A 72,089-nucleotide genomic window follows, 5' to 3' on the forward strand; every position below is an offset into this window, starting at 1 on the left:
CCCCTAAATACTCATGGAAAGCATTGAAGAATTATTCTGAAACTGAAGTAACTTGTGTATTTTGTGTTTCACGAGCCCAGTAGGTGGCATATCTGAATTTCTAAAAACTTTGCAGATACTGCAGTTTTCCAGTTAAGGGCAGATCTGGGAAATCATACTGGACAATTCTGGGGCTTCCCCGAAAAGACCAGGTACCAAAAGGCATTCCACAAAACGGAATGACATCAGGTGGGTAATCCTTGCCCCACCTTAAAGAGACCTCTCTCTCTCTCTCTCTCTCTCTCTCTCTCTCTCTCTCTCTCTCTCTCTCTCTCTCTCATGAAGACGTGTCGCATTGCAAATCCAAATAATGTAAACGCTCATTTCTGCTGAGGAGGTAAAATTCAAACCGTACAGTTGTAATGGTTTCGCATTTTATTATTTGCATCAGAAATACTGAATTAACTACAACATGCGTTCTAATACATAGCAAATAACCTAATTTGACAAGAAATACGTTTCAGTAGTACTGAGAGCAATATTTATAGCAAACATAATAAATTATTTTAAAATTATAGGGCAATTTCTAAGAATTCGCTTTATTTGTTATTCTATGCTGTTCTGATGACCTAAGAGAACCTAGTCTTGGAGCCATATTAAATATATGAAAATGGCTGATCACTTTGAAGCTCCAAATATGAGAAATGTCATGGTTCCATTCCTGCCAGGTGGAGAGGCACTACAGTCCAGGAGAGAAATTGTACTCGACGTCGTACTGGTGCATCATGGGAGTTTTCTGAGGCTGGAAAGGAAAAAAGGCAAAATTGATCTCTGATTATAATTTGGTTGGCATGGCATTGTTTTTCGACTAGTGTGAATAAGGATGGGGGCACCTCTGTGATCAGTTAGCGTCTTGAAAACCAGAATCGAAGAGAATTTCATTCAATGCAGGACCGTCCAACACCATGCCCGTGGGCCTAAAGTGGCCCGCTAGAGAAAAATAAGTATAAGTATATTTCTCTTTTTTTTTTTACATAAAAACTAGATTTACCGCTTATCCTGAATAAAAGAAATATTCTCTGCAAAATCAATAACTACAAAGAAAAGTTTCATTTGCGTCTGTTGTGTTACATCATATATATATATATATATATATATATATATATATATATATATATATATATATATATATATATATATATATATATATATATATATATGACTATTTATCACATCACCGTGATTCATATACAATCAGAAAAACTCCAATATTTCACTCTAGGAAATAATATATTTTCATATATGTTACCGAAGACGTTTTAGTTGATAATAAGTCCACCGTCCCGTGGGCCGATTTCGTTAGTGTTCACTGTAGTCCTGATTCCTCGTCCGTCGCTGGTTCGACCCCACGGGACGGTGGACTTATTATCAACTAAAATCATCAGGGTAACATATATGAAATTATTTCATAAAAAATAAAAAGAAACAGTTGTAGCTTTCTGATTATATATATATATATATTATATATATATATAATATATATATATATTAATATAGTTATGTGTGTTGTGTGTGTGTTTTTGTGTGTGTGTATAAAATGTATGTATATAAATATATATATATATATATATATATATAAAAATATATAAAATGTATATATATATACCTTGGACAGGCCTGATTTAATGAAACCAGTAAACAGTTTAATGCCTTCAGTGCACCGCAAATGATTCACTGTAGATGTTACTAATGGGTGTTTACAAAAACCTTTCGAATCGTTAACTGCAACCTTTAACCTTTGCTTTACTTCCATTCCTTACTTCAGTCTCGCTGTCCAACCTCTCTAACTATTACTTTTTAGTGCAACTGCCAAGTTTTCTCCCAGTTCCACCTTTATCTTCTGATCTTTATATCTTCTTGTCCAACCACTCTAACTTCCTATTTACAAGACTGATGCTCTGAATGGCCGAAAGTGCCCCATTCCTTGGCTTGGCAGCCTAGATTATTATTATTATTATTATTATTAAATTATTATTATTATTATTATTATTATTATTATTATTTCAGTATATGAAACCTATTCATAAAATTTCATGAAATCTAATCTTTTAATGAAGAGGCTGGTGGAATGGTCAACCTGATGCAATAATCCGTTCCAGGATTCTGGAGCAAGGGAAGCAACAAGGGAGCTTCCTGGAACGTTGATTATAGTGGGGAAGGACGTCACTATGTAGAGTATTCTAAATCTGATCATGTGAAGAAAGATTGTGCTTATTAGTTTTCTGTAAAAGAAAACCATGGTGCTGGCTTTGTCTGTCCGTCCGCACTGAATTCTGTCCGCCCTCAGATCTTAAAAACCACTGAGGCTAGGGGGCTGCAAAATGGTATATTGATCATCAACCCTCCAACCATCAAACATACCAAATTGCAGCCCTCTAACCTCAGTAGTTTTTATTTATCTAAGGTTAAAGTTAGCCAAGATCTTGCTTTTGGCAACGATATAGGATAGGCCTCCACCGGCCTAGGTTAAAGTTCCATGGGCCGTGGCTCATACAGCATTATACCGAGACCATCGAAAGATAGATCTATTTTCGGTGGCCTTGATTATACGCTGTAGCGGCTGTACAGAAAACTCGATTGCGCCGAAGAAACTTCGGCGCATTTTTTACTTGCTTTTATGTTGAGCTAGCTTCAGATTATCACGGTCTGCTTAGCTTTTTGTGCTCATTTTACTTATTTATGTATTATTTTGTTTGTAATATACGTGTTACGTTGGGCTCATAAAAGTTCTCGTCTACAGATACGTTCACCAGAAACTTATTTGTCATGAGATGGGGCCAAATCCTCCTTGCATATGGAATTGATCATAGAATGTAACGCAAAGCAAACTTTCTTTTTTTGGCCATCGTTCAGATTGGACCCTTTGTTTTCAAAACAGAAACACGTTTCGCGTCTGGTAATTATGGCCAGCTGATGATCGCACAGCATTTTCCCGAGAAGTAACCGAGTACCGGGACCTTTCCCTGAAAAAAGCGGGACGCCATATCTTAAAAACTAACCATAGAATTTTCGTGAAAATAATCTCATTCTGTTTCCCACATCCAAATTACAATCTAGTTACTATTCCAACCAAACCTAACCCAACCTAACCTAACCTAACCGTAGGGGCATGACAAAAAACCGACGCTGGTGCCGTACTAGCATACATCTCAGGAATTTGCGATCGGGCATAATTACGCAGTCACAGTCAATAACGAGGCTTACTTACTGTCCTCTGGGCATCAGTGCACTCCACGACGGTCAGGTTCTCTTGCACGCATTTGTCCATCCGGAAGAGGCACTCGTTGATGTAGATCTTGCTGTTGCTGGCGCAGACGATCTGTAGGTCGCTCATCTTGTTGCAGGGCTGACACTCCTCACGATGAAGGATCAGGGGGGGAGGGGCGCTTTCGTCAATCTCTGAGGGAAAGAGGAGGAAGAAAGACGTTGTGTCGGCATTATCTCTCTCTCTCTCTCTCTCTCTCTCTCTGTCTGTCTCTCACTTTCTTTCTCTCTGTCTGTCTGTCTGTCTTTAGATTTCTCTCTCTCTCTCTCTCTCTCTCTCTCTCTCTCTCTCTCTCTCTCATTCATACATAACTAACGATTTATTTTAGGAATAACTGAGGGAGAAATTGCATTTAATGTATTCATGTTTTTTTTTATTTAACTCAGAACTTTACTACGACAGAGGGGACTGGGAAAGAATACAATTTGCATTTAACATATTCATGCTTTTTTTGTTAATTTAACTCAAAACTTTACGACAGAAAGGACTGGAAAAAGTATAGGTAAGTTTTAGAAAGTAATGTTTCTCAGTTATACAAGTTCAAAGCTCTGAACTAATGCTTGATTTTCTATTGAAAAGAAGAGAGAGAGAGAGAGAGAGAGAGAGAGAGAGAGAGAGAGAGATTAAGGCTGGTATCTTAAAGCAAGTCATCTATGTCTGCATGAACTTTAGAGAGAGAGAGAGAGAGAGAGAGAGAGAGAGAGAGAGAGAGAGAGAGAGGTGTGGGGAGGTTCTATACTGACTAAATTCCTGTGGAATGTTGGAATCCTCTAGACCCGGAATGGGCCTCTCAGGAGCTCCTGCGACGATTCCTACGAGTCCAAGGATTGCACATCCAACCAGTACGACCTTAGAAGCCATGGCGCTGGGTGACATCGCCGTTTCCCCGTTGAATCTGCACAAGAGAGAGAGAAAATCACACGAAGACGCGAGCTAGGAGTAACAGTACAGTAGTAGTAGTCGTAGGCGGGATTTACCTTTGAAACGGCTCTATCAGCCAGAGATCGTCACACGTGGATTTCCCTTAAATGTATAAGCAGGTTTTGACTCATGGTAAACTTTGAGAAGTAAAAATCCACATATGGTTATGAGCAAGTTAGTTACTGGTTGAGGTCTTAATGAAAAACTCTATATACCTCTTTAATCATTTCTTTTGATCTGAGTGAAAAAAAATTTTTTTTATTCATTTCTTTTGATCTAAGTGAAAAAAAAAACAGGTCTTTTCATTCATTTATTTTGATCTAGACGAAAAAACCTTCATTTCATTTCATTCATTTCTTTTGATATAAGTGAAAACACCTTCATATCTCTTTATTCATTCCTTTTGATTTAAATGGAAAAATTTTCATCTCTCTTTATTCATTCCTTTTGATCTAAGTAAAATAATTTTTTCATTCATTCCTTTTGATCTAAGTGAAAACATTTTTTTCATTCATTCCTTCTGACCTAAGTGAAATTTTTTTCATTCATTCCTTTTGATCTAAGTGAAAAAATGTTTTCATTCATTCCTTTTGATCTAAGTGAAATTTTTTTTTCGTTCATTCCTTTTGATCTAAGTGAAAATTTTTTTCATTCATTCCTTTTGAGCTAAATAAAAAAATTTTGTTCATTCATTCCTTTTGATCTAAGTGAAAAAAAAACTTCATATCTCTTTATTCATTCCTTTTGGTCTAAGTGAAAAACCATTTCCTTTCATTCATCCCTTTTGATCTAAGTGGAAAAAAACTTACTTTTCATTCATGTCTTTTGATCTGAGTGAAAAAATTCTTTTCATTCATTTCTTCTGACCTAAGTGAAAAAAAAACCTTCATTTCTTTTTATTCAGTTATAAGCAGCTCTTTTGTCAACTTTCCTGTCCGGCTAACCTTGGTGTCAATTATGATCTTTTGACGTCAAACACAAAGAAATTCTGCACAGTGAAGAAGTCCAGGTCTCGTCTGTTTGTTAATTTGTGGAACAAGTGAATGTCATTCTCAGTTATATCGCAATCACCTCCAGGTATAATTATTGTCAGTTCAGGTTTTCTTGTAACCGAACTGTTTTTTAATTTCCCATTTACTGATTGTTGTTGGATGCTTTTGGCAAGTTTCTTTTCAGAAAAGACTATTAAATGAAAGGAAGTGAATGGATGAAATTTATGCAATGTACAAGAGTATGTGGGTAAATTTCCTCTTTGTGTACACACACACACACACACACACGCACACACACACACACACACACATATATATATATATATATATATATATATGTATATATATGCATATATATATATATATGTATGTATGTATGTATATATATACACATATATAAATATATATATACATATGTGTGTGTATAAATATATATAGAATGACATAAAAATAAAGATAAACAGTAAGAAAACTGTACTGATTGGCTAGATCTAAAAGTATTAAAACAGCTATAATTGACAACACTTTAAAATACATTATAATATAAAGTAAAGTAAAAAAAAAACATAAAAACCCAAGTTAACTTAGTTTTTTATGTTTATGTTCCGTTTTTGTTTTATATCATGATGCATTTTAAAGTGTTGTGAATTATAGCTGTTTCAATACTTTTACACCTAGTCTATATATATATATATATATATATATATATATATATATATATATATATATATATATATATATATATATATATATATATATATATATATATATATATATATATATATATATCATATGAACACTGAACATTCGTGTTCATGCTCATCGTTAACAACCAGTGCGTGTTCGTCATGTGCAGTAATGAATATTCTCTCTCCTTGTTCCAAATTTTTTTTGCAAGCCATTATTCTTTGTCTAACGAACATTGTTTTGGATGAAGTCAATAGTCGAGGAAGAAAAAAGGGTTTCGTTAATGAAGATCGTCGTGAAGCCAAAATTAGACTTACAACGTCTTATCGTAATGAACATGTTGTGACGATATCCATATTAGAAATGCACATACCCCCAGATAAAGTTTTCCATTACCGAGAGAACCCCTTTGTTCGGCTCACCTTTTCTGCGTTCGGATGCGCAATTGACCCAGAGGGTTCTTTCCGAATCAATGGCCTTTTGAAAACTGCCAGTGTGGGTTAGGGGAGAATGACTATGACTTTTGAGAGAAATTGTATGTGAAATGTACGGTGATTATTCTTGCTCATCGTCTTTGTTTAAGAATATAGTGACGCATACATGATTATCATGCAATTAGAACGTAGGGATCTTGAACGAAAGGTTCTGGAAAATGTGCTTTACTAAGACTCACAGAAGAAGAAAAATGTACGGCTCATGATATGGTAACAGAGCAAGTTTGTTGATTGAAATGGTAAATGGATATAGCCTGGTCCTCTCTCTCTCTCTCTCTCTCTCTCTCTCTCTCTCTCTCTCTCTCTCTCTCTCTCTCTCTCAGAAGAATGGTATAAGTAATAAAAGCAATAACTCTCTCTCTCTCTCTCTCTCTCTCTCTCTCTCTCTCTCTCTCTCTCTCTTTCTCATAGATAGAAAAACGGAAGAACGGTAGAAATAGTGAAAGCAATAACTCTCTTTCTCTCTCTCTCTCTCTCTCTCTGATATGTTTATATCATAACGCACAGTATTAAGAAAATGGAAGACAACGCTTTATACAGAACGAAACTGCCGGAAAATTTCCGAATCTTCAGATGCCTAAAGTATCGTCAGGATGTATATTATCAGTTGAAGGTACTCGGGGAATCTGGGCCATTTAGCTAATTGCCTGGAAGCTGTTCTGGCTTGCAAGGAATGATTTAATGTCAGTTTGTGAGATGAAAAGTCATTAGGGGACATGACTTCTGGATCTCATGTTAATGCGTGATCAAACCCTTTGACTTTTGAATACTCATTAATATTTTTATTATCATTATTATTATTTCGGTAGATGAAACCTATTCACAAGGAACAAGCACACCAAAGGGGCCACTGACTTGAAATTCAAGCTTCCAAAGAATGTTGGTTTCAACCTCCCACCGCAGCAGACCCCACACTGCAGCAGTAACTGATCACGATACAGAGCCAGTGATTTTTCAGCGCCTTGGGGGAGGCGTGAACTCGCGCCATCTGAGCGGCATGTCACGACACTAGCGACCATACTAGCGGACCAGCACAGTTGAAGAAACATCAGTAGGTCTTAAGATCTGAGGGCGGACAGAATAAAGTGCGGACGGACAGACAAAGCCGGCACATTAGTTTTCTTTTACACAAAACTAAAAAGGGGAGTTGGAGTGGTTGGACATGAAGCTAAAGAGATCCAGAAAATAAAGAAGATGAAATCCAAGGAACTAAAGATGGAACTGGTTGATAACCCCACAGTTGCACTAAGAATTGATAGTTAGAGAGGCTGAACAGCAAGATTGAAGAGGGAAAGCGGGAGTGGAGGTCAAGTAAATGGCTAAAAAGTAGCTGCAGCTAAGAGCTGGAGGGACGCAGCAAAGCCCCTTTAGTAACGCCTACAGTGCACCACGTGAGGTGCACTGACGGCACTACCTCCCTTACTCGGATGGGTCAAGACATGAGCTGCTGAATTTCATTAGGGCCCTTTACTCTTTGGCAAAGAAGTATCAGGTTATTGTATTATTTCAGTGTATTACGCGGTATTCATTTTACCTTAATTGTTTGCAAACCTCTATTGAAATTACTATACATATAAGTTTCTGAAGTATGATCCGCTGAAACTCGTCGAAAGGCCGCTCTGCTCGACGAAGAATTCTCCTTGGTAAAATCGACTTGGGCATCAATTGCGCACACACACAATTCCTTAAAAAGTCAAGTCGAAGTTTCAGCTTGCGAGCTTATTCAGTGTAATTTTTAAGCATAATGGAAACCACGCGCAACTTCTACACCTTTTCTGTGAATTTTCTGAGCCTCGTTCTACTCGTGACGTCTTTCTGCGATGCCCTTACCAAAGCTCACAAGCTGAAACTTCGACTTAACTTTTTACGGAATTGTATGTGTGCGCAAGTGATGCCCAAGTCGATTTTACCAAGGAGAATTCTTCGTCGAGCAGAGCGGCCTTTCGACGAGTTTCAACGGATCATATTTCAGAAACACATCGAGTTCACGAAAGTGGAAGTAGAAGATGATTTTAGTACCCTTAGAAGCAGACGGTATGGCTTTAATCAGACTGTTCCTTGGGAGTGGAAGAATCGGATGCTGGATCATTGCTATGATATACAGTATATACAGTATATGTATATATATATATATATATATATATATATATATATATATATATATATATATATATATATATATATATATATATACACACATATATATTTATATGTATACACACACATATATATATAAATATATATAAAGTCATTATTTTGTAAAACTTCTCAGGTTTTCTTTCTGTTCTAAATTTTTCAACGAACATTAGCACATACTTGCAATGTATCCGTATATGAGGAAAATTACTTATTGCTTTTACCACTTCAACCGTCCTTCTATCTGTGTGAGAGAGAGAGAGAGAGAGAGAGAGAGAGAGAGAGAGAGAGAGAGGACCAGGAAGTATATCCGTCTACCATTTCAATTAACACACTTGCTTTGTTGCCATATTATGAGCCGTAATTTTTTCTTCTTCTTCTTCGGGTCATAATAACAAAGCAGGCAACACACTCACTTCTCGCTGCGTATTATAACAGGAGGAATTAATTAATTATTTATTCGGTTTTAAGGGGTTTCGCCGCTGCCGTCTGGTATCACGCACGTGTGGTGCTTATGTAGGCGTCTCTTTGTTTATTTTGTTTGTTTGTTGTTGTTTATAGGTGAGCTGTCCTTGTAAATCTTCCTCCCAAGACCAAGAGCCCGTGCTGGCTGGCATAAGGCCAGTTTGACCTAAAAGAAGAATATAATTTCATCTTATCCCATTTTGTAACGTTTGTTAGTGGAGGTTCCAATATTATTGCTCATCCATGATGGGGGATAGCGAACATTTTGTCGTCTTTTAAATGCATTTTTAGTTTTTTGTAAAAAAAAACTATTGTGCCGGCTTTGTCTGTCCGTCTGCACTTTTTTCTATCCGCACTTTTTTCTGTCCGCACTTTTTCTATCCGCACTTTTTTCTGTCCGCCCTCAGATCTTAAAATCTACTGAGGCTAGAGGGCTGCAAATTGGTATGTTGATCACCCACCCTCCAATCATCAAACATACCAAATTGTAGCCCTCTAGCCTCAGTAGCTTTTATTTTATTTAAGGTTAAAGTTAGCCATAATCGCGCATCTGGCAACGATGTAGGACAGGCCACCACCGGGCCGTGGTTAAAGACTCATGGGCCGCGGCTCATACAGCATTATACCGAGACCACCGAAAGATAGGTCTGTTTTCGGTGGCTTTGATTATACGCAGTACAGAAAACTCGATTGCGCCGAAGATACTTCGGCGCATTTTTTACTTGTTTCATTGCACAATCACATATTCTGATGTATATACCGATCTGTTTATTGATAAACGTATTTGTCACTCGACATTTGCGCACACAAACACACATACATAAACACGCACACACAACAAACGACTGCCGTCAAAGACAGCGAACGAAGGCATAGAGAAGTGACTGAGGGCAAGGTGAAATGGCGGCGTTGAGAGGTGCTAATTTTAGACCTTTCTGAAGACTGTCGATCTGTCAGAGAGACTTCGAAATGTAGACCCGTGCGAAAACGCCCCTCAAATTGACGCGTGCATTCCCTAGGCCTAACCGGTCGTGAGTTGGAGGGCATTTGCATGGGTCTGATTCTGCTGTGTCAGTTGCCGTCTGCCTGTCTGCAATCTGTATTTTTTATTGTTATCATTTTTAATTTGTGTCTATTATTTCCCATATAATTGCTGTCATTACCATTATTATGAATTCTATTTTTTCTACTTCTTCAGCAACTGTGTGGATAATGCCGATAATCATTTTTGTCATGTTACCTTATGTGTCTAGATTGTGTGGATTTTATTTGTATCTTCCATGTATATGGCCCTGAGCCGCAAGAAAGATTATTATTATTATTATTATTATTATTATTATTATTATTATTATTATTATTATTATTATTATTATTATTTGGTTTTCGTAGCTTTTTCTTCCTTGTCCCAGTTCCTCATTGGGCGGGTTGGTATCGTTCTCGGCTAGCACTCTGCTGGTCCCGCGTTCGATTCTCCGACCGGCCAATGAAGAATTAGAGGAATTTATTTCTGGTGATAGAAATTTATTGCTCGCTGTAATGTGGTTCGCATTCCACAATAAGCTGTAGGTCTCGTCGCTAGGTAACCAGTTGGTTCTTAGCCACGTAAAATAAGTCTAATCCTTGGGGCCAGCCCTCTCTAGGAGAGCTGTTAATCAGCTCCTCAGCGGTCTGGTTAAACTAAGGTATACTTAATTTTCCTTCCTTGTCCCTTTCGTCACGAATTTTCTATTTATAGCTCTCTCTCTCTCTCTCTCTCTCTCTCTCTCTCTCCTTTCACGTTCCAGTTATTGTGGCCTTACATTCATCCCAAGACAGTTATTTCCTTTCCGTCCTGTTTCCTCAACACGTCAAGTTCCTCGTTAAATGAGTCGGTAGAGTTCTCAGCTAGCACTCTGCTAGGCCAGAGTTCGAGTCTCCGGCTAGCCAACGAAGAATTAGAGGAATTCATTTCTGGTGACAGAAATTCATTTCTCGCTGTAATGTGGTTCTTAGCCACGTAAAAGAAGTCTAATCCTTGGGGCCAGCCCTCTCTAGGAGAGCTGTTAATCAGCTCTTCAGTGGTCTGGTTAAACTAAGATATGCTGTACTTCCTTTCTCAAGACGTTTATTTGTCACTTTCCTCCATCACTCAGGACTTCCGGGGTAAACTAGGATTCCTGCTGCTTTCCCTAGTCGCGTCGCCTACCTGATGACCTCCTCCTGGTTCCCCATGACACAAAATTCAGATTTCCAGCGAGAGGGAAAACCCACCACTTGTTATACGTATTGGTTTTGTTCACACTACTTGGATCTTTCCTAGATAGTGACCCCTAGGGGGTTTAACCCGGTATGTACCCACCCTTGCGGTGTGTTGAGTACAAGTCCGTTGGGGATTTCCGTATAAACATAAACAAAAGACTGTAATTATCATAATTATCATATTGTGAATTTTCCCTCCGTGACTTGATTACCGGCCATCATAAATTCATGTGATTTTCTTTCCTAGCCAAAATTGTGACTTTTTTTTCCTGTGACTTTTATTACCGGCCACCGTTTTGGATGACAACCTCCCAGTAGTATAAGGGTGCTGGAAATTAATATTGCACCCGTGTTTTTCTATATTTATTCTTTTTCCAAATACCTTTAAGCTCCTCGCCGAAAGGGAGTGGAAGTGATTTGTGAAATAGCGGTTGTGCAAATTGATTGTTCCTCTGGGTGACAATACATTCTCCTAAGTCCTAGCCATAGCCTAAAGCAATGGTTCCCGACCTTTTTCATTACATCGCCCATTTACTGACTTTTTCATGTTTGTTTTACCCACATCATCAAAAGTAATTACAGTAGTATATATTCTATGAATCTATATTTTAGATTCATAGAATCTATAGTGCTGTAATAAAAAAAACAACAGAAAAAACAGCAATAAAGAACAAAGCAAACCTGTAATGAGGTTTCTACAGAGAGTACTGCAAAGATATGTTACTAAACTGCTGCAAGCAGCCACTGACTGAGGTTCAGCAGAATCAGCACTCACCAGCTCCGTCTGCCAGTCAGGCCAAGTTGCCAACTCATGTTTTTGTTCAATTTCTAAATTTTAAGATACAATTTATAAATCATATATATAGTAGCCTTCCATTACCCTTACAGATTATCCAAATTGCCCAGTTGTGGGAAATTACCCATAGGTTGGGAACCACTGCCCGAGAGAGACAATTTCTGTAAGATATTAGGTATAGTACAAGTTGCTGAAACTTGAAACTGGAAAGTTTAACTCTTTCTCGAAAAAGTAATGATCACAGCACGATTTGCCAGCAAAAGGTAATTCGGTCAGCGCGTTACTTTTCACCTTGACATCACGATGAGAGTAAACAAGTGAAAAATGCGCACTAGTTTCTTCGGTGCAATAGAGTTTTCTGTACAGTGTACTATATAATGCTGTATGAAACTTTCAGCGACGGACCATGAAACTCTCAGCTTAGGCCCATAAAACTCAGCCACGGTCCGGTGGTGGCCTTTTTTGTTGGTACCTATAATAGTGCCAGAAGTACGATTATGGCTAACTTTAACTTTAATTAAAATAAAAACTACTGAGGCTAGATGGCTGCAATTTGATATGTTTGATGATTGGAGGGTGGATGATCAACATACCAATTTGCAGCCCTCTAGCCTCAGTAGTTTTTAAGATCTGAGGGCGGACAGAAAAAGTGCGGACGAACAGACAAAGCCGCCACAATAGTTTTCTTTTACAGAAAACTAAATGAATACAAGAGTTAGAATGTGCGTTCTTCATGCAAACGGATCTTTCTGTTTGGTTAAATGAAATTCTAGGAAGTTTAGTTGCTAAAGCCTCGAGCTCACATTTGAGACATAGCCCTGATTTTATTGGCCTGCTGGTACAGTGGTTGGTGTCGTAGCATGCCACTCAGATGTCGCAGGTTCGTTTCTCCCCCAGGACGATGAAGAATCACTGGCTCTGTATCAATGATCAGTTACTGCTGCAGTGTGGGGTCTGCTGCAGTGGGAGGTTGACACCAACATTCTTTGGAAGCTTGAATTTCAAGTCAGTGGCTCCTTTGGTGTGCTTGTTCATTGTGAAATAATAATAACAATGATAATAATAATAATAAAATTCGGCGATGTGGTTATGTTGGTACCATGTATGGCTGGGATATTGTCTCTCTTTTTACGAATGTTCGTCTGCAATTTGTCCTGGATAATTTGACAATACTTAATGAAGGCGTTTTTGACCCTTCATTACCTATTGATAAATTTTGCAATCTTCTTATAGTGTCATTAAAGTTACTATATTTGAACTTGAAGGAAACTATTTTTTCAGCAAAAGGACAAAGTTTTTGTGGGCTCGTCCCATTTTCCAAAATTAGCTAATTTTTGCTTGGATTTTTTTGAGAGAGAGATTAGGTGTGGAAAAATTACTTGATGATCTTAGACCTTTTGCATGGTATGATACGTGGACGATATTTTTATTGTGTACAGATCTGATGAAGAACCTGGAAACCAATCTCTAAACCTAACTGGCAACATTTCCACTTCGAAAGTATCTGCTTTGCCTCGAAAACCTGGAAACCAATCTTTAAACCTTGCTGGAAACCTTTCTGCTTTACCTCGAGAACCTGGAAACTAATCTCCAGATCTTGCTGGAATCTTTTCCGCTTTGAAATTTTCTGCTTTACTTCGACAACCTGGAAACCAATCTCCAGACCTTGCTGGAAACCTTTCCACCTGGTAAGGTTTTGCTTTACCTCGAGAACCTGGAAACCAATCCCCAGACCTTGCTAGAAACCTTTCCACTTAGAAGAAAGTTTCTGCTTAACTTCGACAATCTGGAAACCAATCTCCAGACCTTGCTGGAAACCTTTTCACTTGGTAAGGTTCTGCTTTACCTCGAGTACCAGGAAATAAATCTCCAGAGCTTGCTGGAAACCTTTTCATTTGGTAAGGTTCTGCTTGAACTCGAGTACCAGGAAACCACCCTCCAGACCTTGCTGGAAGCTTTTCCGATTTGGAAGTTCCTGCTTTACTTCGAGTTGAAGTTTCTGCTTCACCCGGAGAACTTGGAAACCAATTTCCAGACCTTGCCGGAAACCTAACCTCTTAAGAAGTTTCTGTTTTACCCCCGAGAACCTGGAAACCAATCTCCAGACCTTGCTGGAAACCTTTTCACTTGGTAAGGTTCTGCTTTACCTCGAGTACCAGGAAACCACCCTCCAGACCTTGCTGGAAACTTTTCCGATTTGGAAGTTCCTGCTTTACCTCGAGTTGAAGTTTCTGCTTCACCCGGAGAACTTGGAAACCAATTTCCAGACCTTGCTGGAAACCTAACCTCTTAAGAAGTTTCTGCTTTACCCCCGAGAACCTGGAAACCAATCTCCAGACCTTGCTGGAAACTTTTCGTTTTGGGAGTCTCTGCCCCACCTCTTGAACCTGGAAATCGATCTTTAGAGCTAGCAGGAAACCTTTAAGCGTAGGAAGTTATTGTCGCTGAAGAATATACCTGAGAATGTCAAAAGTATACTCGAACACTTCGAGCCGAGAAAGCAAAGTTTGGTGTCGCACTGTCGCTACGCAGTCGTTTATTATTTTGTTCATTCATTCGACTTCCACTGACTGAACTGTAGGGTATTGTATCCTCCAGTTATATAGTTGGTAACAAGGGAAATGAACGTATGTTTTGTACATCTAAATCTACATTCGCATTCCCTACTTTCTGTTAATCCCAGCTCCCCTATCCCTTTTAGTATAAGTCACCTGAGGATTATTCTGAACAAGCGTGGTCCTATCATCCCTCCTTGTAATTTGAACATGATTGCTCTCGATTACAAACAATGCGTTTTGGGGCGGAATTGCTTTGTGCTTTCGACCGAATAAGCATTAGTCAGAGGGTGCGAGAATAAATGATATATATATATATATATATATATATATATATATATATATATATACATACATATATGCATGTATATACATAATATATGTATATATATGCATTTATATATATACATACATATATATACATTTATATATACATATACATATATTCTCTCTCTCTCTCTCTCTCTCTCTCTCTCTCTCTCTCTCTCTCTCTCTCTCTCTCTGTATTCCTCCTTTTAACGACAAAATAATAATAGCCGTAAAAACATTTTAACAAAGAAGGTGTTGGTAAAAAATACAAAGGCACGATTTTACATGACACATGTACAGAGGACGCGTGTGCCAGTGTTTATTCAATACTGGCTTTAACATATGTCTCACCCACCCAAATTCGTGCACACTCTTTTTATAAATTGAAGCCGATGACTTGTATGGTGAACCTGGGCATGGGACTGCCATCTGCCCGTATTTATTCAAGTAACAAAGTTCTAGTTAGTGTCGACCGCAATTCTAAAAGCTCGTTCGTATATAGAGGATCGTTCAGAAGGTCTGAAAAATGGATCTAGAGGTCTTGATTGATAGGGTGATTTAATTGCATTGTCTGTATGTTTTTCATTACGAGTCCGGGGATCCTGTGGCAGAAGGAAAATGGAGAAAGGTTGGTTTGACATACAATTCATCTATTTATATTCCATTTGCGAGATTTTTATTGATGCGTTGTTTATAAAGGGCATGGCGGCGGATTGATTCATTTGTTCACAAAGACTAATATCTCTGGGTCTTATTTATATCTATGTTTTTAAAAGTATTCATCCCGAAATGCTCAGTAACAGTGTACGTGGTTTAATACAAGATCTATTTACAGTATATTCTATTTACCAGGTTTTTATTGATGCGTTGTTTATCAAGAGCGTGGCGCTGGATTTACTGATTTGTTTACAAAGACTAATGTCTTTTTAGATCTTATTTATATTTGTTTCTTTCAAAGTATTCATCCCGAAACACTCAGCAACAGTGTACGTGTTTTGATACAAGATCATTCAGAAATGTTTTCTTGTACAACATACTCGGCGATTTCACTGCGCGCAAAGTTAGATTGGAGGAGAGAGTTTTCGGTCTTAACTGTCCTCTTCACTCTACGCAGAATTACAAACTCGCGCAAGTATTTCTGCTGATCTAATTACCGTTACTCCGGTGCAGAAAAGAATACTGAATGAATGTGGGTATAACAGGGTGACTCGAGCTACGAACATTTTGAGTATTTCTCGCCAGTATGCAGATGCACTCTTTCTGTCGTACACGCGCGCGCACACCATACGAACATTATATATATACATATATACATATCTATATATGTATATATGAATGAAATTTTATCACATCACCGTGATTCATATACACAAGCATTAAGCTACAAACGTCCTTTAATATCCAATTCGCTCTACCTCGGAAATAATATATTTTCATATATGTTACCGAAGGGGAATTTTTTAGTTGATAATAAGTTCGTCGAGCCCACGGGACGACGAACTTATTATCAACTAAAAAATTCCCCTTCGGTAACATATATGAAAATATATTATTTCCGAGGTAGAGCGAATTGGATATTAAAGGACGTTTGTAGCAATGTTTGTATATATATATATATATATATATATATATATATATATATATATATATATATATATATATATATATAAACCATATATATATATATATATAGTTTAACACAAGACCATCCTGTGTGTGGATTTTGTGTGTGTGTCTTTTGTGTGTAGACTGTGTAAATTTATAGTCGTAACTATATAAAAGATAAGCCGGATATATAACAACAATCGTCTGTGTGTTCAACTGTATGTGTAATTTCATAATAGGTACACAATTAGCCCTCTTAAATTTCTTGAATTCTTGTGAGTGGTTTTGTTTACATTTGTCACTGCAAAGCCTTTTTCAGATTTTTATGTTTGAAATTTTAATTTTGATGTATTTTAACGAATCACCGCTAATAGAACGTATACTATTGTCATTTGATATATTTCGAGTAAGGATAAAGTTTATTATGACTCATTCATTTTATTGTAATTTTCGTTTTCAGGTGTATATTTTAGAGCAGAATGATGAGGGCATTGTACCTATTACAATTACATATGTATCTTCCTGGTCTTGTGGCCAATAGATTCTATCATTATATATATATATATATATATATATATATATATATATATATATATATATATATATATATATATATATATATATATTATATGTTAGTTAGTGTGTGAGAAGGAGAATTCCTTGTGTTCCCTTTCAGTGTAATTTGTATTATGCTGACGTTTCAGGACCATGTGTCCCATTTTCAAAGCTATAAATTAAAAGGACAATGAATTAAAAATAGACTCAGATTTTAAAACGAGAAAAAGAAATTGTCACATAAAAGTATAAAAAGAAACATAACAGAAAGAAAATGAATAAAATAGTGCTGAAGGCAAAAGCTGAGTGACATTCAGGGTCCGTTTTGGTTCAGAACGAAACTCATTGTACAGAGGTGTTGACGTGGACTGATATTTAATCTTTCTGTTATGTTTCTTTTATACTTTTATGTAAAATTTTTTTCAGGTTTTAAAATCTGAGTCTATTTTTAATTCTGTTGTCTATTACAATTACATATTTGGAAAAAATGACACATAGATCCTAAACGTCAGTATAATAAATACATTGAAATAAATACAAGGATTTCTCCTTCTCCCCTAACTCGATGCTGTAAATCAGGTCTAAAACAACTGTTTGACTTTGATAACCATATATTTATATATAATATATATATATATATATATATATTCATATGGTAAATATATGGATATAATTATATATATATATATATATATATATATATATATATATCAATATATATATATATGAAGATAAACAGGCCAATAAAACACTGTTTGAACGTTGCAACCATATATATCATCCGAGCACTTCTTTCTGAATGCCCCTGTTCACTGGTAAAATATGGACAGATGATAGATACAAGGGTATATCCTTCCTGGGTCAATGGCCACCTGCATGCCAACTGTTGACTTACTGCCACACCAACATATATTTTGTATGTATACCCCTGTATCTATCATCCGTCCATAATCTACCAGTGAATAGGGGCACAGAATATATATATCGAAATATATGTTTATAATATAAGCAGTGTTCTGTTGGCCTTTTATCTTCATATTGTACTGTTGTCTTACAGTAAAAGACATATATATATATATATATATATATATATATATATATATATATATATATATATATATATATATATATATATATATATATATATATATATATATATATATATATATATATATATATATATATATATTACCATATACATAAACACATTCATACATACATACATACATACATACATACATACATACATGTGTGTGTGTGTGTGTTAAGCAAGAAAGGTACTAACTACCTCGTCATAAATAAAAAAGAATGTGACATATGAGATGTAGAGGAATTCTGGCAAGCCATTTAGAAATTGCCTAGAATAAACGAGCCCTCTTCCAGCCGTGCAAACGGAATATTTATGTTATTTTGTCACGAAGAGAATTATTTTGAACCCGTGACTAGCAATGCATACTTAAGTAAACAAGTAAAAAATGCGCCGAAGTTTCTTTTCTGTACGGGATATAATCAAACCACCGAAAATAGATCTACCTTTCGGTGTCTTGGTATAACGCTGTATGAGCCGCGGCCCATGAAACTTTAACCATGGCCAGGTGGTGGTCTATCCTATATCGTTGCCAGAAGTATGATTATGGCTACCTATACCCTTAAATAAAATAAAAGCTACTGAGACTGGAGGGCTGCAGTTTGGTATGTTTGATGATTGGAGGGTTGATGATCAACATACCAATCTGCAGCCATGTAGCCTCAGTGGGTCTTAAGATCTGAGTGCGGACAGACAAAATAGTCATCTCAATAGTTTTCTATTATAGGAAACTAACATGAGAGAGAATAAAGTTTGTACATCTCTCTCTCTCTCTCTCTCTCTCTCTCTCTCTCTCTCTCTCTCTCTCTCTCTCTCTCTCTCTCTGTCCGCCTGTCTGTCTGTCTGTCTGTCTCTCTCTCTTTCTCTCTGTCGGTGCCTACCCCGTCGTCTACCCAACCAAGTTCTCCTTCTCAACTCCGAACTGTAATACTTTCCTAGATTATGGTAATGTAATGTCAGCTGGGTTCTGCGGGCTGCTTGTCCAGTGCTTAATCTTGACTCATGGCATGCGGCCAAAACTCTCCGGTTATAATCCCAGTCTGGTTAACACACTCGATAGCATTAGCTGCTTCGAGTTCCGCTAACGAGAGCATATTATCCAAAAGCATGTGTTTTTTGTTTGATAAAGTTTTAGTTTTCTGTAAAAGAAAACTATTCAGAGGGCTTTGTCTGTCTCCTCGCCCTCAGATCTTAAGAACCACCGAGGCTAGAGGGCTGCAGAGTCGTATGTTGATCATCCACCCTCCAATCATCAAACAGACCAGATTGCAGTCCTCTAGCCTCCTCAGTAGTTTTTATCTCATTTAAGGTTAAAGTTAGCCGTGATCGTGCGTCTGGTACCGCTGTAGATGCCAACAACACAAATCACCACCGGGCCGTGACTGAAAATTTTATGGACAGCGGCTGAGAGTTTCATACAGCATCATACGCTGTACAGAAAAATCGATTGCCCCGAAGAAACTTCGGCGCGTTTTTTACTTGTTTCTTTACAGATTTCCCAATTTCCACTAGCTCATGCTGCAAGCACTATCAATTGTTTTCATCTTCTCTCGTAAAAATTCCAGGCCGGGAATGAGAATCTTTTATCAGAGAATCCCTCAGATCAATAAGAGTCACTCCCTTCGTCCACTCCCAGAAATTTGATAATGTTCTCCCGAATTCCACTTCTCGGACATCTTGGTCCATAGTTACTTGATAACCAACCCATATCCCCGTAGAGTGGTTGTGCCGTCAGTGCGCCTCACGCGGTGCTCTGTAGGCATTATTTAAGATTCGTTGCAGCGTCCGTTTGGCCCCAAAGCTGAAACCTCCTTTCGTTCCTTTTACTGTGCCTCCGTTCATATCCTTCTTCTGTCTTGCTCTCCACCCTGTCCTAACAGCTGAATGACCTCAGAGGTCCCAGTGCTTGGTCTTGGGTCTAAAGTTTCTATTCCAGCCAACCCACATGACCTAATCCCAGACTGCAGACCAGGGCAGAGAGCCGAACAAATATTGTGTGATTATGCAATTTTATACTAAAATAGAAACAAACCGCTCACGCAAAAACTGTCTGAATCTCATAACATTTTACTTCTAACTAATAAAGTTTGTAAGTGTTGTGATTCATTAGGTACGATTTAATCTTTTTTATTAAGAAGAAACTCTTCGGGTCATCCTCACAGGAGTTGATCGTGTTAATCTCAAGGTCTGGTGGAAATATTTAAGTGTCCTTTCAGTATCCCAGTAGCATAAATTATTATTATTATTATTATTATTATTATTATTATTATTATTATTATTATTATTATTATTATTATTATTATTATTCAGTGGACTGAACCTATTCACGTGGAACAAGCCCACCAAAGGGGCCATCGACTTGAAATTCTTTAAGCTTCCAAAGAATGTTGGTTTCAACCTCCCACCGCAGCAGACCCCCACACTGCGGCAGTAACTGATCATGATACAGAGCCAGTGATTCTTCATTGCCCTAGGGGGAGACGCGAACCCGAAACATCTGAGTGGCATGCCACGACAATAACTATAAGTTATGGAAAGCTTTCATAAAATATCGTTATATTTATTTTGGCTTCCTTGATAACTTTGATAAAGAGATCATGTGCCCTATTCTGCTCCTTTTCGACTGCTTTGAAGGGGGTAAAGTGAACTTTCAATTTATCATGGGCGTATTCTGCCCTAAAATGGAAGACTGCATTATCTGCAAAAATACAAAACTGAGAAAAATGGTAGATACTCCCTGACCTTACTACTGATTTTGCAGATACTGCAAATGGGACCCCCTAAACAAAGCATTGAAGAATCATTCTGAAACTGCAGTAACTTAGGTATTAGTGTTTCACGAGCCCAGTAGGTGGCATATCTCAATTTCGAAAATTTTGCAGACACTGCAGTTTTCCATTTTGGAGCCGAATTTGTTGCCCGCCATGCTTAATCTAGCGCTGTACACCTTTGGCGTTCAACGACGATATATGGAAATTTGGCTATGAAGTCAAGCACCGGGGCACTTCCAGCCATTCGGCGCTCGAGTCAGTGAAAAGAGTGAGTTGGAGTGGTTGGACAGCAGACTGGAAAAAAAAATCTTAAGTAAGAGGCTAAAAAGTGGTATAGCTAGGTACAGAAGGGATGCTGTAAAAACACCATAAATAATGCCTACAGTCAGGGCCTAAGCTCTCTGTCGGTGGCCATGCTAAGCATCGCCCTTTCAGGCCCCGGTAAAAAACTGGGCCCTCCCACACTCTTCCCCTACCCCTGGGAGCCTCACACCATTACCTCCATCCCAGGCCTCACACAATTCAAAAGTGTCCAACTACAGGCTTAAATGAAATGTTTTGTCTTTCTAGAAGTAGCCAACGGTTACTGCCGTTTGTATCTATATTTGTGGAAGTGAAGTCTGTGCTATTGTCTAGATTTTGCGGGCTGCTCCGGGAGCAAGAGCCCGTGCCGGAAAGTTGCTGGCTCATTCTAATGCTACTACTGTTTAGCTGATGTCAGCATCATGCTATCGTTCCCGAAGTGAACGCCATGTTGGTACTCTTATACGTTTTGTCAGACTATGACCGTGGACCTGTTGCCCTGTCTGGTATGGCTAACGTATCAAAGCTGATTCACATTATAACATCACGTCACCGACACATCACGTCACGACAAAGTACGTGAGAATTTCTTACATGTAATCGAATGTACTTGTTCACAACATCACGTCACGTCACCATCAAGCACACGGCACCCACCGTCACATCACGACACGTTTTCTTGGAAAGAATATTTTGACGTGACGAAGTGACGGTGCTTCTGCAAGTTTCTTTAACGCTAAATCTCCGAGTCGCTGAGGTTGTCACGAACTGAACGGGATTGTGATGGATAGTGTGAATACAAGGCACGGCTGATGGGACGGTGACGTGACGTGACGTGATGTGTCGGTGACGTGATGGTATAATGTGAATCAATCTTCATAGGTATTACATCCCGGTTCGTCAGCCAAGTAGCTGTTATGTTATGTCTGGCTTGGAGTTATTACATATGCTTTATGTCAATTACAATTACAATTATAATTACCCGTCGTATTATCGAATTACAATTACAACTATACAATTACAAGGATGGAAAAACGCATACATCTTATTTGTTGCGTAATTATATTTCATACACCTGACATTCCCGTGGAAAAAACAAACAAAATGCAGAATGTTGCAAAAAAGAAGTATGTGAGAGTTTGGTCCCCTTTAAAAATCAGTTTATGCAACAATTGTAATCATAAATCATTATATACAGGTAAAAAATGCGCCAAAGGTTCTTCGGCGCAATCGAGTTTTCTGTACAGCCGCTACAGCGCATAATCAAGGCCACCGAAAATAGATCTATCTTTCAGTGGTCTCGGTATAATGTTGTATGAGCCGCGGTCCATGAAACTCTCAGCCGGCCGTGGTGACCTGTGATTGTGCCAGAACCACAATCATGGCTAACTGTAACATTTAATAAAATAAAAACTGCTGAGGCTAGAGGGCTGCAATTTGGTATGTTTGATGATTAGAGAGTAGATGATCAACATATCAATTTGCAGCCCTCTGGCCTCTGTGGGTTTTAAGATCTGAAAGCGGACAAAAAAGTGCAGACTGAATAAAGCGCAGATGGACAGACAAAGCCGGCACAATAGTTTTAATTACAATTAAAAATAAAATTACTTTATTCTTTGAAAAATCCAATTGCAATTACAATTACAATTACCATTAAATAGAAAAAATTACAAATACAATTACAATTACCTTAAAAATGTGTAATTAAATTTCAATTAAAGTACAATTACAATTACCATTAAATAGAAATAAAAAATAAAATTACCTTCAAAATGTGTAATTAATATTATTACATTTCAATTAGATTACAATTACAATTACTCCAAGCCTCGCTCACGTCAGTATTCCTGTAGTTCATGACTGAAAGAATCCCGACGCATTAGTGTTGCTATGCGCACGTGCTTATTAACCCCCTGATCAATTTTCATGGAGCCGCGCGCCGGAAGAAGAAGAAGAAGAAGAAGAAGAAGAAGAAGAAGAAGAAGAAGCGGGAAGCCTCCAGCAGCAATTCCAGGACTAAATTGACATTATTGCTCTTGCGAAATCGGATCACATAATTCGCTCCTGAGCTTATTTGCCCTCGCCGCTGTTGTTCGAACTTGGGAGCTGAATGTTTTGGTCTTCAGGCGTTCTCGCTGCTCTGTCAGAATATCTAGTTTTAGTTTTCTGTAAAAGAAAACTATTGTGCCGGGTTTGTCTCTCCGTCCGTACTTTTTCTGTCTACCCTCAGATCTTACAATCTACTGAGGCTAGAGGGCTGCAAAGTGGTATGTTGATCATCCACCCTCCAATCATCAAACATACCAAATTGCAGCCCTCTGGCATCAATAGTTTTTATTTTATTTAAGGTTACAGTTAGCCATGATCGTGTGTCTGGTGCCGTTATAGGTGCCAACAACGTAGGCCACCACCGGGCCGTGGCTGAGAGTTTTATGGGCCGCGGCTGAGAGTTTCATGGGCCCCATGGCTGAGAGTCTCATACAGCGTTATACGCTGTACAGAAAGCTCGACTGCGCCGAAGAAACTTCGGCGCATTTTTTACTTGTTATTCTTCTCTATGTAGAAGATGCCTTATTTTATTACATGTGCTAGAGTCATTTGTTTTTAGGCTATGCGCACTTCAAATACCGTGTGACTTTTTTTTTTACCAAGAAAACCCGCCTCTAGTTTATTTTCCAATTATGTACTGAGGTTTCGTTCCTGTCAGCGTCTTTGGAAATGAGCAAAGTAAGAAAGCTTTTCATAATATGATCAAAGGACTATTTGTCTTACTTAACTGTGTTTGAAATATCTTTGTTTCTGTCAATATTTGAGAATGTTACTTCGGGACAATTTTTATCTATATGATTGTTTGGAAGTGAGAAGCATTCAAAAATTCCATTTTCCAGACCGATTGTGATGAATCCCTTTCCGTGCTCCACACTGATTGTTGGCACACACTGATTGTTGGCAAGAATTGAAGCGTTATAACTGTGTTCGATCTTTTCTTTATAAAAACCGCTAATTTATTATCTTTTCTGTTGATTATTTTCATCGGTAAGTTCGCGTGATTTGAACAGCAAGTAAAAACCCCTGAATTATAAGCTACGTTTATTACACCGCTTTAAAAGAGTTCATTTGTGCTTTAGTTAAATTTTGTTCACTTTTTGTCGTCAAGAATGATGGTATCCATATTTTGCTTTTAACTGTTGGGTGCAATCATATAATTCATCGGAATGGTTCATTCTTTTGTCATACAGTATCTAGTCTGTCAGAGTTTTTCCAGAAATTCTTGGCAGTGTACCTTAGTTGCTAGTTATAAAATAGATTCGTATATCTTCTGTGCTCCTTTATATCATCCAGGAAGGCCACTAACATTTCGGAGTAGGGGAAAAGGCGTCAATAACCTAGATGTTGTTACGCCAGTTTGAGTAGCCATAAATAAATCAGTCAATCGTAGGGGAAACCTATGATAAATGATAAATTGTCTCACCATCATTGCAACATGAAATGAGGAACCCCATTTCTTTTTATTGCTTTCATCGTTAAAAACAATTTCACATGTTTGTCCTTCTCTTTTCGTTGTTACAATTTGTCCATATTTTACAGATTTTATTGCTCTTTCTGATTTGTAAAGTCTGCAAATAAATAATTATTTTTTTGTTCAGATTTCTGTGTGTTCATTTTGACAATATTATTTGCGTCCTCACTACAGTAAAGCATGTCAAAACACCCGTCGTCATATATATCACACACAAGTTGTAAACAGGTCAACGACCGTGAGTAGAGAACGCATCTTTGACCAATGTTGGATAATCGTATGAATCGCTGGATAGAACTGCCAATAAGCTGTTAGCTTGAATTCAGCGTGTTTGTGATATATATGGTATAGGTTACTGACGTGCGTTTATGACATGTCTTCAGTGTATGAGAAAAGCTTCATCAGGTTTGTTGCATTGTTTGAAAATCTCAGGCCCTCCAAATCTTATTTGTTCCCACACAAATACAGACCTTCGGTCTTCACGTAGTATTTTAGCTGGCGGACGCGAGCCGAATCCTGAGTCAATTAAGTATATCTTAGTTTAACCAGACCACTGAGCTGATTAACAGCTCTCCTAGGGCTGGCCCGAAGGATTAGATTCATTTTACGTGGTTAAGAACTAATTGGTTACCTAGCAACGGGACCTACAGCTTATTGTGGAATCCGAACCAGATTATAGCGAGAAATTAATTTCTATCACCAGAAACAAATTCCTCTTGTTCTTCACTGGCCGGTCGGAGATTCGAACTCGCGACCAACAAAGTGGTAGCCGAGAACGGAACCCGTTCACCCAGCGAGGAACAATATCCTGAGTCAAGACCTAAGACCTTCAGGTTTGTATGTCAGGAAAAATAAGAATTTCTGTAAAGATTTGCTATTTTTCCTCTCAGAAAACACACATATTAGTGTCCTCTGATTCCAACTGGTGTTGTATACTCGCAATAAATTGCTCAAGTACACTCAGCAGTTTTTCAATGACGAGTTCACATGTTATGCATCTGAGATCATTTGCGTGTTGAGGAGAAATCTTGTCTTAGGCAAGTGTGGCCGAATCCAGAAAAAAAGTCACAGGAAAAAAAGTCACATTAATCTTTCCTAGATAATGACCCCTGGGGGTTTTAACCCGGTATGTATCCACCTTTGCGGCGTGTTTTGTACAGTACAAGTCCGTTGGGGATTTCGTATAAACGTAGACAAAAGACTGTAAACATCATAAAGATATTGACCCCCAAAAAATATTGTGAATTTTTCCTCTGTGACTTTTTTCCTTTTTTTCCTGTGACTTTTTTTCTGTGACTTTATTACCGGCCACCGTGTGGCCAGTTATTTGTCGAAAAAAGTCCAGACAGTCATTGTTTCGTTAGGGGGGAGGCATTGTTTTGCGATAGTAGTATTAGTTAACAGGGAAGGTCTATGTGTCATGTAACTTTCGTTAAGTGATTCTTGAGGAGGCTATGTGTCATGCAGTGTTATGCAGCTATAGTGAAATGTTCTTTTAGGAAGTCCATGCAGCGTTGAATGCTGTCGGATGTTCGTATCGGAGACTCCATGTCTTTTCCAATTGGCTATCTTTCGTGGAAAATCCATGTACTATCTAAAGGTTTTTTTTTAGATACATCTCAGATTGCATTTGTTATGTAACTGTGGCCAGTTGTTGAAAAAGTGTGCGGTTATGCAAGCAAAGTCAGTTGTGAATTGAAAGAGTCCATTATGTGCTGTGCATTGGCTGTCATTTGTTTGTCGAGGGGAGGACATTTATTAAGCAAGTAAGATCAGTTGTTTTTTGAGAGGGGTCAATGTTTTATCTTACTGATTCATTTTTTATCAGTTGGAGAACAAATGGAGTCCGTTGTTTGTAGGGAGAACCAAATTTTTTACATTTGTTGTCATTTATGTGTCATGACAGTATGGTCAAATGTCTCCCAGAAATGGTCCTTGAATTCTGCAAATGTGATATGTTGATTGCTGAGTGTAGTTAATATAAGTCTAGAAGAGTGTATGGAAAATCTGTGCGTCCATGCAAAATCTAGAAGGGTCCATGCAAAGTCTAGAAGGGTCCATGCAAAGTCTAAAAGTTTACATGTGAGGTCTAGAAAAATCAATGTGAAGTCTACAAGGATCCATCCATAGGTCAGAGATGCCTGTGCAAATTCTAGAAATGTCTACTGAAATTTTATAAGAGTCCATGCAAAGTCTAAAATGATTCATGCAAAATCTAGAGAGACCCATGCAAAGTCTAAAAGGGTTCATGCAAAATTTAGAAAGTTACTTGCAAAGCCTAAAAGCGTTCAGGCGAAGTCTAGAAGCGTTTATGAAAAGTCTAGAAGGGTCCATGCAAAGTCGAGAATGGTCCATGCAAAATCTAGAAGGGTCCATTTAAGTTGAAAAGAGTATATGCCAAGTTTAGAAATGGTCTATGCAAAGTCTAAAAGGGGCCATGTGAAGTCTAAAAGTTTACATGTGAGGTCTAGAAAAATCAATGTGAAGTCTACAAGGGTCCATCCATAAGTCAGAAATGTCTGTGCAAATTCCAGAAATGTCTATCGAAATTTTATAAGGATCCATGCAAAATCTAGGGAGGTCCATGCAAAGTCTAAAAGGATTCATGCAAAATCTAGAAAGGTACTTGCAAAGTCTAAAAGGGCTCATGTGAAGTCTAGAAGCGTTTATGAAAGGTCTAGAAGGGTCCATGCAAAGTCGAGAATGGTCCATGCAAAATCTAGAAGGGTCCATTTTAAGTTGAAAAGGGTATATACCAAGTCTAGAAATGGTCTATGTAAGGTCTAAAAGGGGCCATGTGAAGTCTAGAAAAGTCCATGTGAAGTCTAGGCGGAGCAGTGTCAATGCAAAGTCTAGAAGGGTCAATGTAGAGCATGAAAGGTCCAAACAAAGTTTATAAGCTCCATGAAAAGTCTACGAAGGTCAAAATAAATATCTCAAATGGGTCATGCAAAATCTAGAAAGGTTCATATAAAATCTAGAAGGGTCCATACAAAGTTAAGAAGGGCCCATGTGGAGTCTAGAATGTCCATGAAAAGTCTATGCAAAGTTTAGAAGGGTACACGCCAAGTCTAGAAAGGTCCACGAAGAATATAGAAAGGTCCATACAAAGTCTTAAATAGTCCATTGAAAGCCTAGAAAGGTCTATACAAGTTCTAGGACGGCCCATGCATAGTCTATGATGGTCCTTGCAAAGTCTAAAAAGGTCAATAAAAGGTCCAGGAATGTCCATGCAAAGTGTAAAAAGATAAAAAAAAAAGGTCTAGGAAGGTCCATGCAAAGTCTATAAAAGTCCATAAAATGTTTTGGAAAGTCCAAACAAAATCCAGAAAGTTCCATACACACTCTATAAAGCTCTATGTGAAGTCTAGAAGGAGCCATGCAGAGCCTAGAAAAGTCCAGGCAAAGACTAGAAAATGCTTTATGAAGTCTAGAAGGATATGAAAGTCTAGAAGAGTCCATGCAAAGTCTAGATAGGTAATTGTAAAATCTGGATTGGTGCATTTAAAGTCTAGAAAAGGTCATGCAAAGTTCAAAATACCCAAGAAAATTCTAGATGAAAAGTCTATAGTGATCCATGTGATGTATAGAAATGCCTTTGGGGTCTAAAAGGGTTCTTCCAAAGTCTAGATGGATTGATGCAAAGTCTAGAAGGTCCTTATGAGGTCTAGAAATATACATTCAAAGTCCAGGGGTTCCGTATAAAGTCTAAAAGAGTCCACGCAAAGTCTGGAAGGGTCAATGAAAAATCTAGAGAGGTCCATGCAAAGTCTAGAGGGGTCCATGCCAAATCAAGGTCCTTGCACAGACCAGAAGGGTCCATGTCAAGTCAAGAACGGTTCATGCAAAGTCTATAAGAGCCAATGTAAAGTCTAGAATGGTCTTTGGTAACACTTAAATGGTCCAGTCCAGATAAAGTCAAGAATAGTCCATTAAAAATCTAGAAGGGTCCAAGTGAAGTCAAAGATGGTCCATTCAAAGTCTAGAAGGGTCCAAATGAAGTCAAAGAATGGTACATTCAAAGTCTCTATAGAAGGGTCCATGCAAAATTTTAAAAAGCCCATGGAAAAGGTTATACGCAAAGTCTTAAAGTTTAGAATAGTGCATGCAATGTCAAGAGTTGTCAAAATAAGTCAGGAGGTACATGTAAAGTCTATAAAGGTTCAAGGAAAGTAAAAAAATTTCCATGCAAAGTACAGAAGGGACCATGCCGTGTCTAGAAGGGTCCACATTAAGTTTACAAATGTCCATGCAAAGTCTTCAAGGGCCCAAGCAAAATCAAGAAAGGCCTAGGAAAAGTCGATAAAGGTCCATGCAAAGTCTAGATGGGTCCGTGCAAAGTCAATAATGGTCAATGAAATCAATAAGGGTCCATGAAAAGTCTACAAGGGTCCATGCAAGGTCTCTATAGGTCATGGAAAACCTCCAAGGGTTCATACAGTCTCCAATAGTCCACTCAAAGTCCAAAAAGGTTCCATGTAAAGTCTACAAGTGTCTATGCAAAGTTTGCAAGGGTAAAAATGAAGTCTAGAAGGATCCATGAAAAACCTAAAAAGGTACATCTGAAGTCTCCAAGGGTCCAAGAAAAATCCATTAAAGTCCATGCAAAGTCAAAAATGTTCAGTGCAAAGTCTAGAAGGGTACATGCAAAGTCTATGAGGATCCATCTAAAGCCAAGAAAGGTCCATGCAAAGTCTCCAAGGGTCTGTGTGAAGTCTGGAAGGGTCCAGGCGAAGTCGAGTAGGTCCCATGCATAACCAAAAAGGGTCCATGTAAAATCTACAATGGTCCATACTAAGTCTTCTATGATCCATGCATACTGTAGAAGGGTTCATGCAAAGTCAAGAAGAGACCACAAAAAGTCTGCAAGGGTCCAACAAAGTCTGGAAGGGTACATGCAAAGTCTATAAGTGTCCAGAAAAGTCTAGAAGTGTCCATGTAAAGTCTACAAGGGTCAATGCAATGCCAGGAAGAGTCCATTTAAAGTCTACAATTCTCCATGCATAGTCTAGAAGGGTCCATGCAGGGCAAAAGGTCCATATAAAATCTAGAAAGGTTCATATAAAATCTGGAAGGGTTCATGCAAAGTCTAGATGGGCCTATGTAAGGTCTAAAAAGGTCCATGAAAAACCTAAAATGGCCCATGTAAAGCCTACAACTGTCCATGGAAAGCAAAGAAGGGCCCATGTAGTCTAGAATGGTCCATGTAAAATCTAGAAGTGTCCATGGAAAGAGAAGAAGGGTCCAGGTAAAATCTAAATGTCCATACTAAGTCTAGAAAGGTCAATGCAATGTCGATAAGGATCCTAGTAAAGCCTAAAGGGGGCCATGCAAAGTCGAGAAGGGGCCATGTGAAGTGTAGAAAGGTCCGTGGAAAGTATGCAAGGGCCCAGTAAACATCTAGGAAGGTCCATGCAAAGTCTACAAGGGTCCATGAAAAATGTAAAAAGGTCCATTCAAAGTAAAAAAAAAAATGGCTTATGCAGAATCTAAGAGGATTCATACGAAGTCTAGAAGGTTCCATGCAAAGCCAAGAAGGGTACATAAAAAAACTAGAAGGGTCCATGCAACCCAAAAAAGGGTCCATTTAAAGTCTACAGTTGACCATTCAAAGTCTAGAGAGGTCCATGTAAAGTATACTTGGGTCTTTGCAAAGTATAGAAGGGTCCATACAAAGCAAAGGGTCCACATAAAATCTAGAAACTTCAATGCAAAGTGGATAAGTGTCATTGTCATGCAAAGTCTAGATGGGCCCATGTGTCCATTGAAAGTCAAAAGATGTCCTTGGAAAGTCTAGAAAGGTCCAAGCAAAGTTAATGAGGGTCCATTCAAAGTCTGGAAGGGTCCATGGAAAGTGTATGAGAGTTAATGGAAAACCTGGAAAGGCCCAAGTAAAGTTAATAACAGTCCATTCCAAGTCTAGAAGGGTACAAGGAAAGATGAGATGGGTTCATGAAAAATCTAGAAAGGTCCAAGGAAAGTTGGAATGGGTCCATTCAAATTTTAGAAGGCTCCATATAAAGTGTACAGTTGACTATGTAAAGTCTAGAAGTATCGAAAGGTCCATGCAAAGTCAAGGGTCTACGCAAAATCCAGAAAGGACCACACAAAGTTGCTAAGTGTCCATACAAGATGCAAATGAGTCCATGTTAAGGCTAGAAGGGTCAGTGGAAAGCAAAAAAGGGTCCATGGAAACTCCACAAGGGGTCATGTAAAGTCTAGAAAGGTCACTTGAAAGGCAGAAAGGGTCCATATAAAGTCAACAAGGGTCCATGTAAAATCTAGAATGGTCCATGGAAAGGCAAGAAGGGTCCATATAAAGTCTACAAGGGTCTATATAAAGCCAAGAAGGGTCCATGAAAAGCCAACAAAGTTCCATGTAAAGTCTAGATGGGTCCATGTAAAATCTAGAAATGTCCATGCAAAGCGTTGAATGGTCCATGTAAAGCCTAGAAGGGTCCATGCCAAGGCAGAAAGGGTCCATGTAAAGTCTACAAGGGTCCATGTAAAATCTAGAAATGTCCATGCAAAGCCTAGAATGGTCCATGTAAAGCCTAGAAGGGTCCATGCCAAGGCAGAAAGGGTCCATGTAAAATCTAGGAATGTCCATGCAAAGCCTAGAATGGTCCATGTAAAGCCTAGAAGGGTCCATGCCAAGGCAGAAAGGGTCCATGTAAAGTCTACAAGGGTCCATGTGAAATCTAGAGTGGTCCATGGAAAGGCAAGAAGGGTCCATATAAAGTCTACAGGTATCCATATAAAGCCAAGAAGGGTCCATGAAAAGCCAACAAGGGTCCATGTAAAGTCTAGATGGGTCCATGAAAAATCTAGAGAGGTCCATGCAAATCCTAGAATGGTGCACGTAAAGCCTAGAAGGGTCCATGGAAAGGCAACAAGGGTTCACATAAAGTCCATACAAAATCTAGAGGTCCATGAAAAGCCAAAGGGTCCATGTAAAGAAAAGGGTCCATGAAAGCCAGAATGGTCCATGTAAAGTCTAGAAAGGTCCATGCAAAGGATCCTAGAATGGTCCATATAAAATCTAGAAGGTCTAGAAAAGGTCCATGTAAAGGTCTAAAAAGGCATGAGAAGGATCCATGTAAAGTCTACGAAAAGGGTCCATGTAAAAATCTAGAAGGGTCATGGAAAGTCCAGAAAGGTCCATGTAAAGAAACTAAAGGGTTACATGAAAAATCTAGAACGGTCCATGAAAAAGTCTACTAAAGCCCTTGTAAAATCTAAAGTCTAGAATGGTATAATCAAAAGTCTAAATGGTCCATGTAAAGTCTAACAGAAACAGATCGCAAAGTTAATGGAAAGTCTACAAGGTTCCATGGAAAGTCAAGAAGGGTCCATAAAGTCTAAAGGTGTCCATGGAGTCCAGAATGGTCCATGCAAAGTCTAAAATGTCCATGTAAAGTGCAAAGTCTAAAGAATGGAGTCATCAAGGTCCATGCAAAGTCTAAAGGTGTCCATGGAAAAAAGTCTAAAGGTGTCCATGGAGAACCAAGAAGGGTCCATGCAAAGTCTAAAAGTGTCCATGGAGATAAGGGTCCATGCAAAGTCTAAAGGTGTCCATGGAGAACCAAGAAGGGTCCATGCAAAGTCTAAAGGTGTCCATGGAGAACCAAAGGGTCCATGCAAAGTCTAAAGTGTCCATGGAGACCCAAGAAGGGTCCATGCAAAGTCTAAAGGTGTCCATGGAGAACCAAGAAGGGTCCATGCAAAGTCTAAAGGTGTCCATGGAGAACCAAGAAGGGTCCATGCAAAGTCTAAAGTCCATGGAAAGAAAGGTGTCCAAGAATGGGTCCATGGAAAGTGTCATGGAGAGAACCAAGAAAGGGTCCATGCAAAGTCTAAAGGTGTCCATGGAGAACCAAGAAGGGTCCATGCAAAGTCTAAAGGTGTCCATGGAGAACCAAGAAGGTCCATGCAAAGTCTAAAGGTGTCCATGGAGAACCAAGAAGGGTCCATGCAAAGTCTAAAGGTGTCCATGGAGAACCAAGAAGGGTCCATGCAAAGTCTAAAGGTGTCCATGGAGAACCAAGAAGGGTCCATGCAAAGTCTAAAGGTGTCCATGGAGAACCAAGAAGGGTCCATGCAAAGTCTAAAGTCTGGAAAGAAGTGTCCATGCAAAGTCTAAAGGTGTCCATGGAGAACCAAGAAGGGTCCATGCAAAGTCTAAAGGTGTCCATGGAGAACCAAGAAGGGTCCATGCAAAGTCTAAAAGTGTCCATGGAGAACCAAGAAGGGTCCATGCAAAGTCTAAAGGTGTCCATGGAGAACCAAGAATGGTCCATGCAAAGTCTAAAGGTGTCCATGGAGAACCAAGAAGGGTCCATGCAAAGTCTAAAGGTGTCCATGGAGAACCAAGAAGGGTCCATGCAAAGTCTGAAAGTGTCCATGGAGAACCAAGAAGGGTCCATGCAAAGTCTAAAGGTGTCCATGGAGAGCCAAGAAGGGTCCATGCAAAGTCTAAAGGTGTCCATGGAGAACCAAGAAGGGTCCATGCAAAGTCTAAAGGTGTCCATGGAGAACCAAGAATGGTCCATGGAGGACAAAGTCTAAAAGGTGTCCATGGAGAACCAAGAATGGTCCATGCAAAGTCTAAAGGTGTCCATGGAGAACCAAGAAGGGTCCATGCAAAGTCTAAAGGTGTCCATGGAGAACCAAGAAGGGTCCATGCAAAGTCTGAAAGTGTCCATGGAGAGCCAAGAAGGGTCCATGCAAAGTCTAAAGGTGTCCATGGAGAGCCAAGAAGGGTCCATGCAAAGTCTAAAGGTGTCCATGGAGAACCAAGAAGGGTCCATGCAAAGTCTAAAGGTGTCCATGGAGAACCAAGAAGGGTCCATGCAAAGTCTAAAGGTGTCCATGGAGAACCAAGAAGGGTCCATGCAAAGTCTAAAGTGTCCATGGAGAACCAAGAAGGGTCCATGCAAAAGTCTAAAGTGTCCATGGAGAAACAAGAAGGGTCCATGCAAAGTCTAAAGGTGTCCATGGAGAACCAAGAAGGGTCCATGCAAAGTCTAAAAAAGTGTCCATGGAGAACCAAGAAGGGTCCATGCAAAGTCTAAAGGTGTCCATGGAGAACCAAAAGTCTAGATGGGCCCATGTGTCCGTGAAGTCAAGTGTCCTTCAGAGAAAGTCTAGAAAGGTCAAGCAAAGTTAATAAGGGTCCATTCAAAGTCTGGAAGGGTCCATGGAAAGTGTATGAGTTAATGAAAACCTGGAAAGGCCCAAGTAAAGTTAATAACAGTCCATTCCAAGTCTAGAAAATTTTACAAGGAAAGATGAGATGGGTTCATGAAAAATCTAGAAAGGTCAAGGAAGAAGTTGGAATGGGTCCATTCAAATTTTAGAAGCTCCATATAAAGTGTACAGTTGACTATGTAAAAGTCTAGAAGTATCAGAAAGGTCCATGCAAAGTCAAGGGTCTACATAAAATCCACAAGGACCACACAAAGTTGCTAAGTGTCCATACAAGATGCAAATGAGTCCATGTTAAGGCTAGAAGGGTCAGTGGAAAGCAAAAAGAGGTCCATGGAAAGTCCACAAGGGGTCATGTAAAGTCTAGAAAGGTCACTTGAAAGGCAGAAAGGGTCCATATAAAGTCAACAAAGGGTCCATGTAAAATCTAGAATGGTCCATGGAAAATAAGAAGGTCCATATAAAGTCTACAGGGTCTATATAAAGCCAAGAAGGGTCCATGAAAAGCCAACAAAGTTCCATGTAAAAAGTCTAGATGGGTCCATGTAAAATCTAGAAATGTCCATACAAAGCGTTGAATGGTCCATGTAAAAGCCTAGAAGGGTCCATGCCAAGGCAGAAAGGGTCATGTAAAGTCTACAAGGGTCCATGTAAAATCTAGAAAATGTCCATACCAAAGCCTAGAATAGTCCCATATAAAGCCTAGAAAGGGTCCATGCCAAGGCAGAAAAAGGTCCATGTAAAATCTAGGAATGTCCATGCAAAGCCTAGAATGGTCCATAAAAGCCTAGAAGGGTCCATGCCAAAGGCAGAAAAGGTCCATGTAAAGTCTACAAGGGTCCATGTGAAATCTAAGTGGTCCATGGAAAGGCAAGAAGGGTCCATATAAAGTCTACAGGTATCCATATAAAGCCAGAAGGGTCCATGAAAAGCCAACAAGGGTCCATGTAAAAGTCTAGATGGGTCCATGAAAAATCTAGAAAGTCATGCAAATCCTAGAATGGTGCACGTAAAGCCTAGAAGGGTCCATGGAAAGGCAACAAGGGTTCACATAAAGTCTACAAGGGTCCATGTAAAATCTAGAAGGGTCCATGAAGAGCCAACAAGGGTCCATGTAAAGTCTAGAAAGGTCCATGCAAAGCCTAGAATGGTCCATGTAAAGTCTAGAAAGGTCCATAGCAAGGCAAGAAGGATCCATGTAAAGTCTACGAGGGTCCATATAAAATCTAGAAGGGTCATGTAAAGTCCAGAAAGGTCCATGTAAAGGTCTAAAAGGGTACATGAAAAATCTAGAACGGTCCATGAAAAGTCTACTAAAGCCCTTGTAAAATCTACAAGTGTATAATCAAAGTCTAAAAGTTTCTATGCAGAAACAGAAAGGTTAATGGAAAGTCTACAAGGTTCCTTGCAAAGTCTAGATAGTTACATATTCATATAAAGTCTAGAATGGTCCATGTAAAGTCTGCAATGGTCCTTGTAAAGTCTAGAAGGGTCATCGCAAAAGCTAGAAAGGTCAATGCAAAGTCGATAAGGGTCCATGTAAAGTTTAAAAGGGTCCATGCAAAGTCTAAAGAGTGTCCCATGGAGGCCAAAGAAGGGTCCATGCAAAGTCTAAAAGGTGTCCCATGGAGGCCAAGAAAGGTCCATACAAAAGTCTAAAGGTGTCCATGGAGAACCAAGAAGGGTCCATGCAAAGTCTAAAGGGTCCATGGAGAACAAGAAGGGTCCATGCAAAGTCTGAAAGTGTCCATGGAGAACCAAGATGGAGTCCATACAAAGTCTAAAGGTGTCCATGGAGAACCAAGAAGGGTCCATGCAAAGCCTAAAGGTGTCCATGGAGAACCAGAAGGGTCCATGCAAAGTCTAAAGGTGTCCATGGAGAGCCAAGAAGGGTCCATGCAAAGTCTAAAAGGTGTCCATGGAGAACCAAGAAGGGTCCATGCAAAGTCTGAAAGTGTCCATGGAGAACAAGAAGGTCCATGCAAAGTCTAAAGGGGTCCATGGAGAACCAAGAAAGAGGTCCCATGCAAAGTCTAAAGGTGTCCATGGAGAACCAAGAAGGGTCCATGCAAAAGTCTAAAGGTGTCCATGGGAGAACCAAGAAGGGTCCATGCAAAGTCTAAAAGTGTCCATGGAGAACCAAGAAGGGTCCATGCAAAGTCTAAAAGGTGTCCCGTGGAGAACCAAGAATGGTCCATGCAAAGTCTAAAGGTGTCCATGGAGAAACCAAGAAGGGTCCATGCAAAGTCTAAAAGGTGTCCATGGAGAACCAAGAAGGGTCCATGCAAAAGTCTGAAAGTGTCCATGGAGAACCAGAAGGAGTCCATGCAAAGTCTAAAGGTGTCCATGGAGGCCAAGAAGGGTCCATGCAAAGTCTAAAGGTGTCCATGGAGAACCAAGAAGGGTCCATGCAAAGTCTAAAGGTGTCCATGGAGAACCAAGAATGGTCCATGCAAAAGTCTAAAGGTGTCCATGGAGAACCAAGAAGGGTCCATGCAAAGTCTAAAGGTGTCCATGGAGAACCAAGAAGGTCCATGCAAAGTCTGAAAGTGTCCATGGAGAGCCAAGAAGGGTCCATGCACAAAGTCTAAAAAGGTGTCCATGGAGCCAAGAAGAGGTCATGCAAAGTCTAAAAGGTGTCCATGGAGAACAAGAGAGCCAAGAAGGGTCCATGCAAAAGTCTAAAGGTGTCCATGGAGAACCAAGAATGGTCCATGCAAAAAGTCTAAAAGGTGTCCATGGAGAACCAAGAAGGGTCCATGCAAAGTCTAAAGGGGTCCATGGAGAAACCAAGAAGGGTCCATGCAAAGTCTGAAAGTGTCCATGGAGAACCAAGAAGGGTCCATGCAAAGTCTAAAGGTGTCCATGGAGAACCAAGAAGGGTCCATGCAAAGTCTGAAAGTGTCCATGGAGAACCAAGAAGGGTCCATGCAAAGTCTAAGGTGTCCGTGGAGAACCAAGAAGGGTCCATGCAAAGTCTAAAGGTGTCCATGGAGAACCAAGAAGGGTCCATGCAAAGTCTGAAAGTGTCCATGGAGAACCAAGAAGGATCCATGCAAAGTCTAAAAGGTGTCCGTGGAGAGAACCAAGAATGGTCCATGCAAAGTCTAAAGGTGTCCATGGAGAGCCAAGAAGAGGTCCATGCAAAAAGTCTAAAGGTGTCCATGGAGAACCAGAAGGGTCCATGCAAAGTCTGAAAGTGTCCATGGAGAGCCAGAAGAGGTCCATGCAAAGTCTAAAGGTGTCCATGGAGAGCCAAGAAGGGTCCATGCAAAGTCTAAAGGTGTCCATGGAGAGCCAAGAAGGGTCCATGCAAAAGTCTAAAGGTGTCCATGGAGAACCAAGAAGGGTCCATGCAAAGTCTAAAAGGTGTCCATGGAGAACCAAGAAGGGTCCATGCAAAGTCTAAAAAGGGTCCATGGAGAACCAAGAAGGGTCCATGCAAAGTCTGAAAGTGTCCATGGAGAACCAAGAAGGGTCCATGCAAAGTCTAAGGGGGTCCATGGAGAACCAAGAAGAAGGTCCATGCAAAGTCTAAAAGGTGTCCATGGAGAACCAAGAAGGGTCCATGCAAAGTCTAAAAGTGTCCATGGAGAACCAAGAAGGGTCCATGCAAAGTCTGAAAGTGTCCATGGAGAACCAAGAAGGTCCATGCAAAGTCTAAAGGTGTCCATGGAGAACCAAGAAGGGTCCATGCAAAGTCTGAAAGTGTCCATGGAGAACCAAGAAGGGTCCATGCAAAGTCTAAAGGTGTCCGTGGAGAACCAAGAATGGTCCATGCAAAGTCTAAAGGTGTCCATGGAGAACCAAGAAGGGTCCCATGCAAAGTCTAAAAGGGGTCCATGGAGAACCAAGAAGGGTCCATGCAAAGTCTAAAGGTGTCCAGGAGAACCAAGAAGGGTCCATGCAAAGTCTAAAGTGTCCATGGAGAACCAGAAGGGTCCATGCAAAGTCTAAAGGTGTCCATGGAGAGAACCAAGAAAGGGTCCATGCAAAGTCTGAAAGTGTCCATGGAGAACCAAGAAGTGTCCATGCAAAGTCTAAAGGTGTCCGTGGAGAACAAAGAATGGTCCATGCAAAGTCTAAAAGGTGTCCATGGAGAACCAAGAAGGGTCCATGCAAAGTCTAAAGGTGTCCATGGAGAACCAAGAAAGGGTCCATGGAGCAAAAGTCTAAAGGTGTCCATGGAGAACCAAGAAGGGTCCATGCAAAGTCTAAAGGTGTCCATGGAGAACCAAGAAGGGTCCATGCAAAGTCTAAAAGTGTCCATGGAGAACCAAGAAGGGTCCATGCAAAGTCTAAAGGTGTCCATGGAGAACCAAGAATGGTCCATACAAAGTCTAAAGGTGTCCATGGAGAACCAAGAAGGGTCCATGCAAAGTCTAAAGGTGTCCATAGAGAACCAAGAAGGGTCCATGCAAAGTCTGAAAGTGTCCATGGAGAGCCAAGAAGGGTCCATGCAAAGTCTGAAAATGTCCGTGGAGAGCCAAGAAGGGTCCATGCAAAGTCTAAAGGTGTCCATGGAGAGCCAAGAAGGGTCCATGCAAAGTCTAAAGGTGTCCATTGAGAGCCAAGAAGGGTCCATGCAAAGTCTAAAGGTGTCCATGGAGAACCAAGAAGGGTCCATGCAAAGTCTAAAGGGGTCCATGGAGAACCAAGAATGGTCCATGCAAAGTCTAAAGGTGTCCATGGGGAACCAAGAATGGTCCATGCAAAGTCTGAAAGTGTCCATGGAGAGCCAAGAAGGGTCCATGCAAAGTCTAGAAGGGTCCATATAGAGTATATAAGGGTCCATATAAAGTCTAGAAAGGTCCATGCAAAGCCAATATAGGGTCCATGTAAAGTCTACATAGGAGCATGTAAAACCAAGAAAGGCCCATGCAAAGTCTATAATGGTCCATATAAAGTCTACAAGGATCCATGCCAAAACTAGAAGTGTGGATGCAAAATCTAGAAGGGTGGATGCAAAATCTAGAAGGGTGCATGCAAAGTCTAGGAGGTGCATGCAAAGTTTATAAGCATTTATTCAGAGTCTAAAAGGGACCATGTGAAATATAGAACAGTTCATGTAAAATCAAGATGGGTTAATATCAAATCCAGAATGGTTCATCAGAAGTCCAAAAGGGCCCATGCAAAATCTAGAAGGATACATGCAAATCCTAGGAAGGTCGATGCAAATTATAGAAGGGTCCTTTCAAAATATTTAAGGGAATATGCAGTCTAGAAGGGTCAATACAAAGTCTAGAAATGTTCATGCAGTGTAAAAAAAAAAGATCCATTTAAAATCTAGAAGGAATATGCTAAGTCTGGAATTATCAATGCAAAATCTAGAAAGGTATAGTATATTCAAACTCTAGAAAGGTCTGTGAAGAGTATACAAGATCTCATGCAAAATCTAGAAGGGTACATGCAAAGACTAGAAGGGAATATGCAAAGTCTTGAAGGGCCTATGCAATCCCTCTTAAGGTTCATGAAAATTCTAGAAAGGTCAGTGCAAAGTTAAGAAGGGTTCATGCAAAATCTAGAAAGTATATACAATATCTAGAAAAGTACATGCTAAGTCTAAACAGGTCCATGAAAACTCTGTAAAGGTCAGTGCAATGTCAAAAACAGCACTTATAAGTTCCATGCAAAATCAAGAAGGAAAATGAAAAGTCTAGAAGGTACATGCAAAATCTAGATGGGTACATACAAAGTCCAAAAGGATCCGTGCACAATCTGGAAGACATACATAAAATCTGGAAGGGTATATGCAATGTCAAAACAGGTCCAATCAAAATCTACAAGGTTATATGCACAGCCTAGAAGGGTACATGCAACCTCTAGAAAGGTCAGTGATTAGTCTAGGAGGGTCCATGCAAAACCCAGAAAAGTACATGCAAAGTCTAGAAGGGTGCAAGCAAACTTGAGAAAGGTCACTGCAGAGTCTAGAAGGGACCATGCAAACTTCAGAAAGGTACATGCATATTTAGAAGGGTCCATGCAAAATCCAGAAGGGTACATGCACAGTCTAGAAAGGTCCATGCAAAATCCTGAAGGGTCCATGCAAAATCCTGAAAGGTCCATGCAAAATCCTGAAAGGTGAATGCAAAATCTAGAAGGGAATATGAGAAATCTAGAAGGGTATATTATATTCTAGAAGAGTGCATGCAAGCTCTACAAAGGTCAGTGGAAAGTCTAGAAGGGCCCATGCAAAATCTAGAATGATACTAGCAAAGTCTAGAAGCGTGCAAGGAAACTCCAGAATGGGAAGTGCAAAATCTAGAAGGGTTCATGTAAAGTCTAGAAGGGCACATGCACAGACAAAATGGGTATATGCCAAGCCTATAAGGAAATATGAAAAATCTAGAAGGATACGTGAAAAGTCTATAAAGGTTCATGCAAAATCTAGAAGGTCACATGCAAAACCTAGGAGGTTTCATGAAAACTCTACTATGGCTCATGCAAAGTCTAGAATGGTTCATTCAAAGTATACAAAGGTCCATGCAAAGTCTAGAAGGGTCCTTGCAATATATACAAAGGTCCATGCAAAGTCTACAAGGGTTCATGCAAAGTAAACAAGGGTCCATGCAAAATTTAGAAGGCTCCATGCAAAGTATACAAAGGTCCATGCAAAGGCTAGAAGGGTCCATGCAAAGCATACAAAGGTCCGTGCAAAGTCTAGAAAAGTCAGTGCAAAGCCAAGAGGGTCTTTGCAAAATCTAGAAGGATACATGCAAAGTTTAGAATGGTCCATGCAAAAGTCTAGAATGGTACATGCAAAGTCTAAAAAAGTACATGCCAAATCTAGATGGGCATATGCAAAGTCCAAAAGGATCCATATAAAACCTATGAGGGAACATGCAAAATCTAGATGGTACCTGTAAAGTCTAGAAAGGTGCATTTATACTCCAGAAAAGCAAGTGCAAAGTCTAGAAGGTCCATGGAAAATCCGGAATGGTACATGCAGTTCTGAAGGGTCGAGGTAAAATCTAGAAAGGTGCATGTTAAATCTATAAGGATATATGCAAGTCCAAATAGGTCCATGCATAGTCTAGAAGGGTGCCCAAAAAGTATAGAAGAGTGCATGCAAACTCTAGAAAGGCCAATGCAAAGTCTAGAGGGGTCCAAGCAGAATTTAGAATGGTACATGCAAAATATTGAAGGTAATGTAAATGCAAAGTCCAAATGGGTCCATGCAAAATATACAAGTGTACATGCAAAGTCAAGAAGGGTACATGCAAAGTCAAGAAGGGCCAATGTAGAATCTACAAAGGTCCATGCAAAATATAGAAGGGAATATGCAAAGTTTAAAAGGGCCCATACAAAATTTAGCAAGGTCCATGTAAACTCTAGAAAGGTCAGTGCAAAGTCTAGAAGAGTCTATACAGAAGTCTAGCAGGGTATATTCAAAGTACAGAAGGGGCCATACAAAATCTAAAAGCAAAGCTAGAATGTTCCATGCAAAATCTACAAAGATCTATGCAAAATCCACAAAGGTCCATTCAAAATCTAGATTGGGCCATGCAAAGTGTTGTAGAGTCCATGCAAAGTCTAGAAAGGTCCATGCAAAATAGAAAGGTCACTGAAAAATCGAGAAAGGTCCTGGCAAACTCTAGGAGGGTATATGCATTGTCTAGAAGGGAATATCCAAAATCTAGAAGGGTACATGCAATATCTAGAAGGGTACATGGAAAATCTAGGTGGGTACATGTGAAGTCCAATAGGGTCCACGCTAAATCTAGAAGGGAATGTGCAAAATCTGGAAGAGTACATGCAAAGTCTAAAAGAGTGCATGTAAACTCTACAAAGGTCTGTGCAAAGTCTAGAACGGTCCATGCAAAGTCTGGAAAGGTGCATGCAAAGTCGAAATGTGTCCATGCAAAATCTTAAAGTTAATATGCAAAATATACAAGGGTAAATGAAAAGTCTAGAATGGTGCACGCAAACTCTAGAAATCAGTGCAATGTCTATAAGGGTTCAATCTAGATGGGTATATAGAATATATATATATGCAATATCTATATAGGGTTATATATATATATATCTATATGGTATATATATATATTATATATATATATATATATATATATATATATATATATATATATATATATATATATATATATATATATATATATATATATATATATATATATATATATGTATATATATATATATATATATATATATATATATATATATATATATATATATATATATATATATATATATATATATACATTCCACAAAGGTTCTTACAAAATCTATAAAGGAATATGCAAAATCTAGAAGGGTACATGCAAGGTTTAAAAGGGTGCATGCACACTTTAGAAAGGTCAGTGCAAAGTCTAGAAGGGTCCATTTAAAATCTAGAAGGGCACATGTGAAGTCTAGAAGGTTCATCCAAAATCTAGAAAGACCTGTGGAAAGTCTAGAAAGTCCTTGCAATGCCTAGAAGGGTCCATGTGAAGTCTAGAAGGACTCATGCAGTCTTGAAAGGTCCATGCAAAGTCTAGGAGGGAGTATGCAAAATATAGAAGAGTAAGTCAAAATCTAGGATGGTGCATGCAAACTCTAGAAAGGTCAGTGCAAAGTATAGAAGGGTTGAAAAACACTCTAGATGGGTACATGCAAAGTCTAGAAGGGTCCGTGTAAGATCTAGAAGGGCACATACAAAGTTTAGAAGGCCCATGCAAAATTTAGAACGGTCTGTGGAAAGTCTAGAAAGGTCCTTGCAGTGCCTAGAAGGGTCCATCTGAAGTTTAGTAGGGTCCATCTGAAGTCTAGAAGGATTCATGCAGTCTTGAAAGGTTCATGCAAAGTCAAGGAAGGTCCACACAAAGTCTAGAAGGATTCATGCAGTCTTGAAAGGTCAATGCAAAGTCAAGGAAGGTCCACACAAAGTCTAGAAGAATTCATGCAGTCTTGAAAGGTCCATGCAAAGTCAAGGAAGGTCCACACAAAGTCTAGAAGGATCCATGCAAAGTCTTGAAAGGTCCATGCAAAGTCAAGGATGGTCCAAACAAAGTCTAGAAGGATCCATGCAAAGTCTTGAAAGGTCCATGCAAAGTCTAGAAGGATCCACACAAAGTCTAGAAGGATCCATGCAAAGTCTTGAAAGGTCCATGCAAAGTCAAGGAAGGTCCACACAAAGTCTAGAAGGATCCATGCAAAGTCAAGGAAGGTCCACACAAGGTCTAGAAGAATTCATGCAGTCTTGAAAGGTCCATGCAAAGTCAAGGAAGGTCCACACAAAGTCTAGAAGGATCCATGCAAAGTCTTAAAAGGTCCATGCAAAGTCAAGGAAGGTCCACACAAAGTCTAGAAGGATCCACGCAAAGTCTTGAAAGGTCCATGCAAAGTCAAGGAAGGTCCACACAAAGTCTAGAAGGATCCATGCAAAGTCTTGAAAGGTCCATGCAAAGTCAAGGAAGGTCCACACAAAGTCTAGAAGGATCCATGCAAAGTCTTGAAAGGTCCATGCAAAGTCAAGGAAGGTCCACACAAAGTCTAGAAGGACCCATGCAAAGTCTTGAAAGGTCCACGTAAAGTCGAGAAGAGTCCCTGCAAAATCTAGGAGAATTCATGAAAAGTCTTGACAGGTCCATGCGAAGTCAAGAAGGGTCTGTGCAAAGTCTAAAAAGCTTAGTGCAATGGCAAGAATGGTCCACCTGAATTCGAGAAATGTCTGTGCAAAGTCTAGAACGGTCCTTCCTAATCCTGGCAGGTTTTATACAATGTATAGAAGGGTCCATGCAAAGTCTAAAAAGCCCAATGCAATGGCAAGAAGGGTGCATTACTGCCAAAAAAAAAAAAATTCTCCTTACATTTTAATCAACTATTTTTTTTTGTCTATTTACTTATAAATTTGTTTTTTATTTTTCTTTTTAAATAACTGATCTCTTCTTTCCACATTTCCTATTATCCTCTGTTATTTCTTGCAAATGAGCACCATATTTTGTGGAAGCTTGAATTTCAAGTCAATGGCCCCTGTGGTGGGCTGGTTCTATATAAATAGGGTTCATCTTCTGAATAATAATAATAATAATAATAATAATAATAATAATAATAATAATAATAATAATAATAATAATAATAATAATAATAATTAAAGTGTTTGTCATGTGAAGATTGTTATATTCATGTAACCATGTTTGTTTAGGATCCATGTGTTTTGTACTTCGCATTCTCTTGTCTTCTGGATTTACGAATTCTGAAAGTATTTCCCACTATCCTTTTTCGATTCTGCTGAAATGCTTTGTGAAGCTAAGTGGAGTGGACAGTGTTTGGGTTTTGTGAATGTTTTTCTAATGCCGTGTAGAGTGTGAGTGTTGGAATATTATTTGTAATATTGCTTTTTTGTTAAAGTATGTGTATTTTCGTATGCTGTATCGTGTTTGATAAGTATATGAACTTTGTGTATGTTGCAATTTGCCCGTTTGATGGAGTTTTGTGTATTTCTCAAAGCCCAACTGTTTGCTGGTTGGGTCAGACCCTTGGGCATTGAAAAGTCATTCTTTGAATTAATTTTTAAAGATAAGGAGCAATTTTTAAGATAATTTATATTGAATAGAGTCCATGTATTTTTACTTGCTGTTAAGTTATTATTCCAAATTGCTATTTATACCATATTTGGCAGTTTTTAGTTTTCTGTAAAAGAAAGCTATTGTGACGGCTTTGTCTGTCCGTCCGCACTTTTCTGTCCGCCCTCAGATCTTAAAAACTACTGAGGCTGGAGGGCTGTAAATTGGCATGTTGATCATCCACCCTCCAGTCATCAAACATACCAAATTGCAGCCCTCTAGCCTTTTTTGTATTTTTATTCAAGTTTGAAGTTAGCCATAATCGTGCTTCTGACAACGATATAGGCGAGGCCATCACCGGACCGTGGTTAAATTTTCATGGACCGCGGCTCATACAGTATTATAGCGAGACCACCAAAAGATAGATCTATTTTCGGTGGCCTTGATTATACGCTGTACAGAAAACTCGATTGCGCCGAAAAAACTTCGGCGCAATTTTTACTTGTTAAAGATAATGAGCAAATTTCAAGATAATTTATACTGAATAGAGGCCATATGTCTTTACATGCTGTTAAGTTACTATTCCAAATTGCTATCTATAGCATATCTAGTAGTGTATTGCGCAAGTATACACTGATTATGTAAGTGACAGAGGACACACACCCCCCCTGCACCTGTACATCACTTGCTATGCTCACTGTCGAGATATCTTGAATAATTTATCGTTTCCTTTCATTCTGCCAAGAGTCTATTTTCGGTTTTTGTATTCCTCCTCGTACGAATGTCTCGAGGGAGAAAGTTTCTGCCTTTTTCTCACCCGTAACAGCCCCGATTATACTTTTGGGCAAAAGGGTTTTCTCTTGTCGTTAAATCTTGCAACGTTTCCCGGAATCCGGTGGTACAACTTGAGTACCTTGCGTCAAAACATGGCGCTCTGGTAGTTCAGGCTTAGGAACTCATCGACAAAGGTGAGCTCACTGATTTGACGGAACACGAACCCGTTAAAACACATTAAATGATCATTAAATAAATGGTATTTAATGCAATTAGATGGGGTTGATGATAAGAGAATCTTTGATAGGTCCTTATATTCCGAACACGCATACCTTATTGACCCCTAAGTATCAGTAAACGCAGGAACCATTTCGCCTTCCTCTCTCTCTCTCTCTCTCTCTCTCTCTCTCTCTCTCTCTCTCTCTCTCTCTCTCTTCCGATTATAATTAGTTTATTTCACACCTTTCGCCCCTCGTCACCACCTTTCTTAAAATCTCATTTTACAAATTTGTTTTGAAAGAATAATATCACCTCTAAATAGATCACGGTGATACAAACATACATACATACGTACACACACACACACACACACACACACACACACACATATATATATATATATATATATATATATATATATATATATATACACATACACATATATATACAGTATGTATATATATATATATATATATATATATATATATATATATATATATATATATATATATATATACGTTATATCACAGTGATATATATGATTTAAATATGTATATATTATACCGCGCGATTGAAAATGGCTATAAATATAAAGTCGAAACCGGTATAGAATTTTTTTTCATTGGACTTTCACTGGAAAATATTATGGACATGAGTCAACAGACTATAAAGTCCAAGAACGTTGGACTTTCACTGGGAACCCTTAAGGACAGAGAGAAACCAGCCTGCAGAGAGAGAGAGAGAGAGAGAGAGAGAGAGAGAGAGAGAGAGAGAGAGAGAGAAATGTGATAAGAAAATAATTATGTGGGAATAAAAAATAACAAGTGAAAAATGCCCCGAAGTTTCTTCGGGGCAATCGAGGTTTCTGTACAGCCGCTACAGCGCATAATCAAGGCCACTGATAATAGATCGATCTTTCGGTATCTCGGTATAATGCTATATGAGCCGCGGCCCATGAAATGTAACCACGGCCCGGTGGTGGCCTATCCTATATCGTTGCCAGAAGCACGATTATGGCTAACTTGAACCTTCACTAAAATAAAACTACTGAGTAAGCTAGAGGGCTGCAATTTGGTATGTTTGTTGACTGGAGGGTGGATGATCAACATACCAATTTGCAGCTCTCTAGCCTCAGTAGTTTTTAAGATCTGAAGGCGGATAGAAAAAGTGCGGACAGAACAAATTGCGGACGGACAGACAAAGCAGGCACAATGGTTTTCTCGTACATTAAACTAAAACCTCTACACCTGAAATTCAGGAGACGTCACCAGCAGCAGCAGAGAGCAGGAATGAATTTGCTCCTCTGTTAAACACTTAGGGATCAGAAGATTCCACATCTGCACTAGGCAAACTATTTCACATTTTAGTTGTAGCCAAGATAAAGCTCCCAGCAAACTGAGTCGTATTAAACCTTGTTCCAGAAAACGACACACTGATATATATATATATATATATATATATATATATATATATATATATATATATATATACACACACACACATCAGCTGAAACCACTGGAAAAGCTTGAAAAAAAGAACTAAAGAGTGCCAAGTGCTCTTGTGTAATGAACACTTGTTCGGGCACAAAGTGACACAGAGCATAAAGCACTGAGCCAGAAAGCTCTTACAGAAAGCTAAAAAAATAAAAAAAAATACAAAAACGATTACTCACCTGTTTATATTAGGCCATTATGATAACAAGAACAATGTTTGTTGATTTGTTTATTATCTCACCTGTTTAACAAATTTAAATATAAAAATTAAGTTTAAAATAAACATATAAAAATATCTAAAAGTTATGTATAAACAATTTAAAAAAATGTAAGTTTAAAAAAATAAATCCATATAAAAATATCTAAAAGGTATGCATATAAAATTGAATAAAAATAGGTTTAAAATAAATTTCATATAAAAGAAATGTCTTGATAACAAGACCAGTTCAGAAGGCCCGCCTCCAACATAAAAGAAACAACTGAATTCAACAAATGTGAACAGTAATAATAATAATGGACATTAATAACAAATGTCCCACATAAAAAGACATCATCAATGAAATAAGTAATTGTCAAGTAGTAATAAAATTGTCTCCTGCTGGAAACAACAGATGAGCAACTTATGAAACAACTAATATTAACAGTAATAATAATAATGATAATAACAATATACATAAAAAGACATCATCAATAAATATACAATAGTAATATAACAGCTGAAACAACAGTAAATTAATGACATGAAATGACATCAACAATAAAAAAAAAGAAATAATGACTAGTAGTAACAAAATAACTAGTCTAGACAAAACTGAATGATAATGTTAAAATTCTTCATTATTTTATCTACAACAAGACTGTCCTATTTGAACATACCACGGCTCAAATTTACAAGTTTTCTGGAATACTTCTTTGTAAAAGTAGATTCAGTTATATTCCTGGTAACGTAATCGTTACAAAATACAATTTCTTCTGCCTTTGTCCAGTCAACAGCGTGATGGAAGTTACTGAGATGAATGGAAACGGCACTAGAGAGGTCTGTCCTGTTCTAACAGAATATTTATGCCGGCTTGATCTAATAGACAACTCTTTTCCCGTTTGGCCAATATATTTCTTGTCACAACTTTTACATGGAATGGTATATGACAGTGGTTCTCAGACTGGGGGTAATTACCCCCGTGGGGACAATGAAGCCGTTTCTGGGGGGTAACGAGGCAATTCCAATTTGTAATAAAAGGAACAATGCTTTAATTTTAATTTTTTTTTCTCAAAGGAATAATGTCTAAAATCTAAATTCTTTATTTCTTAAGAATTGAATGAAAGTAAAATTAATTTCTTACATATACAATGCATTAGAAATTAACCATTCCTAATTTTACATCAAAATGTCTGAATAGCTTAGGTAATTCATAAAAATTCCGGTGGTAAGGCAAAACCAGCATATTATGGCATGAAAAAGGTTCTCTAACCCTATTTGAATAAAAGGTACCCTTGGCCATTTTTAATGCCTCGTCCATAAAAAATCTTTGGATATTGAAGTTTTACGCCAATGTCACAAATTTTGCCTATCTCTTCATCTAAAAACTCAGGAATTAAAATTCTGAAGGCTCTCAGAAACATCGAAGGTTTCGATGGGTTATTTTACTTCACTATGCTGCCAAGTATACCTTAGTTTAACCAGACCACTGAGCTGATTAACAGCTCTCCTAGGGCTGGCCCGAAGGATTAGATTTATTTTACTTTGCTAAGAACCAATTGTTTACGTAGCAACGGGACCTACAGCTTATTGTGGAATCCGAACCACATTATACCGAGAAATTAATTTCTATCACCAGAAACAAATTCCTCTAATTCTTCATTGGCCGGCCGGAGACTCGAACTCGGGCCTAGCAGAGTGCTAGCCGACAACTCTACCGACTCGTCCAACAAAGAACTACTAAGCTGCCCTAAACTGGAAGATTGCAGTATCTGCAAAAATACAAAACTGAGAAAAATGGTAGATACTGCAGTTCTCCCTTGCCTTACTACTGATTTTGCAGATACTGCAAATGGGACCCCTAAATAAAGCATTGAGGAATTATTCTAAAACTGCAGTAACTTGTGTATTAGTGTTTCACGAGGCCAACAGGTGGCATATCTCAATTTCGAAAATTCTGCAGGATACTGCAGTTTTCCATTTTTAGGCAGTGTGCATCTAACACTGACTCTCTTTCCTTTTCAATTGTTGTGAATTTAATTGAGGGAACCAGATCATTCAGTCTATCTAAAAATTCTCCAATATTTGCATCTTTAGGCCAAATACAAAGTACCAGTCGGTAAAATACTGGGTAACAATCTAATTAAAAAATTCCATGTAAAAATTACTAATCATCGGAGAAAGTGGATTTCCCATTGACATACCAAATTTTTGTAAAAAACGTTTTCCATTAAATGTAAATTTATAGTCCCTAAAGCAAAGCCTAATCAAGCCAATTATTACATTTGGAGGTACTGTAAGGGCAAGTCATATTTAGGCAGTTCCTCCGATCAGAAATTTAACAAACCGCCCGCTGGAACTTTCGCAAAAAGCAAGACAACATCGAAACTGACAATTTTATACTTATATGTTACATTAATATTGCTAAGTTTATCTGCAAAATCAGCATTATATATTCTTAATATTACACTGTGATATTGTACCAACAATCGTCATAAGTACCTGAACGAATCCAGGTAAAAAAAGTCACAGGAAAAAAGTTACAAAAAAAAAGTCCCAGAAAAAAGTCACAGGAAGAAAGTCACAGAAAAAAAGTAACAGGAAAAAAGTCACAGTAAAAAAGTCACAGGAAAAAAGTCGAGTCACAGGAAAAAGTCACGGGAAAAAAAGTAAAGCCACAGAAAGTCACAGAAAAAAATCAGAAAAAAGTAATTGAAAAAATCACAGGAAAAAAGTCACAGGAAAAAAGTAACTGGAAAAAGTCAAAGTAAAAACCACAGAAAAAGTCACAGGAAAAAAGTCACAGTAAAAAAGTCACAGAAAAAGTCACAGTAAAAAAGAAAAAACAGAAAAAGTCACAGAAAAAAAGTCACAGAAAAAAAGTCACAGGAAAAAAAGTCACAATAATCTTTCCTAGATAATGACCCTGGGGGTTTTAACCGGGTATGTATCCACCTTTGCGGCGTGTTTAGTACAAGCCCGTTGGGGATTTCCGTAAAAACATAAACAATTGTGGGTTACATGGCGTCACAACTACCAGGGTCACTGACGGAAACATAAACAAAAGACTGTAAATATCATAAAGATAATGAATGACCCCCAAGAAATATTGTGAAATTTTCCCTGTGACTTTATTACCGGCCACCACCTGAACTAGCCACTTTGACTGTTTATATATAAGACACAGAACCTACTGAACTTACAATAGGCCTAATGGTATTGCATGGCTTGTGGGTTTTAACGAGGCCAAACGTAAATGATAAACTATCGTACTTGACAGTAAATTGCATAATTGCCTCTTCCCTGTTCAATGATGTACAATGGTTATTACATAGCTCGTTATAAGTAATAGTGGGACCACTTAACAAACCTTGCATTAAAATACACTCATAGTAACATAAGTCTTGAAATGGAACAAATCCACAGTTATGTATGGGTACAGATATTTAAAGATAAATCTGAACAGAAGAGAGCTTTCGGGAATCAGTTCGATTCCCCCTTTCAAACTGTGGATTTATCTGACATTTGCGTTATATAGTGGTCTTTCTTCATAATTAATATGGCCTTTGCTTTATCTGCTTTCGTGATATGCATATTTACATATTTTTTAAGAACATTATAAGCCTCAACGAAACGAAGAGGAACACTGGAGAGATAAAGGACTGGTCGACAAGTGGTCAGTTTTTATCAGTTTTCTGTAAAGTAGAACTATTATAGAGATGGCTATTCGTCTGTTCGTCCGCACTTTTTCTGTCCGCCCTCAGATCTTAAAAGCTTCTGAGGATAGAGGGCTGCAAATTGGTATGTTGATCATTCACCCTCCAATCATCAAACATACCAAATTGCAGCCCTCTAGCCTCAGGAGTTTTTATTTTATTTAAGGTTAAAGTTAGCCATGATCGTGCGTCTGGCACCGCTATAGGAGCAAATAACACAAGCCACCACCGGGCTGCGAGTGAAAGTTGAGAGTTTCATGCGCCGTGGCTGAGAGTTTCATACAGCATTATACGCCGTTCATTTCTGCATATGCTGTCTTCACTAAGCAATTTCCTTCCATCTTTTGACTTGTTTGTGTGTTAAACAGTTGAGAAATCTGGACGAACGTTGTTGTTTCTGTTTGCAATTGCCTAATTACACATTTTTCATTCTTTTTTTTTTTTTGCTTTACTTCTGTAAGAGATTTCTTGCTCACTTGTTGTATGCCACTTTGTGCCTCGAAGATGTTTTCATTACACGAAGGTACTTTGCACTCTTTAGTTCTTTCTTTTCAAGCTGTTCCTGTGGCTTCAGCTGATATATATATATATATATATATATATATATATATATATATATATATATATATATATATATATATATATATATATATATATATATATATATATATATATATATATATATATATATATATATATATATATATATATATATATATATATATATATATATATATATTATATATATATATATAAATTTCTGAATCTCATAGGATCGAACCCAGGTCTTTCAGTAGAAAGGCAAGGTCGCTACCAACTGAACCACACAGCTTCAACTGAAAGACCTGGGTTCGATCCCGACGTGAGTCAGAAATTGATTGTTGTTCCACACTCGTGATTGTGTGTTGATTACTTCTAATGTTATAATATACACACACACACACACATATATATAAATTATATATTATATGTGTATATATAAATATATATGTATATATATGTATGTATAAATAAATATATATACATATATATGTATATATATATATATATATATATATATATATATATATATATATATATATATATATATATATATATATATATATATATATATATATGTGTGTGTGTGTGTGTGTACGTATAAATATATACATATATATCAAAGACCAGGTACAAATCTATTAAATTCACCGTTGAATAAGACTATAATTGTGTATTACCGTTTTTAGATGTTTTGGTTTACAGAAGGAACAGAAGCTTTGTGTTTGATTTTTACAGGAAACCTACCAACGTCTGATCTGATATCCACTATTATTCACATCACCATGTCAATGTAAAACCCTCAGCTTTCTGTGGCATGTTCTAAGAGCATTAAGGAAATGCAGTTTGGAATTCTTAGACTCAGAGTTGCGTAAAATCTACGACGTGGGAAATAGGTTAAAATACCCAAAGATTTTAATAGCCATATCTTTGTAGAAAGCTAGAAACATTTTTTATTCCAGTAACAACAGGAGACTTTCGTGAGAGAAAATATTTTGACACTGCCATATAATGTAAGTCTTTCTTTTCTTCAAAAGTTACCTAAAACTTTTAAGATAAATGTTTTTTATAAAATTCAGGAACATTTCAAAATTTTATTGTTCGTAACTCCCCAAAATCAAATTAGTGGCTGTATTTACACGATTCCTTGTGCTGGGTGTAGCAGCAGTTATTTGTACACATGAATGATTTTAACGTTGTAGTGACTTACTTATTGTACTGATTTACTTACTGTATGTTAATGGCAATTTATCTTCATCAAACTAATTGATTACATACAGTAATGATGTTTTGCTTGTTGATGGCTTTGATCTTTGGTTTGTGAAGTTTTCTTTTTTTTGTGTATCTATTTATCTATTTTACTATGTACCCCGAAAAAGTGTAAACGCAACACATGAAAGCACTTGGTACTTGGTCTGTCACTTTCACCTTTCCTGTGGGTGTCTACGTACTGTATGTATTTGTTGCGTGCAGTTTGGTGACTTATTGCTGACATATACATTATATATGAATGAATTATATTACATCACCGTGATTCATATACAAGCATTAAGCTACAAACGTCCTTTAATATCCAATTCGCTCTGCCTCGGAAATAATATATTTTCATATATGTTACCTGAAGGGTAATTTTTTAGATGATAATAAGTTCGTCGTCTCGTGGGCTCGATGGCCGTGTGGTTTAAGGCGCGTTCTTCTCTTCTGTGGTTCGAGCCCACGAGACGAGACGAACTAACTTATTACCAACTAAAAATTTCCCTTCGGTAAATATATGACACTATATATGATATATATATATATATATATATATATATATATATATATATATATATATATATATATATATATATATATATATATATATACAAGTACGTGAGTGTGAATTCAGTCTTTTATACATGTACACAATCAAATCTTAAAACCAACTACAAAGAACCACTTAAAACTTCTAGTAACTCTGAATTCCTTTCCTTCGCAGTGCCCACCACTATTAGAAGCCAAAGTAAGAGGAAGAAGAAGAAGAAGAAGAAGAAGAAGAAGAAGAAGAAGAAGAAGAAGAAGAAGAAGAAGAAGAAGACGGAGACTTACCCTTGGAGACGTGACGGCGTCTGGAAGAAGTGAAGAACTGAGGAAGAACATCTGTTCTTTTTGTGCCTGGTGGAGAACAAGTGTTCTCGGAAGAACCCAACACCTGCGCCGGATATTGTTCATGACGAAAGGTGGGGGGGAGAGAGAGAGAGAGAGAGAGAGAGAGAGGTTGAGTCACGCTGGAACGAAATGAAGGTGTGGGAGGAGGTTTGAGATTGGTCGGCTGAGAGGTACACGGGACAGGTTGAAGTGGTGGAGAGGAGAGTTTGAGATTGAGTTGCTGATGAAATAAAGAAAGACGTAAAGATATAGAACAGCACAGCAAAGAATGATGAGAGAGAGAGAGAGAGAGAGAGAGAGAGAGAGAGAGAGAGAGAGAGAGAGAGAGAAGCTGCTGATGAAGAAAAGGAAGAAATAAAGATAAAGAACAGCATTTAATCAAGGCCACCGAAAATAGATCTATCTTTCGATGGTCTCGGTATAATGCTGTATGAACCGCTGCCCATGAAACTTTAACCACGGCACGGTGGTGGCCTATCCTATATCGTTGCCAGACGCACGATTATGGCTTCCTTTAACCTTAAATATAATAAAAAAAAACTTACGAGGCTAGAGGGCTACAATTTGGTATGTTTGATGATTGGAGGGTGGATGATCAACTTACCAATTTGCAGCCCTCTAGCCTCAGTAGGTTTTAAGATCTGAAGGCTGACAGAAAAAGTGCGGCGATGATGTAGGTGTAAGTATATATAAAAAAATATATATTCAAACGAGAGCTTTCGAGAACCTGCTCGATTCTCTTTCTCAGTCGAGAAGGAGAATCGAGCTGGTTCTCGAAAGCTCTGTTTTGTGTGTATATATATATATATATATATATATATATATATATATATATATATATATATATATATATATATATATATATATATATATATATATATACATATATACATATATATATATATATATATATATATATATATATATATATATATATATATATATATATCTATATACATATATACATATATGTATATTTACACCTACACCATTGAGGATTTCTTCACCAATATAGTGACTAATGTTATTAAGATAGTTTTATGAAGCCCAGATTATTGTTGCTCCCTTTTTATTTATTGAGTCTTTTATTTGGCAAATTCAGGGAAAGCTGACTAAGTTCATTTTGATTTAATACATTTACTGATACAAACCAAACTCGGTCTTCTATTTTTGTTTTTTTTTCTGGTCCTGCAATGTCCTTTCTCTTATATGTTTGCTTTCGTCTGTGTACTTGTGGCTTGCTTAAAATTGATCGTAATTCTTTTGACAGGGAAATACACATTTTTGCTTAATGCAAGGTAATTTACTCTCTCTCTCTCTCTCTCTCTCTCTCTCTCTCTCTCTCTCTCTCTCTCTCTCTGCTGTGCGGTCCTTTATCTTTACGTCTTTCTTTCCTTCATCATCATCTTCTCTCTCTCTCTCTCTCTCTCTCTCTCTCTCTCTCTCTCTCTTCACCAATCAAGGGACTGTGAACTGAAACATGGGAAAGATTAATTGCTTTACAACACAACAAATGAAAGCACGACACAACGAAAAAAGAAAAGCTTTACATTGAAATAAAGAAATAGGAATCTCACAGTTCAATTTACGAAGAGTAATTCTGATGAATTAACCGAAAATTAACTCTGGTCGGCTTTTGTTAAATTTAATAAATGGAAAAATAAATGAGAATAAGATAGAAATAACTTAAGTGACTTGACGCGAAACAAAAAATATAATAACGAAATGCTTTAAATGGGCAGACAGGTATTGCAAAAATGCAAGTGACGCAGAACAATATTGCTGAATTAACAGGAAATTACTAAAAAAAAACTTTCACTGGTTTTCGTTAAACTTAAAAAATAAAAAAAAAAACAAATGAAACATGATTCAAACAAGCCCGAACTTCCTTCGGAGCAATCGAGTTTTCGGTACAGCTGATACAGCGTATAATCAAGGCCACCGGAAATAGATCTATCTTTCGGTGGTCTCGGTATAATGCTGTATGAGCCGCGGCCCTTGAAACTTTAACCACGGCACGGTGGTGGCCATGTCCTATATCATTGCCAGAAGCACGATTATGGCTAAGTTTAACCTTAGATAAAATAAAAACTACAGAGGCTAGAGGGCTGCAATTTGGTATGTTTGATGACTGGAGAGTGGATGATCAACAACATACCAATTTGCAGCCCTCTAGCCTCAGTAGTTTTTAATATCCGAGAACGGACAGAAAAAGCGCAGACAGAAAAAAGTGCGGACGGACAGACAAAGCCGTCACAATAGTTTTCTTTTCAGAAAACTAAAAACTTAAATAACTTGACGTGAAACCCAAAAATCTCCGGATATCGGTTCCAGAACCGAAAATTCAGCCACAAACAAGTAGCAGAGGGAAGCGGGACCGTCTGGCTACGCGGTGTCACCGCGCAATAATTTTCAATACGGAGCTTAATGAATTTTCATCGGGCGTGTGGTGTTGTTGAACAGAAATCGCCTCTTTCTTCTCCTTCTTCTTCTTCTTCTTCTTCTTCTTCTTCTTTTTCGTTGAATGTTGTTGTTGTGTTCTTCTTCTTGTTCTTCTTCTTCTTCTTCTTCTTCTTCTTTTCCTCCTTCAGTTTCACAGGAAGGAGACTTCTTCTTCTTCTTCTTCTTTACAGCCGTTGAATGTTGTTGTTCTTGTTGTTCTTCTTCTTGTTCTTTTTCTTCTTCTTCTTCTTCTTCTTCTTCTTCTTCTCCTTCTTCTTCTTCTTCTTCTTCTTCTTCTTCTTCTTTTCCTCCTTCCGTTTCTTCTTCTTCTTCTTCTTCTTCTTCTTCTTCTTCTTCTTCTTCTTCTGTGGGTAAGTGAGTGCCCTTGCAGGGTATTTGTATGTGTGTGTGTGTGTGCGCGCATGTGTAGAGTTTCAAACCATATATTTGAATGGATTTTAATGGATCATAGGGCATGCCCATTGAAGCCCTGTAGGAATCAGTGCCGTGTGTGCTTCTCGCGTGGTGCACTGTAGGCAGTACTAAAGGGTGTTTTCAGCGTTTCTCCGGCGCCTAGAAGCTCATTTTTTAGCCTTTAATTTATCTCCATTCCATTACTGCTTCAGTTCTTCAGTCTTGCTATCCAACTTCTCTGACAATTACTTATCAGTGTAACTGTGAGGTTTTCTCCCGGTTCCACCCTTAGATCCTTGCACTCTTCATCTCCTTTATTTTCTGGATCTTTTTATCCTGCTGTCCAACCACTCCAACTCCCTCTTTTCACTGTCTCCAGAAGCCCTGAATGGCCGAAAGTACCCATCCAGTGCTTGGCTTGACATCCTAAGTTTTATCAATCAAGAATATTATTATTATTATTATTATTATTATTATTATTATTATTATTATTATTATTATTATATTATTATTATTATGGCAAGCATACACAGTACTCAAAAGCAAATGCATAGCTTTAAGGCATTCTTTTGGGGATATAGAGACTAAAACAAAATTTTCTTTTACTTTTGAGAATGCTGAAGGATAGAGAATGTCCAGTAATTACTGATATCAGGACCATCACTAGAACAAACATATTACATCATTTCTGCCATTCGAGGTAAACACCTTTCTGGAGCAAACATTTTTATGCTTAATGGGTTGAGGAGAGAGTGTCTTAGCCACTTTTCAAACAAGTATTTTTATGCAAAATGGGTTTAGGAGAAAGTATCTCAGACGCTTTCCAAACAAATATTTTTATGTTTACTGTACTTAGGAGAAAGTGCCTTAGACGGGTTTCATTAGAGCTTTAGTAAACAAGTAAAAAATGCGCCGAAGTTTCTTCGGAGCTATCAGGTTTTCTGTAGAGTCGCTACTGTGTATAATCAAGACCACCGAAAATAGATCTATCTTTCGGTGGTCTCGGTATAATGCTGTATGAGCCACGGCCCATAAAACTTTAACCACGCCCCAATATCGTTGCCAGAAGCACAATTATAACAAATTTTAACCTTAAATACGATAAAACTACTAAGGCTAGAGGGCTGCAATTTTGTATGTTTGATGACTGGAGAGTGGATGATCACCATACCAATTTGCAGCCCTCTAGCCCCAGCAGTTTTTAAGATCTGAGGGTGGACAGAAAAAGTGCGGACGGACAGACAAACTAAAACCACATCTAAACATTTTCCTTTGCAGTTTTTACCAAGAGGAGCTGAATTTATGCTCTTTCTGCCTATCCGTCCAGCCAGCCAGCCAGCCGGAGCCGAGATGAAAAAAGTATGCATGGAGCCATGCAAGCAAACACTTTCGGGTCGTCCGCGAAAACAAAAGACGAACCTATGATGATAATGAAAACTGTCTGATGCCTTGTGGTTTTAGTCATATTGCTTGCTGGCGAGTTGTTCTTTGATGCTTTGCGTAATGTTTTTTTTTTTTTGTATTATTATTACTAAAATTTCTATTTTGATAATTCTGTTCTTTGTTCCTGCTCTTGTATACTTGCTTATGTTCGTATCTGTTGTTTCTTTCGAATGAACACTATAATATTCTTTGGAAGCTTGAATTTAAAATCAATAATGCCCCCCTCTGATGGGCTTGTTCCATATGAACAGGATTCATCCTCTGAATAATAATAATAATAATAATAATAATAATAATAATAATAATAATAATAATAATAATAATATCTGAATTTCAATTATAACTCTGTATTTTGCTTTCGTGTCCGTTCGTGAAAATGGCGAAGATACCTGTTTAGAATCTACTGGTCACCTTGCTACCAGACACGTAGGTAATTGAACTAACCACAATGCCATCTTAACTTCTCGAATTCCTTACACTTTTGGGATACACATGTCACTTTAAAGCATATATATATATATATATATATATATATATATATATATATATATATATATATATATATATATATATATATATATACATACATATATATATATATATATATATATATATATATATATATATATATATATATATATATATATATATATATATATATATATATGTGAAGTTTTTATCACACCATGATTTATATAAATCATGAGGCTACAAATGTTGTATAATATCCAATTCACGCTACTTCGGGAATATTTCGATGGGGAATTATCACCTAAGTAGCGTGAATTGATATTAAACGAAATTTGTAACTTCAGTGTTATATATATATATATATATATATATATATATATATATATATATATATATATATATATATATATATATACTTTATATATATATATATATATAAATATATATATATATATATACTTTCCTAATAAATATATAAATATTAATCTATAGATACAATTTTTAGACAACATATATATATATATATATATATATATATATATATATATATATATATATATATATATATATATAGGATTGTCCTTTAGATACAGTAAATGTCTGAATGTATATCTTACATGATGAGTGACGTAACAGACAGTTTCAACCTCTTTCTGAAACTGGTACAAAAAAGAAAGAAGATATCACAGGAAAAAAAGTAGATTCTCTCTCTGAACATCGGGCCATGAGAATATGGTATTACTTAATCGCAGCTAAATCTATAGCATTTCTGTCAGGGGAGCAGGCTTAAGCATCAGTTTGTTCCGTTGTGTTCTAGAAGTTAAAGTTTCTTTTCTTTTCGCGAAGACTGAATGACATCTAATTACTTATTTCTTGACTAATGGAAGTTTATAAATACAGGTTTCCTGTGGGAAGAGAGCGATATTGATAACCGCATAGCGTTATTGATTTTGGCTAAGCTTACCTGTTACCCACAGGACCTGAAATCCGATAATCAGCTTTGCCCAAGTTTGTGGAAGATTCGAAAAAATATCCGTGCCATTTTATTCGCTGTTTTTTGCGGTGCAAGCGGCTGTTTTTGCACAGGGAAGCGTTTTTACCTTCCGTCGCTTCTTTCGAATGAACACCTTAATATACTTTGGAAGCTTAAGGAATTTCAAGTCAGTGGCCCCTTTGGTGGGATTGTACCGCATGAATAAGGTTCGCTGGATCTTTCCTAGATAGTGACCCCGAGGTTTCTAACGCTGTATGTGTCCACCTTCGCGGCGTGTTTAGTACAAGCCCCTTGGGGATTACCGTAAAAACACAAACAAAAGACTGTGAATATCATATAATGATAATGACCCCCGATAAATATTAGTCGTAGATAACGACCCCCGAAAACCCTTGGGGTCACTATCTAGGAAAGATCCGGCCATCTTCCGGATAATAATAATAATAATAATAATAATAATAATAATAATAATAATAATAATAATAATAATAATAATAATAATAATAATAAAAGGAAAAGATCTGGTTCAGAATTTTAATAATAATAATAATAATAATAATAATAATAATAATAATAATAATAATAATAATAATAATAATAATAATAATAATAATAGGAAAAGACCGGGTTCATTTTCAGAATAATAATAATAATAATAATAATAATAATAATAATAATAATAATAATAATAATAATAATAATAATAATAATAATAATAATAATAATAATAACAAAACAATCAGGGTCGTTCACACTACAGTAAAATAGGACATAAACACACGTCGGTGACACATCACGAACATGTCACAAACAGGTTAGACAGAAGTTAATGACTTGTTGATAGTTCTAACCAGTGCTTCGTACCATCATCCAGTAATGGACAAAGATTCGTTCTCAACTTACGGTTGCCAACTTATTTTCAACCTGTTTGTGACATGTAGGAGATAAGTTGCCGCCGTGTGTTTATGACAATTTTTGTTTAGAACAAGTTTTACTCAAAGGTAGCAACGCCTACAGAAATATAATAAATGCTCCGAAGTTTCTTCGGCGCAATCGAGGTTTCTGTATAGCCGCTACAGCGTATAATCAAGGCCACCGAAAATAGATCTATCTTTCGGTGGCCTCGGTATAGTGCTGAATGAGCCGCGGCCCATGAAACTTTAACCACGACCCGGTGGTGGCCTACCCTATATATTTTGCCAGAAGCACGATCATGGCTAACTTTAACCTTAAATGAAATAAACACTACTGAGTCTAGAGGGCTGCAATTTGGTATGGTTGGCGATTGGAGGGTGGATGATCAACATACCAATTTGCAGCCCTGCAGCCTCAGTAGTTTTTAAGATCTGAGGGCGGACAGAAAAGTGTGGACAGAATAAAGTGCGGACGGACAGACAAAGCCAGCGCAATAATTTTCTTTTACGGAAAACTAAAATGCTAAAAGACCCTCTCGTAGTATCTGTAAGTATATCCGATATATATCTGATATGACAAATTTTGCAATATTAAGTTTTTTGACAGAAAATTCAAGGTTTTCGATAAAATACAACCTTAGCTTAACAGACGCTTTGTAGGTCTGGGTTTCTGTTGAGCAACAAAAGTCTCCCAAGTAACGGAGACCCTATATTATAATGGTGGCCAGAAAATTCGGTCTCAGAAAATTCGTTCTCAGAAGACTTGGTCTGGAAAATTCGGTCTCAGAAAATTCGTTCTCAGAAAACTTGGTCTGGAAAATTCGGTCTCAGAAAATTCGTTCTCAGAAAACTTGGTCTGGAAAATTCGGTCTCAGAAAATTCGTTCTCAGAAAACTTGGTCTGGAAAATTCGGTCTCAGAAAATTCGTTCTTGTATGGAAAATTCGGTCTCAGAAAATTCGTTCTCAGAAAACTTGGTCTGGAAAATTCGGTCTCTGTGCTTGTCATATGAAACATTTTGTGTGTTTACTTTACATGATAATTATGTTTATAGGGCACTAAATAAAACGTGCAGATTAATTTGGTAACATTTATTGAGCACTAAACAGAAAGTAAGTTCAATAAAACAGTGAGTTAAAATTTTTATTCACCATAAATCTTTAAAAAAAAACTGTAAGTTATATGTAATAGCTCTTAAAAATTAAGTCTGGTTGCGTCCATCATACTTTTCTACTAACGTCTCAATACGGTTGTCAAGTTTTTCATATTTTCTTTTTTCATTTTCCTTTTTCCCAGCTGCAAATGTCCAATTTTAGAGTTTGTGTGAGCGCCTCTTCCTTTTTTTAGGACATCAATGAATTTCCAAATTTTGGGTTTTTTGTTTGCTATGGAGAGTCTTAAGGCTGAGTGAAATCCTTCTAAATCATCGTTTGTAGGAGGCAATTTATCCACATCACGACTTCTGATATTCCAAAATACAATAGGATATAAAGGAGCCCCTCTTCTACGTCGCCGACCACGGATTGCACCGATATATGTTCATTCAAAGTAATTAATAAAATCCCTGATTTGTCTCCACAAAATTCCTCCAAAGCAGGAATCTCTTCTTCAGTTCAAGAAAGCCAAAGCACAAAACATTCTGACTATCAGCGAATTATTGTCAGTATTGATATACTGACGCTTAAAACCCAAATCACAAATTCGGCGATAGACGGCCTGGCACAAATGTAAGAAGCACCCAACACTTACATAACTAGGAAAATGATTTTAGTTACTATTATAATGTGCTTTCTCGAAATCAATCATCACTTCCTTGAGATTTTAATTTGGCAGTAGGTCTTTTAGTTTCATAAAGGCTTTATCATAAGTAGCTTCTGTCTTGTCAGGCAATAAAATAATTGGACGAGGGAAGACTTTTCTACAGATATGAGCGTGTAGTATAATCAGAACTTGATACCATCTATTTGGTGAAACTGTGAAAGCACCATCCATTCCCAAGCAGAGAGAACTTTGTAGATCATCAAGCCCTTGTCAGAAGCAAATAACAAAATTCTTGGGACCCGGTTTTCTGGGACTGAATTTTCTGAGAACCAGTTTTCTTATCTTTTTTCTATGAAAATTCTTTAATATTTGTGTATGCTTAAAATAAATATTATGTCTGAATTAATCTTAAATAAACATTTTAAATTTTTTTTGTGTGCTTTTTAATCCGTGTTAAAGGACGTGGAATTATTTTCTAGCATTTTTGACAATAGTATTCAATGTAGTGTTGAGACCGAATTTTCTGAGACCGTGTTTTCTGAGACCGAATATTCCTAGCACCATTATAATTGTACTTGAACAGAATATTTTCTAAAAAAAAAATTTTTACAGCCAACAGCAGATCAGTTAATCTATATTTTACACCATATATTCAATTTAAGAGATTTCTCTAAATTTGGATAACATCTAAATCAGTGGTTCTTAATTTTTCAATGTATGCACCCCTTTCAAATCAGCAGTCAGTTCTCGCACCCCTGAATTGCTGAAATAATAATAATAATAATAATAATAATAATAATAATAATAATAATAATAATAATAATAATAATAATAATAATAATAATAATAATAATAATTATTATTATTATTATTATTATTATTATTATTATTATTATTATTATTATTATTATTATTATTATATATTATTATTTATTTTATTTTATTTTATTTTTATTTTTGCAGAAAAGATAACATGCCAATACAAAAATATATTTTGTTTTAATTATTCATTAGGCATCCTCGCATCCCTTAGAAAACGGATTCACACCCCTGGTTAAGAACCACTGATCTAAATTGTAGCACAGAAAAATAATCATAAAATAAATGATAATTGCACAAACCATTTAATAATTCTTCGTTTCTTGTTAGTGAAGGTATTGCACTAGAATCTATAAGAACTGTAATATATCTAAGCCTTTGGAAAAATTGTGGATATTAATATTCTTGGTAGTAGTGGGTTCACAAGTGTGATGTATCCATTGGAAATGACGCCCATATATCTTCTTGTGGTTTAGGCAACAATATTGTTTATCATTACAAGCCAAGGTGCGACCTCGGTTGGTTGTATTTGCAGACGGACGTAGATATATATATATATATATATATATATATATATATATATATATATATATATATATATATATATATATATATATATATATATATACATACACACACATATCATTTGTGTTTTGTCACAAACGAAGCCGCATGCAGTTGTACAAAAAAATACTACTATACACACATACACATATATTTATAAATATATATATATATACATATATATAAATATATATATTTATATATTATAAACATATATATACATATATAAATATATATATACATATATATGTATATATAAATATAAATATAAACATATATAAATATATATATGTATATGCATATATATGTATATATAAATATATATATATATATATACATATATATATATATATAATATATAATATAAAATATAAATATATATATATATATATATATATATATATATATATATATATATATATATATATATATATTATATATATATATATATATATATATATATATATATATATTCATATATAAATATATATATGAATATATGTATATATATACATATACACTGCATATATATATATATATATATATATATATATATATATATATATATATGTGTATGTATGTATATATATATATGTGCGTGTGTGTGTTTAGTAGTATTTATCGTACAACTGCATGTGACCTCGTTTGTTTACAAGCAAACAAGCAGACACATCCACATGCACATACTATACCCATTTAGAACATCAGGCCCTTAATTCCCAGAGAAAATTTGACGTGACAAAACACACACAAAAGACCGGCCATGACACAGCACAGGTGTTCGTCTTTCTTGCTTCACCTGCGACAGAAAACAGATGCTCCTCTTGCTGCTGCTGCTGCCGCTGTGGAAAGGGTTAATTTGATAACGCCCATCAGCTAGGGAAGGTGGGAGGTAGCTCAGGGCTGCGGGGCTGGAATTGAATTAATGATATGAAGACGATTGTACAGTATGTGAGTGGGATTCATTCACTTCTGTTATCCGGTACGTGGGATGGGATCCCCTTAGGGGGTAGTGACGTCAGTGCACCTCCGCACGGGGTGCACTGTAGTCGTTACCAAAGGTTCTTCGCAGCGCCCCTTCTATGGCCTCTAGATGCAACCCCTTTCATTCCCCTTACTGTACCTCGTTTCTTATTCTCTTTCTTCCATCTTGCTATCCACCCTCTACTAACAATTATTTCATAGTGCAACTGCAAAAGGTGTTCCTCCCATTACAACTTTCAAACCTACCTACTCTTAATTTCCTTTCCAATCCTGAATGACCTCATATGTCCCAGTGCCTGGTCTTTGGCCTAAGCTCTATATTCCATTCATTTCCATGTGGGATGGAATGAGATGGGATGGGACAAAGTTGATTATGATGTGTGTGTAGGATCTTTCGGAAATTGGCTCTGTTCGGGATGGGTATTTTTGGGGGTAGTTCCCCCGTGGGGGGGGGCCTAGGGGGGTTGCACTGCAGGCATTACTCAAGGACGTTTGCCGGGTCCCTTCGGCAACTAGTTGCAGCCACTTTTTAGCCTTCTACTTTACCTCCATTCCCACTTCCTTTCTTCAGTCTTGCTGTCCATCCTCTCTGACTCTGACCTGTCAGTTTTGCAAATGTGGGGTATTTTCTCAGTTCCACATTTAGATACTTGTTCTTCATCTCCGTTGTTTTCTTCAATCTTGCTGTCCAACCTCTCTAGCTTCGACTTCTCAGTACAATTGTGGTGGGGGATTCTCTCAGTTCCACCTTTAGATTCTTATACTTCATCTCCTTTATATTCTTGGCCTCTTTATCTTGCTGTCCAGCCACTCCAACTCCCTCTTTTCACTGTCTTAAGAAAGCCCTTTGTTGGCAGACTCGGTTGAGCTTCGGACTGTCACTTGATGGGCCGGAGTTCAATTCCCGCGGCCGGCTGATGAATAGTTAGAGGAATTTATTTCTGGTGATAGAAATTCATTTCTCACTATAATGTGGTTCGGATTCCACAATAAGCTGTAGGTCCCGTTGCTAAGTAACCAATTGGTTCTTAGCCACGTAAAATAAGTCTAATCCTTCGGGCCAGCCCTCTCTAGGAGAGCTGTTAATCAGGTCAGTGGTCTGGTAAAACTAAGTTATACTTAACTTAACTTAACTGTCTTAAGAAGAGCTGATGACCGAAAGTGGCCCAGTGCTTGGCTCGACAGCCTCAAGTTTCATAAATCAAATATATTAATAGGCGTAGTAGACAAAGGTTTCCAAGGCGCCAGTCTTTATTTTATTTTTTTTTTTGTATTTTGGTTAAATGTGGGAATTTCTTTGAGCATATGATTCTACCATTCTGTGAATTCTTTTATGACATTTTCTGTATTTATTCTGGAAATTTCAATACCTTTAATCGTTTGCTGTAATTTTCTGGTATTCTGAAAACATTTCAAAATACCAGAATTAACTGTATTATTCAGGCGTTTAGTTCGGGGAATGGTTGCCCTTGTGTTCAGAACCTTTGATTTATTGACAGAAATACACACACACAGATATATATATAAATATAATATAAATATTATATATATATATATATATATATATATATATATATATATATATATATATATATATATATATATATATATATATATATATATATATATATATTAACTTTATCACTTACACAGTTGTTCTGTACATTAATACAATTACTAACAGGACCTCATTAAAACTGGATGGTATCTAGCAGGATATTTATTTTAAAAAAAGTTACAAACTTTCTAGGACAAACAGTCCTTATTGTCAAGTATCTGTGGAATATATATATATATATATATATATATATATATATATATATATATATATATATATATATATATATATATTTAACATAAAAAGCAATAAACGATAAAAGAATTAGCTAAAATGGTGAGGATTGGTCTATTCTAGCTCTAATAAATGTGTCTGAATTCTTCAGGAATATGTACAGTATGTATGAAACGAAATTTTGACTTTTATACTTCGTGGTCAGGTGGGTAACGCGACCTCGTTCTGATACGCCAAATGCTGGTTCGAATCCTGCTACAGTCGTCAGAATTTCTTTGCTCGGCTGTTCCTTTGGATCTAAGGCTTCGTAGTGACAACTTTATCCAAACAGTGTGAAGAAATGGAGTAGTTAAGAGGCCGCTGGGATCATTACAATGACATAAATGTCTCCCAGAAAGGAACCAGTAGATTCTATATATAAACTATATGCGCGTTTAGTTGAATAACATTCTGGGTTTGTAACCTGATTGGCTTCAGTGAATGAAGAACGTCCTTCACTCCGGAGGACATCTGGAGCATTGCGTATTCGTGTCTGTGTCGAGAAATCCGTAGAAGTGTCTTCGATTTCAAAATAAGATTAAAGCGTTTATTTCTAGAAGCGTTCTGTTGCACAGATGTTCGCGTGGGAGATTCCACGTAAACTGCTCTCTGTCGTTGCTTATTGTCCTTATCGGTGGCTATACTTAGAACAAAACGAAAGTTTCTGTTTGCGATTTGTGAGTCATATCATCTGAAGCACTTTCTGCTAATTGCTTTTCTTGGATTAAGTTGTGAAAGTCCTTGTCCTCGTCCTTGTCTCTTTCTGTTTATTTATCTATTTTTTTCTCTTTTCAATGTAATTCATTTCATCTTTCTACGTCCCTTCGGCCCTTTGGTGTATTCACTTTTTAGCATTTTTCTTTGCCTCCTTTCTCTCTTCCTTTCCTTCAATCTTATTGTCCAACCGCTCTGACTATTATTTCTTGGTGCAGCTGTAGGGTTTTTTATTTGCTTAATCTCTTTATCTTGCTGTCCAACCACTCCAACTCACTCTTTTCACTGTCTTAAGAAGAGCTGAATGACCGAAATTGCCTCAGTGCTGGGCTTGACATCCAAACTCTTATAAATCAAGAATTTTATTATTATAATTATTGTCCAAGTTGTTATTGAATAGTGACATAAGCTCATGTGTTCTCTTTCCCTTTTAGTTCTTTTTACTAAAATATCCTCTCCCACTTGCCAGGGCAACTGGCTCTATTCCATCTCACTCAAGCTATGACTGATGGAAATAAATACATTTATTCATTTTTGTGAGTCAGTGGGTTGTGATTTGATTTGATTTTATGAAATGAAATCAAATCGCACTCAGTTATTCACCCACTGACTCACAAAAATGAATAAGTGTATTCATTTGTTCAGTCATAGCTTTGAGTGAGATAGAACAGAGCCAGCTGAGCAAGTAATTTTTTATAAAAAGAAATAATAAAATATCTGAGTTTATGTGATTAACAACAACAATAATTATAATAATAAAATTCTTGATTTACAAAAGTTAGGCTGTCAAGCCCAGCACTGCGGCGCTTTCGGCCATTCAGCCCTTAAGACAGTGATAAAAGGGAGTTGGAGTGGTTGGACAGCAAGAGAAAGAGATCCAGAAAAAAAAAGAGATGAAGTACAAGGATCTAAAGGTGGAGCTTAAAAAAGAAATAACTTTAGAGAGGTTGAACGGTAAAACTGAAGAAAGGAAGCAGGAATGAAGGTAAAGTAAAAGGCTAAAAAGTGGATGAAGCTAGGGGCCGAAGGGACGCTGCAAACACCCTTTAGCAATGTCTACAGTGCACCACGTGAAGTGCAAAGACGGCACTACAATCCTACAGCAATGACCACAGGGTATGAAAAGGTTTGTCAAGTTCTATTTAGTTTTCGTAATGTGTTCTGCCCTTAAATGGAAGACTGCAGTATCTGCAAAAATACAAAACTGAGAAAAAAGGTAGATACTCCCTTGCCCTACTACTGATTTTGCAGATACTGCAAATGGGCCCCCCTAAATAAATCGTGGAAAGCATTGAAGAATCATTCTGAAACTGCAGTAACTTGTGTATTAGTGTTTCACGAGCCCAGTAGGTGGCATATCTCAATTTCGAACGTTTTGCAGATACTGCAGTTTTCCATTTTAGGGCAGTGTACATCTCTGCTTGTTTGTTGATGTTGTTAATTATAATAACATGTTCTGCGCATACTCATTCTGATTTACGTTTGTGTTGAAATGTTAGCATGTGGAGAATAATTAAATGTATGTATACATCATGTATATTAGAATATACATATATATATATATGTGTGTGTGTGTATATATACAATGTGTTTGTGTGTGTGTATATATACAAAGGTTTTTCAACTTCGTGATCTGAATGAGGTCTTTCAATTTGATATGAGTCATAAATATATATATATATATATATATATATATATATATATATATATATATATATATATATATATATATATATATTATATCATACATAGTAATTACTTCAATACGTAAGTATGTGTATATCATATGCATGATTCTTCTATATGTCTGTACTAGTATGCATAACGCACTGTCAATATACATAGAATATGTGTACCATTATAAACACTATGCAAACGTAGTTTCACTAAATTTTGTCGTTCTTGATCTTGTAATCCGAATGCAGTTAGTTTTAGACTTTTACGGCTCAATAAATCTCCACACACACACACATTTTATTTCTTCGCTGACGGTGTGATTAGCCAGGTGCTTCTTCTTCAGTCCATTGCTTTCGGTTTCTATACACACACATATATATACATATAAATATGTATGTATATATATATATATATATATATATATATATATATATATATATATATATATATATTATGTTTATATATATATTTATGTATATATTTATGTAATATATATAAATATATATATATATATATATATATATATATATATATATATATATATATATATATATATATATATATATTTGATACCTAGGAACATACCTCCTCGATTTAGGACCACCTTGACGTGGTGTGGGTTGCTCTGGAACCCCAGGAATCTTTCCTGTTTGAGTCCAAGAGTCCCACATACCATTACATATTTCTTTGAATTAATTTTTGTGGAATTTTCCTCATTAATAAAATTCTATTGGGCCTGATAAATGGGAAAGATATCTGCTTAACTGGGACTGGGTTTATATCCGAAGCTAAACAGTGGGAACTGTAGAGGACCATCAACTGCCCGATAATGTTCGGACCTGAGAGATATCCGCAGAACTATTCTTTAGGCTGGACCATAGATTCCAGGGCGTCTGGTCTTGGGGATAGGACTCTCGGCATTCTATCCGTTTGCCCATAATTTGATTAGGAGTGGATGATAGCATTCTCGTAATACATCTGGTCCTAGCAAGCGGCTCCTGGCTTAAACTTGGGCCACTTTAATCATGTTGTGCCATCCCCTGTGGGGTAGGGTAGGGACGCGGACATTTGTGCCATTGGTGGAAGAATAAACCCCATGAAAAGCTGATGATGTCTTTTTAAGGTTTCCAGTTAATTTTTTCTCTACCTCAGATCTTTATGATATGACAGTGGAGGTCTGGCACCCTGGCCCTTTTGATGGTGCTGACTGGCACAGTTGGACAACCGCTGAACCCCAACAACCTTTCTTAGAAAATAAAAAAATCCTAATGTAATCACACTGGAACCTTATGCTCCAGTACAAAACAAATCCAAAAGAAGTAAATGTCTTGACCCAACCTTGACTCATTTCGACTCTTTGGGAGCGAAAGGGTTGAGGTCTTAACTATGAAAAACAGAACAGCAAATCTCAGCCCTAAAGGTAAAACTTATTAAAAAGACACTCAACGACAGAAATGCCTTCCAGACATATAAAAATGAAGAGATGGGTTATAGAAGCCACAACAAAAATCCAGTCTGAGGACTATCTATCAATAAAAAGTATCGACAATGTGAATGTAAAAGTAAAGAAGCATGACACTATGAACAGCATTCAGGGTACTATTGTACTTCCTGAAAATAATGACGAACCGGTTGATAAGAATATGCTGTTGGACTCTCTTAAAATGAGATATACCAAAGTCCAAGATTGTGAGGTATATATAATACCAAGCAAACAGAATAATAAAGTATTAAGAATTGCAAAAATAAAATTTGAGGGTCAAGCTCTACCCTAAAAATAAAAATTTTAACAAAGAGAATCTGAGACCTTATGTTCCAGAGCCACTACAATGTCGTGAAAACTGAGCAAATATGGTACATTAATGAAGAACAACTGTCGAAATGAACCTATATGGGCTTATTGTGGTTCTGACGAACATGCCACACAATGGAAATGTAGTGAGCCAAAATGTGTAAACTGTGGACAGGATCATCATGCAAGGTCCAAGGAGTGTGTGTACTACATATACCCATTTTAATGTTCATGAGGAGCTGTGATTTAATTGATAAAATATAAAAAGTAAATAACAGAAATACGAGAACCCTTAGGGGTCTGATAAATTTTAAAACAACTAAATTTTAAAATTTTTATAAATTTATTTTAAATTTTAATATAACTTTTTAGTGAGTATATATGGAAACATGAGTATAAATGTATTTATTGTGTGAGTGAGTTCCAGTATGAAAGCGTGTGCCTTTGTGCAGCTTTTGAGTTCATTTTCATTCATTCACATCACTAGCGAGTGACCTATTTGGTCCCAGTGCTAAGAGTTCTAGCCTAGACCTGTCATTTCATCCAAATCCTTCGGCCAGCCCTATGAGAGCTGACAGTCAGCTCAGTCGTCTGGTTAAACTGTTTTAATAATAATTATCTAGGAACATAACCTCCACATTTATTGACGCTAGGATGATTCCTTTTAAACAGCTTACCTTTGATTCTGTTTTTTTTTTTTTCTGCTTTTACAAAATATCCGCTTGAGTGGAAATTTATCTAAGATTAAGTATATCTTAAAGGGAGGTCAGCCGCCCTTACAAGAACGGTGTGAGCTGCCAAACCCCAAAAACCTGGGAAAAAATGCGCCGAAGTTTATTCGGCAATCGAGTTTTCTGTACATTGTATAATGCTGTATGAGCCGTGGCCCATGAAACTTTGACCACGGGCCGGTGGTGGCCTATCCTTCATCGTTGCCAGAAGCACGATTATGGTTAATTTTAACCTTAAATAAAATAAAAAAAAATAATAGACCAGAGGGCTGTAATTTGGAATGTTTGATGACAGGAGGGTGAATGATCAGCATACCAATTTGCAGCCCTCTAGCCTCAGTAGTTTTTAAGATCTGAGGGCGGACAGAAAAAAGTGCGGACGGACAGAAGCCGGCCCAATAGTTTTCGTTTACAGAAAATAAAAATAAAAGTCTTTAAGTATTCACTAGAATAAGAAAGTCATTTTCTCTCCTGCCCTCTTTATTCCCTCACTTGTTCGTAATCTAAAAACCTGAAGCTCAGTAGGGAAACGGGCTTCATTCTACTTTCTCCAAACTAACCACTTTAGCTGCCGAACTTCTCCAACGTTCCAGAAGTCCTTTATTCCTCACACCGTTAGACTATGGAACAGTCTCCCTGCTGAGGAAGTCGTGCAATTGGAACTTCAGAGGTTCAAGCGAAAATGCAATGCGATGCATTACTACCCTAATGCTATTCTTCTTGCATTTCGATACATTTTTATCTGTTTATTAATTAATTAATTTTTTAATAAGTGAGTGGGATCTCTTCTTTCTGTATTTCCCTTTAACCTCCTCTTACTTCCTTTCTAATAAACCTCATATTCTTTGGAAGCTTCTGGAATTTCAAGTCAGTGACTCTGTGGTGGGCTTGTTCCATATGAATAGGATTCATCTTCCGAATAATAATATTTATTTAAGCGATGACCACACTAGCTCAACTCGCAAATTGTTAGTCCCAACTCTGGGGACCAGAAAGTGTGATT

At 37.4% G+C, this 72,089-nt stretch overlaps 4 protein-coding genes across 4 annotated transcripts; 3 read left to right on the forward strand and 1 right to left on the reverse strand.

The window, feature by feature from the left end:
• Positions 1–463: 463 nt before the first annotated feature.
• On the reverse strand, positions 464–53,540 carry LOC136853246 (uncharacterized). Its single transcript, XM_067128623.1, has 4 exons — positions 53,477–53,540; positions 4,048–4,199; positions 3,248–3,438; positions 464–781 (listed from the first exon to the last, which is right to left on the reverse strand). The coding sequence occupies exons 2-4, from the start codon at positions 4,178–4,180 to the stop codon at positions 719–721; spliced, it is 387 nt and encodes a 128-aa protein (XP_066984724.1). The 5' UTR covers positions 4,181–4,199; positions 53,477–53,540; the 3' UTR covers positions 464–718.
• On the forward strand, positions 36,207–36,536 carry LOC136853228 (33kDa venom protein-like). The gene has a single exon (XM_067128603.1). It carries the CDS (start codon positions 36,207–36,209, stop codon positions 36,534–36,536), a length of 330 nt encoding a protein of 109 aa, XP_066984704.1.
• On the forward strand, positions 36,684–37,142 carry LOC136853229 (33kDa venom protein-like). Its single transcript, XM_067128605.1, has one exon. The coding sequence runs from the start codon at positions 36,684–36,686 to the stop codon at positions 37,140–37,142; it is 459 nt and encodes a 152-aa protein (XP_066984706.1).
• Positions 37,911–38,723, forward strand: LOC136853230 (33kDa venom protein-like). The gene has a single exon (XM_067128606.1). It carries the CDS (start codon positions 37,911–37,913, stop codon positions 38,721–38,723), a length of 813 nt encoding a protein of 270 aa, XP_066984707.1.
• Positions 53,541–72,089: the final 18,549 nt, after the last annotated feature.

Source organism: Macrobrachium rosenbergii, chromosome 27 (assembly GCF_040412425.1).
Source record: "Macrobrachium rosenbergii isolate ZJJX-2024 chromosome 27, ASM4041242v1, whole genome shotgun sequence".
Taxonomy (NCBI): domain Eukaryota; kingdom Metazoa; phylum Arthropoda; class Malacostraca; order Decapoda; family Palaemonidae; genus Macrobrachium; species Macrobrachium rosenbergii.

What these genes read in the sequence shown, in the direction of transcription:
- LOC136853246 (XM_067128623.1), bottom strand. Translation starts at nt 4,180, where the DNA reads ATGTCACCCAGCGCCATGGCTTCTAAGGTCGTACTGGTTGGATGTGCA. An exon ending in CAACATTCCACAGGAATTTA is followed by an intron (nt 3,439 to 4,047) that starts GTCAGTATAGAA and finishes TCTTTCCCTCAG; the next exon opens with AGATTGACGAAAGCGCCCCT. An exon ending in GCACTGATGCCCAGAGGACA is followed by an intron (nt 782 to 3,247) that starts GTAAGTAAGCCT and finishes TTTCCTTTCCAG; the next exon opens with CCTCAGAAAACTCCCATGAT.
- LOC136853228 (XM_067128603.1), top strand. Translation starts at nt 36,207, where the DNA reads ATGGAGAACCAAGAAGGGTCCATGCAAAAGTCTGAAAGTGTCCATGGA.
- LOC136853229 (XM_067128605.1), top strand. Translation starts at nt 36,684, where the DNA reads ATGGAGAACCAAGAAGGGTCCATGCAAAGTCTAAAGGGGTCCATGGAG.
- LOC136853230 (XM_067128606.1), top strand. Translation starts at nt 37,911, where the DNA reads ATGGAGAGAACCAAGAAAGGGTCCATGCAAAGTCTGAAAGTGTCCATG.